General features: G+C 32.7%; 1 protein-coding gene and 1 long non-coding RNA gene across 6 annotated transcripts; both read right to left on the reverse strand.

Moving 5' to 3' along the window:
• Positions 1-6,647: 6,647 nt before the first annotated feature.
• On the reverse strand, positions 6,648-33,673 carry LOC143083097 (uncharacterized). 5 transcript variants are annotated; one of them, XM_076259315.1, is made up of 21 exons: positions 33,545-33,673; positions 30,683-30,903; positions 30,326-30,415; positions 29,423-29,723; positions 28,753-28,978; positions 27,904-27,997; positions 25,277-25,354; positions 24,429-24,577; positions 23,862-23,905; positions 22,415-22,520; positions 21,604-21,765; positions 20,150-20,294; positions 19,341-19,460; positions 17,924-17,975; positions 16,537-16,683; positions 15,910-16,035; positions 14,468-14,935; positions 14,000-14,116; positions 12,683-13,015; positions 10,050-10,100; positions 6,648-6,894 (listed from the first exon to the last, which is right to left on the reverse strand). In XM_076259315.1, exons 1-21 carry the CDS (start codon positions 33,618-33,620, stop codon positions 6,794-6,796), a joined length of 3,207 nt encoding a protein of 1,068 aa, XP_076115430.1. In that variant the 5' UTR covers positions 33,621-33,673; the 3' UTR covers positions 6,648-6,793. The 5 variants fall into 5 exon arrangements, with proteins under 5 accessions (XP_076115430.1, XP_076115429.1, XP_076115428.1 ...); XM_076259314.1 differs by having other exon boundaries at positions 10,044-10,100; XM_076259313.1 differs by having other exon boundaries at positions 12,635-13,015.
• A 32,723-nt stretch (positions 33,674-66,396) lies between these two features.
• On the reverse strand, positions 66,397-68,653 carry LOC143081718 (uncharacterized). Its single transcript, XR_012980050.1, has 2 exons — positions 68,306-68,653; positions 66,397-66,881 (listed from the first exon to the last, which is right to left on the reverse strand). It is a non-coding gene; the product is annotated as an uncharacterized LOC143081718 (long non-coding RNA).
• Positions 68,654-72,089: the final 3,436 nt, after the last annotated feature.

The raw sequence follows: 72,089 nt of genomic DNA on the forward strand, positions 1-72,089 counted from the left end.
ACCGCAGAGGTTGAACCCTGAACGGTTGGGACTAGTATGGACACAACATTCAAACTGGATACAGCTCCGAATTTGGATTGTGATTAAATAGTCACTATGCTGTTGAATGTTAATCCTTTGATATTTGAAGAAATTTTCTTTTTCATTTCTGAAATCTGAAATAAGAAAAATTGAATCCCACCATTTTTTTCACCTCCCCCTTTCCCTTATTCCAAAAATGATCTCAATTCAAATTTCTAATGGAGTTTTCAACAATAACTACTCATTTAAATGCATCATAAAATGTAAAATGTCATACAGTCATGACTTAAGTTGATTTGACTACTATTCTGGACAAAGAAAGATAACTCAAATGCAACATTTTATATTGGCAAATTTCCAATGAAGTTCATTAAAATAACGTTTTTGGCAAATTTACAATGGAATATATTAATAACAAAGTTTTTGGCAAATTTCCAATATACATAATTTAAGAGAAGTTTTGGTGAGCTTTTAAAATGAGTTTCAATTACCAACCTTACACTGCTTTTAAATTATGTTTTGTACTTAAGTGATTGTCCATTAACCTGGAAACCCTTTCCCCCCTTTTTTGCACCTTATTCCTGAACGGTTTGAACCATAACTCCAAAAGACAATTCTTACCATCCCTTTGTGGTATTCTAATATCCAAAATCTAAATACATGGTTAGATTATATCAAAAAACCCCAAGAATTCAATTTTTTATGAAATCAAATAAAGTTCAATTTTGGACCCTTTAGACCTCAAAATGGACCAATTTGATAACCGGTCCTAAATACTAAAAAATCTAAATATATGGTTAGATTCAGCATATTGAAGAACCCCATATATTGATTTTTTGTTGAAATCAAACAAAGTTTAATTTTGGACTCCGATTTAATTGGACGAACTTGAAAACGGGGCCCATAATAAAAAAACTAAGTACATGTTTAGATTTAGCATATCATAGAACCCCACGAATTCAATTTTTGTTAAAATCAAACTAAGTTTAATTTTGGACCCTTTGGACCTTAATGTAGACCAATTTCAAAATGGGACCAAAAATCAAGAATATAAATACACGGTTAGATTCGGTATATCAAAGAACCCCAATAGTTCAATTTTTGATGAAATCAAACAAAGTTTAATTTGGGACCCTTTTGGCCCCTAATTCATTGGGACCAAAACTCCCAAAATCAATCCAAACCTTGTGTTTAAATTTTATAGATTTCTATTAACTTATACTAAAGTTATTGTGCAAAAACCAAGAAAAATGCTTATTTTGGGACCTTTTTTTGGACCCTAATTTCGAAACTGTATGGACTTAAACTCCCAAAATCAATCCCAACCTTCCTTTTGTGGTCATATACCTTATATTAAAATTTCATAGATTTCTGTTTACTTATTCTAAAGTTATTGTGCGAAAACCAAGAAAAATACTTATTTGGGCCCTTTTTGGCCCCTAATTCCTAAACAGTTGTGACCAAAAACACCCAAAATCAATCCCAACCTTCCTTTTATGGTCATAAACCTTGTGTTTAAATTTCATAGATTTCTATTTACTTTTACTAAAGTTAGAGTGTGAAAACCAAATGTCTTCGGATGACGACGCCGCCGCCAACATGATACCAATATACGACCAAAAAATTTTCAATTTTTGCGGTCGTATAAAAATAATATTGCCAATTGTTGAATTTTAGATTAAAACTTTACAAAAAAAGCCTACGATAAAAATGCTTAGATATTTACATTTTGTATTTTCCTGAGGTTATAGGAATCGGGAACTTCACAAGTGGGTTTTCTTTTTCTGAGCTCTATTAGGTTTTCAATATGTTTCAGAGGACGGTTACACGATTTATTAAGTCAATTTCTGTCCAACGTGTACCTTGTGTTTCATAGACTAGTTGAAAGTTTTCAATACTCAGAGTTTCTATGTGATATTTCAGTGTAATAAATTTCACAAATTATGTTCGGAAATTGTTTTAAAAATGGACAGGCAACATTCATAATTCAGTATGTCTCTATCTGTTGAATACTTCAATGATAATTGTTGTAAAGCTGTCAAATAGGGAATAGTGATCCAGAAATAGTATAATCAAGTTGTCTCAATGTTATTGAACGAAGATTTTCAAAAAAGGGAAATAACTCATTTTTCGAAATTACATCCAGATTAGTTTGCGCATGAAATTTTTAATTGCTGGAACATGCAATATGAAAGGACTATTTTGTTATGAAAATATTCATATGAAATATCTATTTACAAATAGAACCTAAAAAAAGGGGGGATTTCAGGGTAAATTACAATGACTAATATTCCTCTATTGGCAACTTTCTGCAACATTTACCCAGAATATTTTGCAGCATTTTGTTGACAAAACATCCAAAATTTTATATTTTTTAGTCTTTTATGTGAGGATTTCTGCGTTTTCGGTAAAATCAGATGTAAAAAATGACAAAAATCGGCAAAAATCATGTTAAGTGGACCACCTTATGTACCAAAAAACAGGTTTTTTTTTCGAAAAATTTGGCGGTTAGCAGCTTAAATGATTATAATCTGCTCTTATACCCATGAAAATAACAAAAAACGATATGCTTTATCTCATTTTTACAATAAAATACAATGTTAGCCATTTCTCCTTGCTATACTAATATATACATATGAGGTCACGTGGTTTCCATGGCAACCAGACTATTCAGATTTTTTTTATTGATTTTTTTTTAATTTGACTGTTAATTTGGACCATGTCAGCTTAAAAAAAAGTAATCCAAAAACAAAGAATCCGGCCAAAATTTTTCATATTTGGTCTTTTATTACAGAGAATTGATGTTAATGTGTCTAATGAAACAGGAATATATAATGTTGTAATTTTAAAGATTGATTGCTGCAAGATTACATTTATCTCTATATTTCATTTTTTTTTCAAGAACTTTGTTTTTAAATTAGAGGTCAATTCTATACTAAATTTCATCAACAAAATATTAATAAACTCCTGGAATAAAAGTATTTCCCATGATATAAATACGTAACTGCACAGCGCTTTTAGTAATGTAGTATTTAACAATAACCTTCATGATTGCATAATTTATATTCACAATTGTTTAATTTCCACGCGTTTTATTAAGACATAAACAGGTTTTATCTATTTTAATAAACGCATCATAGATACAAGGATCAAAATTTCATAATTACGCCAGACGCGCGTTTCGTCTAAAAAAGACTCATCGGTGACGCTCGAATCAAAAAAAATGTTTAAAAGGCCAAATAGAGTACAAAGTTGAAGAGCATTGAGGACCAAATATTCCTAAAAGTTTTGCCAAATACAGCTAAGGTAATCTTTTCCTGAGGTAGAAAAGCCTTAGTTTTTCAAACATTCAAAGTTTTGTTAACAGATTATTTATAAGTATGAACATATCAATGATAATTCAAGTCAACGCAGAAGTGCTGACTAGTGCGCTGGTGATAGCCTCAGGGGAAAAAATCTCCACCAGCAGTGGCATCGACCCAATGGTTGTAAATAAACGCATCATCGATACCATATAAAAATTTTATACTTACGCTAGACGCGCGTTTCGTCTAAATAAAGACTCATCAGTTACGCTCGAATAAAAAAATGTTTAAAAGCCAAATAGAGTACAAAGATGAAGAGCATTGCGGACCAAATATTCCTACAAGTTTTGCCAAATACAGCTAAGGGAATCTATTCCTGAGGTAGAAAAGCCTTAGTTTTACAAACATTCAAAGTTTTGATAACATATAATTAATTATTATGAACATATCAATGATAACTCAAGTCAACACAGGAGTGCTGCCTACTGGGCTGGTGATACCCTCGGGGAAATAAATCTCCAGCAGCAGTGGCTTCGACCCAGAGGTTGTAAATAAACGCACCATAGATACAAGGATCAAAATTTTATATTTACGCCAGACGCGCGTTTCGTCTATAAACAGACTCATCAGTGACGCTCAAATAAAAAAATGTTTAAATGGCCAAATAGAGTACAAAGTTGAAGAGCATTGAGAACCAAATATTACTAATAGTTTTGACAAATACAGCTAAGGGAATCTATTCCTGAGGTAGAAAAGCCTTATTTTTCCAAACATTCAAAGTTTTGTTAACAGAAAATTTATAATTATGAACATATCAATGATAACTCAAACAGAAGTGCTGATTTCTGGGCTGGTGATAGCCTCGGGGAAATAAATCTCGTCCAGCAGTGGCGTCTATCCAGTGGCTGTAAATAAACGCATCATAGATACAAGGATCAAAATTTTATATTTACGCCAAACGCGCGTTTCGTCTAGAAAAGACTCATCAGTGACGCTCGAATCAAACATTTTTAAAAAGCCAAATAGAGTACAAAGTTGAAGAGCATTGAGGACCAAATATTCATAAAAGTTTTGCCAAATATAGCTAAGGTAATCTATTCCTGAGGTAGAAAAGCCTTGGTTTTTCAAAAATTCAAAGTTTTGTTAACAGATTACTTATGAGTGTAAACATATCAATGATAACTCAAGCTGTTTTCAAGTAAATATTTTATCATAAATTAAAGCTTGACAGATGAGGTCATTGACATGATAATTTGAAATTGTTCTGACCTCATTAACTTTTAGGACATTTATAACTTTCAAATGTATTTAAAAAAAGTCATGACAAATTACCACCGTATTATGATTTGTAGTGTTTTCAAATGTTCTTACAGAGACCCGACAGTAAAGTTTTGTTCTAATAAACTAATGCTTTGTCTAAGACGATGTATACCTATCTCAACTCGTTCGATGTTATCCATTCGTTTGATGTTTGGGCTTTTGATTTTCCCATTTGATTATGACTTTTTACCGGTGTTCAGTATTTTCGTAATTTTACTTTTCCCTGCTACGTCCGTGTGTTTAGTAATGGTTTAGATTTCATTGGATAATAATCTATGTGCTATTGATAAATGATGAAACCAAGGAATTTGGTACCAGACATTTCTTAACATCTTTTCTAAATTTTTCCATAGATACAAATATGTGGTTTGTAAGTTTGAATGCACTTTATTTCAAGTAGCACATCCAAAAGTTTACGGTGATGTTGTCAACTGAGCCCGGAAAATCAGAAAAGATCCGTGTAAATTTTCAATCCTTTGAAAATACTTATTTCAAAAGTATATGCATCCAGCATTGACATTTAAAAAATCTTTAAATTATTGATTTTATTGGTTTACTTAGACGTTACGCACGATATTGCGTCTCAAATGGTAACGTCAAATGTTTACGTTTTACGGCGATTAATGATTATATTTTAATAGGGATAAGTTTTTATTTTGTTTGCAATTTTCGTTTTGCACATCAATATGGATACTCTTTAATTGCATAATTTGCAATCGGTCAATGTCCGGGTGTTTTATTTAGACATAAAAGGATTTTTATTTATTTTAAATTCTTGAAAAGTGTCTTTTTACAAGTAAGTACAATATCATAAATTAAAGTTTGACGAATGATGTATTTCCAGAATATTTTGAAACTCTACGTGCTTTCTTATTTTTAACACATTTATGACTTTCAAATATACAACATGAATAAATGTCACCTTAATATTTTCGGATAGTGTCTTCGCATGTTCAGTGTAGAGGCAGATCTTCTGGAAACAGTTTGTACTTGATTCCTGAAATTCTTTTACAAATACTTTTATTTTTAATTAATTCAGCATAAAAATGTTTCATTTCAAAACTTTAGTTTTAGCTACATATTGAATTGCATAAAGAAGTTTGCAACCCCCTTATTAAGTTTACTATCGAATATTTAACTTTCTATGTGAGTCATTCGATATATATAGCAAAATGTTTGTGAAGGAATAACTAACGGTGGTCAAGCATTGCAATTGGATAGATTTAAAGTATTAATCGTTAAATAAAGGGGATCCAAAATAGTTTGGCCTCGAGCTTCACTGCAGAAACATTGATTTTCGAAATGCGTATCTGGTGCAGAACAATTGGTACCGTTTATATTGCTGACTGTACCTTTCGTCATGACGCATGCCAGTTTGATATGATATTAATATAACAAGAATCGTTAAATGTCGTGGGAATCAAGTTGTGAACTCCAATATACAAATGAGTCATACCACAGTCCTGTTATAAACTGCAGTGGAAATACCGAACTATATCGACGGTTTGGCGCCTTTAAACATGTTTAATCCAACCAAATTCTGCATGTGCCTGATCCAAGTCAGGAGCCTGTAGTTGGTTCATGTCTAACATAATTGCTTTTTGTAAATTATTTTTGGATAAATTAGGTCGCTAGTTTCTTAATTGTATTGTTTCGTATTGTTCCATGTCGGGGCATTTTATAGCCAACTAAACGTAATGGGATTTTCTCATTATTAAAGGCCTTACGGTTGCATATAATTTATTTTTTCCACTGTGTTTGAACTTTTAGAAGTTAGTTGTTTTATTGGCAATAATACAATATCTCCTTATTTTTAGAAAAGTGATGATTGTCAATGTGTAGAAAAATAACTTGTCGACTTAATTTCATAATGGGAAAATGTGAATTTATCGCCATAAAGACAGCAAACCAGCAATAGATGTTAAAAATCATAGGCAACACTCATGGTGCATCGAATTGACAAATCAACCTATCTTTCAAAAACATGAAAACACTGAAATGTTTAGGGCTGAAATCTATTCTGCAAATTTTAAAGGATATGATCGTCACGAAAAAGTCATTCATCATTATGTACAAACAAATGGATAATTCAAATCAAAAGAACGTTACATGCATAAAGTGAATATTTCACATCTAGTAGTGAAGTTTTAGATAAGTCTAAAAATAACAGGTCTGGGATTTAGATATATGCGTCGAACTCTGGGTCTTCTAAACACTTTTATATGCCACACAATTGACTTTTGAGTATCTGCAAAGAAATAAAAAAAAAATAAAGAATAAAATTTGGATCTGATTTTAATATGGACAAGCCATAAATTAAAAAGTTCATACAATTTGATAGTCAAAACACTAAGCAGAATTAAATTTTCAAAAAGAAATTGATAATATGATTCATATACTGTACGCTATGAACAAAACAAAACAAAATAATACAAGGATATAAAGCGAGTTTAAAATAAAATAAATGTTGGTATTTCCTCATACATAAAAACTTATAAACATGCCTTTTTTCACAAGAAGATATAAAGTCGTCTTCCATCATTTTTCTTAAAGTCATATAAAACGAGTGACTGGTGAAAAATAATATTTAAATAATTCTTGAACCAATGCATGTATATATCATCTCTCTGTCTGTTATGAAGTGCCTTATAGTAAACAATCAACAAAGAAGCATAGATATTGGGAAAGTGTGGAACATGTACAATTAGATTATAGTTTATTTCAGTGACAGATCCATGCGTATTGCGATCTCCGGATTTTTACGAGATAGGGTCACGCTAAGGTCACTTTGAAAACGGAAAACATGTCAGCAAATTGCTTCCTGGAAGCAAGCAATTATAAAAAAGTAAACTTCTTTTAAATGTGGGCAAATTAAAGAATTTTCTATTTACATAAGTTTAATAATGACAACTATCCATTTTGTTATAAAAACATATGCATATTCTTTTTTATTTGAGGTCCATATGACTTTAATGAATCAATTACTGTCCACACATACATCATCGTTGTAGGCGAAGAGAATAAACATATTTTTAGAGACTATTTTCACATCAGCTGCATCGAATCACCTACAAATATTGCCGCAAAGCTAAACGAACAACTAAAAAGTAAAATCACAAAAATACTGAACTCCGATGAACAGTCAAAACGGAAAGCCAATAATCAAATGGCAAAATCAAAAGCTCAAACACATCACACGTATGGATAGCAACTATCATATACTTGACTTGGAACAGGCATTTTCTAATGTAGAAAATGGTGGATTAAACCTGGTTTTATAGCTAGCTAAACCTCTCACTTTATGTTAGTCGCCTAAGATGCTATTATATAAACAACAATGTGTAAACTAAATATTGCTAAACGAACAGACATAAAAATGTAAAAAAAAGGGAAACAGCAGTCAACATTGTGTAATAATCTTTTAAATCACTATAAAAACACACAAAATGTAACAAGTAAACACAAAAAGGCATACACTCAAAATACTTAAGCAAAAAAAAAACTACAAATTTTCGTCTATATCATAATTACACAATGACGGGATGTATACATGTTAGAACGGAGCCTTGTCAAAGGAATATCACACAAAAATATACTTAACAGTAAAAGTAATAACCAAAAACACAGATAAAAGAATACTATTAACACTTAATTGAGATGATAAACAACGTCAGTACTAAGTACCTATAGTTCAGGTCAATTGTGTTTTATTTGTGAAGTTGATCAAGAATATTTACCAAGAAGGTCTAGGTATCTTCTGATGAACTTTTCTAGAAAAAGGACGAGGCGGTCATTGACATACCCCTGGCTCATCAACTTTCTGATCAGATATTGGTGACGTTTTGCAAAGTCTGAGTAGCAACTGCAAGCTCTTAAATACCAGTAAGTTGGAAAATGTATATCCCATATGCAGGTTAAGTTGGCATATTGTTACTTAGGTGGGTGAAATGATAATTTCAAAATTAATATCCTCTAGTTTGTCAAAGATTATGATACTGAGATGACGGTGTCTAAAAATGAGCGGAGAAAGCCGTGTCTGCTGATTCTTTAATTTCTAGATCTGGGGGATATGTTAATAAACCCAATTAGAAAAAGTTAGATTGTTCACGGAAAGAACATCATCAATATATCTGAAGGTGAAATTAAATGACGTGGCTTCTTTGATCTTCTTGTTTTCTACAAGTTTCTGAAGGAACTCCTATTCAAATGAAAATAAAAAGAAGTCGACAAGGAGAGGCGCACAGTTCATGATCATATCTGAGTAATTAGTTTTACAGTTGTGTATATCATAGACCAATTCAAATTATGCAATTTGATATGCATAATTGCATGGATAGAATTTTCGATTGTTTTGTATGTATGAAACATCATTCCAAAAGCACATGCGTGAAAAGTAACTATATGAAGCTGTTTTATCTGCTATTTTGATTATTTTACGCATGAGTATTTATCATAATATTTGTGTATATTATCAATCTTCTGTTTTTGTTTTAAAAGCAATGCAGTGTTTAATCAACACTATTGTTTGTTTATCAGCTTCATTTTGTTTTTGTTTTATCAGCACTTCTGTGTTTTAATAGTATTGCTATATGTTTTATCGCGTTATATCTGCGTTTCTGTGTTTTTTATTGCCATGTTTTTAGTGTTATAATTGCTATTTGTTTTGTTGGCACACTTGTGTGATTTTTTAATACCTCTGTGTGTTTTATCATTTTTTTTTATGTATTGTATAATCACTTCTGAGAGTTATATTAGCACTTTTATGAGTTTTATTTTCCCTTGGTTTTGGTGTACGTGTTACCTGGATTTGTCTCTCAATCGGTTTATGACATTTGAACACCGGTAAGCTACTGTTGCCTTTATCTATCAGTAGTTCGACCGGTTAGATTTTCCGAATAACTGGCTATCGATTATTTGATGTGATTTTGGTGAGGTTATGCATTTACACATGTAACTCAACAAGAACTGTCAAACAATGGTTTTCTTTTTGAAAAAAATTAGACTAATAACACACATGGTGCAGGTTTGACATAACCATTCTAGAGCACACGACAATTGTATTACAAAACAATAATTAAAATGTTAAATATTATATAGAGCAACTAAGGGAGAAAGACATTCACTGGGTCATATTGTAAATGAAAAAACTAAACAATTAATATTTTTTTATTTATGGCACACGTTTTAAGGATAATAAAATAATCTACATTAATAAACAACCACCAATCCCATGCAACACACAACTAAGAGTAGTAACTATCAAACGTTAAGATCTCTTTTCACACAACAATGACATGTTATTTTGTGATTGTCCACACTAAACACAAATGTAACATCAACCATGATAGTGCCTTCTCCATTTCCCGCCTTTTCTATGCCAATGTTTTCTATATCTACCTTTACCTTTTCCTTTTTTCTTATGATGCTTGTCTTTGAAATTGTCATTGTCTTTTTCTGTACAAAAAAATATTATTATAATAATAAATACTCTTTATGTTATGATAATAATGTAATTCATATTTATCATTTTCTTAGTAAATTTAGTAAAAAATATGTAAGATATATGTTTAATACAACCAATGGCTTTTCCAATATAATAAACCGTATCACTCTTCAACCAATATAATCCCTCCAGCAGAGCTCTTATGATTATATTTGCGCCGGTCAATTTTGACACTCATACTGTAGATTTGATTTATTTAAACTTAAATTGTAGTTTACTATCATTAATTTTATAGTTAACCGTTCATTATTTTGTAACTGCATTGTAAATGGATTTTCGTCACTTTAAAATTGCTAAGTGTTTCCGAATTGAGGTTACAATATAGTTGTTAATTCAATAAAGACTGTAATAGTTCTAACAAGAGGCATGTCAGAGCGACAGCAAACCGGATTTATTAATATTTGTCCGTGTCCTTGCATTTTTCAATATTCCAAGAACAATAACTGATGCACGGTTAAAGTGAAAATCACCAATATCAAACTTGATCCCCAGCAGAGCTCTTGATTATGTTTGCGCCGGTCAATTTTGATACTCATACTGTAGATTTGATATATTTAAACTTAAATTGTAGTTTACTATCATTAACTTTATAGTTAACCGTTCATTATTTTGTAACTGCATTGTAAATGGATTTTAGTCACTTTAAAATTGCTAAGTGTTTCCGAATTGAGGTTACAATATAGTTGTTAATTCAATAAAGACTGTAATAGTTCTAACAAGAGGCTGTCAGAGCGACAGCGCTAGCAAACCGGATTTATTAATATTTATCCGTGTCCTGGCATTTTTCAATATTACAAGAACAATAACTGATGCACGGTTAAAGTGAAAATCATCAATATCAAACTTGACCTCCATTTTGTTGTCAGTAACAACATATTAAATTTTTTAAAGCTTTGGTTGAACGGTTCATGAGTTACGTACATCCCCAAATCAATAACCGACATTTTTGTCACAAAAAAATCCTGTTAAAAAGGCAGGTATTTAAAATTAATTCATCGACATCTAGCTTTGAGGTCATAAAACTTTTGAGTACGATATTTATACGAAGATTTAGGAATCAAACAATGAAAACACTGGATTTGTTCTTTCGAGCATAGATTTTGTTTTCTGAGTACTGATTAAAGTTTTATGAGCGAAAGCCCTGATCTTGACAATAAGAATGGACGCAAATTGCAACAACATAATTCAATTTGTAATGTGCATGTTAAATCATTTGATTATAGTGTCTATATCATTTGTCTTTTGTGGAGGATTTCTTTTTTGCAGGAAATTTCAAGAAAAACTCGACCACCTTTTTGAAACGAAATTATAAAGACCAAAACAAAAGTCAATATAAATTTCTCCTAAACAGTTATACAACATTGCAGGTTGTTCATTTAAGGAAAATTCGATGAAGTCACGTTCAAGGACAAGAGAACTGTGTACGTCAATTGGAGCATATCCACGATCGTCATTTGTAAAACAAATATTCAGTAATGATGAACGATATCGTTATTGCGTCTGTTCGACTACATCCTTTTGAACCCTTGGTTTAAGTGCTTCCTTTTAAGCGAGAACCCTCACTTAAGTAATTTAAGATAGTTAATACAAGCTCGATCGTGAATATTGTATCAACTCGGAGTTATATGAACCATATGTAGGCGCTGCTAGAATCCCGCTACAGTTAAATAAAGGCAACAATAGTATACCGCTGTTCGAAATTCATAAATCGATAGAGAAAAAAAAAGTCCGGGTTACATACTAAAACGTATCAAATATAAGAGAACTACGACACAACAGAATACAACATTAAAATGTAACACACACAGCAACGAACCTTAATATGCCAATGGCCATTTTCCTGACTTGGTACAGGGCATTTTAAGAAAAAAAATGGTGGGTTTGTGGCATGCCAACCCACCGCTTTAATGGCAATTTTAATTATAACATTAAAATGACAACATTACATGACAGGTCTACAATACAAATAAATGGGAGTTAAGATTGACAGGATTTTTCTTAAAAAGGCAGGCGTGAAGTAGGCTCAGTATTTTTCACTCCATCCAAGTATCTATATATGATTTTGGTCAACAGGCAAACTAATACATATAACATATTTATATCCATATAGCCGAAAAAACTGCAAATAATATTGTTTAAATATTTTGAAACCATATTGGCTGTAGTAGAGACTTCTATAGAGTGTGCTCTCACTTGATATTTTCTGATAATATGCAAAGCAGCAATGCATTTAAAGGAATGGAACATGTACTAATGGATGCATGATAAGCGACACAACTACATCATGGTACAAAATGTAAAAAAAGGCTCCAATGAACAAAACTAGCATGAAAAGCATAATGATTTTATTTTATATAAAACATAAAAAAGACTATAAAAATACAAATGAAATGCGTGTATTGCTTGCATGATAAGCGGTCAAGGTGAAATGCTAATGAATCAGCAAAAAGACGAACTTTTGCATCTTTTCACACCTTGTTTTTACCTTTCTTATCTTTTCTTTTCTTATGCTTTTTCTCGTGTTTCTTTTTACCTTTCTTTTGCTTTTTTCCTTTGTCTTTCTTCTTTTTTTCCTTTTTGATAGGTATTTGATCTCCTCTTGTAGGTTGGTCTATTGAAGCTACTGAAGTATCAATGTTATTATTAATGTCAACTGATGTAACAAATGGAGTTTTAGTTGGAGGAGTTTCCAAGACGTTTGCAATGTTGTTTTCCATTCTCCTGGACAGTATAGTCAATGTTGCCCTACGTTGCGATCTATTTTTACACGAACTACAACACTTATCTGGATGTCTAGAACATATATAATCTGGCCATAAAAACACATATCTGGTACAGCTACTGGATTTATCTCCGTACATACAGCCTGTAAATAGAATATAGAATAGTTATCAAAGGTACTAGGCTAGGAAATTATCAAACGAAAAAAAACCTTTAATCTTAAAATATGGAGTATGGGGGTGTAAATATTGAACAAATGTTTGGTTTAGTGTTTTACAAGGAGAGAGGCGAAGAGTTACAAAGAGACATTCAAATGCATAAGTTGAAAATAAAACTGACAACGGCATGGTAAGAAAAGAAAAAGACAAACAGACTAAAACAGTTGACAAAACCACATAAAAACAGATCTGGCAATACGAACCCCATCAAACATGAACACTCGGAGTGATCTTAGGTGCACTAAGGAACAATACTGTGACTTACTATAAACACGAGCTTACAGACACATACACGAATTTTATTTTAAGTGTTTCAAGTATATACTTCGAATGCTCTTATAATGAACGTTAATCACAGGTAATTGTCTCTGAAAAACCGAGATATAAAAAACCGAGATATATAAAGAGAGTGGGAAAATACTTTTTACTGCGAGACGTTTATTTCCAATTTTGCGTCGATAAATGAAGTAATTACGATTGACATACTTGGGTAGGAATGCTTCGGGTGATTCCGACAACAAAAGTAGGGATGTTATACACCATTGTGAAGATAAATCAATTTAGGTTTACGACATAACACGTGTTAGTAGGGTTGACAACTGAGAAATCGGCATACAACGGAATTTCGCCACCGACTGACATTTTTCTAAAATGCGAGTTAAGTACCTTGTGTTATATTAAGATACATATCTTTTTTCCTGAGATAAGTGTCTGCGACGTTAATCGAGGAAACTGCGTTAAACGTTTGATATTGATAAGTAACTAGTGAAGGCGTTTTCTTATTAACTAATGTATTGTCAAATTAATTACTTCGTCAATTACTGTGTTAGAGTTTATCAAATATTGTACAACCATAATTGCAATAATAAATTTCGTTTTCTTCCTGTCATATATTTAAAAAAAATATTTACCTTGATCTCCAGTTTCAAATGATTTACAAGTGGCACAACATTTGTCCCTAACAAAATTATCATAGCAGTTTATAGGTTTCACATTAGAACATGTGTCAGTGTCCTGGCAATCATTAGCTGAAATATAGAAGAAAGATTACCATTTATCCATGTTGTCATTGCCTTCAATTACTCATAAAAAATAGAAAAACAGTTTGCCGTCTATATTCAGAAATCTGCATTATCAATTGTATGCAAAGCAAAGAAAAGTATAAGGGGAATGAAAGCAATACCGACAATACTATTTACTAAGGAGGCAATACATGTAATGCATTTGAACTTTGGTAGATAGTTATCTCATTGGCACTCATACCATGTACTTTCATTTTCAATATGGTTTGAAATGTTAATTTGAGATGTAACGATCACATCACCGTTTGAATCGGACAAGATGTTAAAAATATAAAACATAAAAATATCTAAACTTACCTATAGTTCTAGTTGCACATGGTTCGCAACACGCATCTTGTAATACAGAAACCTGACATATATCGGAAATCCACTTAGCCACCACACTACATGTCATAGATCTAAATACGCCATCAGCTCTTACACACAACTCTCCGGATGGCGTAGGAATACGTGAAGGTGGAGGTGGAGGTTTAGTCTTTATTGGAGGTCTGGTCTGTACAGGAGGCGGTGGAGGATCGGTCCGTACAGGTGGCGGTGGTGGTCTGGTCTGTACGGGCGGTGGTGGAGGTCGAGTAGGTTGTATAGTCTGTTTTGTTGTTGCTGGGACAATTTTTGGTTTCTGTGTCGTTCTTGGAACTATTGGAGTGTCGGGGATAATACCACATGTTTTACAACAGCTCTTCTGGTAATCTGGATTTCCTGAACATCTCCATTTGTAACATGTACCTCCAACTACCTCATGAACTTTATCTCCATATTCACATCCTGATAAAAATAGTATTTTAGATTACTAAATGACTTCTATTTTCCCTCTGCCAAAGGGGATGGAGATGTACACAAGTAAATGAGATGAAAGAACATGCAGTTATGTGCATTGTGATATTTTATTTTAGCAGTTACAACCCATTATTACTAAACAAACTGTTACCAAAGCTTACCCTTGATGCTACTCTTTTTTTGCTTTCCAACAACTCGGAAATCGATTTATTTTGTTCCTATCATATTAATTAGTTTAATCTCACATCCGATCGTTGAAAGGTAAGTTCAATTGGGTTTAACATGATGATAAATGTTAGATTATTTTACAAATTGTGTAAGAGGAATAATACAAAGTTGTTCACAAGTCACATTATTAGTTAACATATATTTTATCAGCTATTGTAGTTGCATGATAAAATAATTTCAGTAAAGTTTTGGCGCAGAACAAAATAAAATTGTGTCCATAGTACACGGATGATCACCATGCCCCACTCGCACTATCGTTTTCTATGTTTATTGGACTGTGAAATAGGGATAAAAAACACTAATTTGGCATTTAAATTAAAAAAATCATATCGTAGGAAACATGTATACTAAGTTTCAAGCTGATTGGACTTCAACTTCATCAAAAACTAACTTGACCAAAAACTTTAACCTGAAGCGGGACAGAAAGACGACCGGACAAACGGACCCACAGACCAGAAAACATAATGCCCCTCTACTATTGTAGGTGGGATATAAAATTGCTGCAAGACTATGGCCGAGGTGACCATTATGGTGGCATTAAAGTTCTAAATAACGTTCTCTCTGCACAAGTTCCTTATCATTCCTTCTTGCAATGAGACAAAATGATACACTTAATGATCATGCTTTTTCCAGACTGATAATAAACACGCGGTAGATTCACTTATGTCCATTGAAACAATGCTGATGTTTCCGAATTTCCGGTTTACCTTTTTTTTAGTAAATATATAGATTACCTTGGTAACCCGTGTTTAACGCCTGGCAGCTATCACAGCAAATCTCGGAATTCCTTTGACTGTAGCATAAATGTGGCCGCTTAGATGTAGTCGAACAAAAGCTGTTCTTATCTCCAAACTCACAACCTAAAACCAACAAATACTATTATCAATGATATGAATATCATGTTGTGAATCCATGTAGCATGTGTAGTGCACTCAACTCATTCTATGTACAATTTTTTCGCATTTTAACCAGTCACAAAAAGTTAAAGGTAGTGTTTTTATCATTTACAGTAATTGATTTCGATTAAAACACAATGTTGACTGCTATAATCCTATTTGTGTCATTTTACCTATAATATTATGTTTGTTTTGTTCACACATTGTTGTCAATGTAAATGAATTTGATGCGACATTCATACAAGTGAGGGGTTTAGCTAGCTATACAACCAGATTTAATCCATCATTTTCTACACAAGGAAATGTCTGTACCAAGTTGGGAATATGACAGTTGTTATTCATTTGTTTGATATATTTGAACTTTTGATTTTGCCATTTGATTAGGGACTTTCCGTTTTTACTTTTCCTCAGAATGTTTGTGATTTTACTATTTGCTACGAATACTTTAACATACTACATACAAACCTGGTGTCGGCTTAGCAATATTTTTACAGGTCTGACAACAGAATTCTCTGTAATATTTCTCGTAACATTTACTGGGATCATCACTTATCAGCTGTGGACATGTTTGTCCATCAAATAACTTTTGTGAGTCTCCGTGAACACACTTTTCTAGAAATGATAAAAAATATTTATATTATTATATCAATTTTTATAAATTCATGAAAAATAAATTATCTAATTACACACACACACAAACATTATTTTTTTTTAAATATTCATGTTTTATTTTTGTTACTCGTAACACCAAATCCAGTATTTTGATTGGTTGAGATCTTAATCTCAGTACGATATTCGCAAACTTCAATATTTCGAAACAGCTAGTATTCGTGAACATGAAAGTTCAGAAGCCTCATTTCCTTTATGACGTAATTAATGTCAAGTTTAATTACAAAATAGGATAAAAAAAAAATCACGGAACTAATTGTAAACCGCGAAAATACATAAACAGTACTTATTTGTACTAGATAATTATAATTTCAATTTTTATACATTTTAACATTGGAAATATAATGTAGACTTTATCTGTACATGCATTCTTGGTTGAAAATGACGCAAAGCAACAAAATGATTCACACATAAAAAAAAGAATTTTAATTCGTTTTGGGAAATTAAATTCTCAAGGGGAAATTACCTGCGTGTGTACACATTTGTATTAATAAAGATCCGGGCTAATATGCATTAAACTACTAAAGTTAAGATGTGTTCCGAAAGATGGATTTTTCCATAACTCCTGCGATAAATTAGAAAACGATTGGATATCTAACTTACGTGGTTTTATACATACAAGCCCTGTTTTGTTTTAACTTGCAATGGCTTATATATCTTTGTTGCTTCTCAAATAAACATAATCTATGTTATTTTTGCACTCAATAAAGATACAAACATTATGTTATTTCAATTGTGTTTCACTGATTGTTTTTATGTTGATGTTTGTGTTTTCTCTTTTTGTTTTAAATCTTACACTAACACACTTTATTCTTTTAAATACCCAATGTACAAGACCCTATAAAGCAGTCCATCAATGCAAACTTAGGGGCCCCTCATAGTACACCAATTCCAATTTTCCAGGGTAAATAAAAAGGGCAGCATATTTCATATTTTGTAATTTTGATACACTTGATTTACAATAGTTTATAATAATTTTCTAAACGTCTGCTATCTCACCAAGCCAAAGTATATTTGCGTTCTTTCTCAGCGTTTTTGTTTTAAAGTTATTTGTGGTTTTAAGCATAATATTGCATAAATAAACGTTGACACTTATTTCTATGTTTTTTTTTACATAAAGATTGAAATATATTGATGAGTTTTGTAATTGCTAAATATATATAATTGTTGAGAAAATTATTACCATCCTTTTCGGGAGCATCCCGGTCACTTGAACACAAACCATTTAAACACCACTGTAATCACAAAATAATAATAATTGGATAAGTTTAACTTTAACAATGTCTATAATGTTAATATTCTATATAAACATCGGACATTTGTAAAAAATGAAAACAACCCGTTATAAATTCCATGCGTCGGAAGCAAGATACTCGTAGATTGTATACTAGCATTAACGGTAGTAGTGTGGAGATGAGCTGCAATTGTAGGTTTGGCCTTTTGCCCAATTCAAGTCAATCTATTTTGAAACAAGAATGTGTCCAAAGTACACGGATGCCCCACTCGCACTATCCTTTTCCATGTTCCATGGACCGTGAAATTGGGTAATAATCTAATTTGGCATTAAAATAAAAAAGATTATACTATAGGGAACATATGTACTAAGTTTCAAGTTGATTCGACTTCAATTTTATCAAAAACTACCTTGACCAAAAACTTTAACCTGAAATTCCCACTTTCATTTTCTATGTTCAGTGGACCGTGAAATTGGGATCAAAAGTCTAATTTGGCTTTAAAATTATAAAGATCATATCATAAGTAACAAGTGTATTAAGTTTCAAGTTGATTGGACTTCAGCTTCATCAAAAACTACCTTGACCAAAATCTTTAACCTGAAACTCCAACTTTCATTTTCTATGTTCAGTGGACCGTGAAATTGGGGTCAAAAGTCTAATTTGGCTTTAAAATTAGAAAGATCATATCATAAGCAACAAGTGTACTAAGTTTCAAGTTGATTGGACTTCAGCTTCATCAAAAACTACCTTGACCAAAAACTTTAACCTGAACGGACGGACGCACAGACGGACGGACGAACGAACGAAGGGAGCCACAGACCAGAAAACATAATGCCCCTCTACTATCGTAGGTGGGGCATAAAAATATCTTTAAAGTAAACAAACATTAACCTGTCAATTTTAATACATGTGCATTTTTTACAATTAACATCTATTAAATGATGTTCTAGGTAAAAAATGTCGAAAATCGTATAAAACTTTGAATAGCTAAAACCCCCAAAAGGACCAAAAGAAGGTTAGTATGTAAATAGTGGGAAAATACATAATGAACAATTAAACATCATAGTCAATGAAGACAAACAGAAAAAAAATGACATGGAAAAGTCACAAAACACTATATAGGAAAGGTAGAGTGGTCTATGCGCATCCAACCAAAACGTGCAAGTATGCTCTTGTGTGTACTCCAAAAAGGCGAATAGTTCTTACTTCACATTTCTTATAACAAGCCTTATGCAATGTATATTTGCGTTCTTTGTCAGCGCTTTTGTAGTACTTTGTACAAATGTATAATATACTATTTTATTACATTATTGTATATGCAATGATTAAATTATATAGTTTCTGCAATTCCGAAAACAAACATACTTTCTGATTCCCACAAGACGTTCCTCTAGCTGCTGTATATATAAGATAACTATTCTTTGATGTTTCACTTTTACATGCCATTGATGTACAAATATCTGTGAACTCTCCAAGACCACCACCCTAAAATGTAGTTTATCATGTATAAAGAATAGCTAGCATCCTGGTTTCTAAATGCACACTAGATATATGAAGTAATGAATTTTTATGCATAGTGAGATGACATATTATGGTAATATATAGTATTTAGACTTTGATATTTCTTGATGGCCAACCTTTCAATATTGTGTTATCATTGTCGTTTGCGATCCGTTCAAACCCTTGCTTTGATCAAGTATGTATACAAGTATTTCAAGGAAATTGATTTAAATGTATCATCTAAAACTACTGTGTTACAAGTCGAAATGATCTTAAAATTCAAATTTAAAGCGAAACTTTTATGTGCATCTTGATATGGATTATGGATTATGGTTTTTCTATGCCACTTTGTTTTTTTTCTTGACTTATTCTCTCGAAACCTTAAGTAGCTTTAATTCAAAATTGTGAGGAATTAATTATTAAAAATCTGGTCATAAGTATTCTTAATTGAATTCTTTCATTTTATTCATGTCGGGATATTTTATAGCCGGCTATACAGTATGGGGTTTTCTCATTTTTAAGGACGTACAGTTGCCTATATTAGCTTACATCCACTTCATTTGCACTTTGATAGAAAGTTGTCTCATTGGAGATCTAACCATATCTCTTTATTCTTATAACACAAAAGTAGTAGTTGATTTTGCATATAAGAATGCACATACAAAATAACTTACCCAACCATAAAAAGAGTTTTTGCCAGCACGTTGTCTACATTGTTCGTTTGCATCATAAATCTGTCCGATTTCATTACGAGTCACTTCATTAAATTCGTCCATATCATAAATCAGTGCTTCATCGGATAAACAACTACCTGGTCCGCTAAAATGAAATATTCATTCAATAATCTGATATATTCAAATGTATAACATCAAAGAATAACAGGAGATGTAGCATGATTTATATTTAGAAAGAGGGATAACCGCTTAAAGACAAAAAGAATGCAACCAACTACATGTCATCGTATTGAATATTCAACAATTTTTTTTTATATAAATATGGATTATTTTACATTGTCTTATCAGGACCTTTTATAGCTGACTATGCGGTATGGGCTTTACTCATTGTTGAAGGCCGTACGGTGACCTATAGTTGTTAATGTCTGTGTCATTTTGGTCACTTATTGACAGTTATCTCATTGGCAATCATACCACATCTTCTTTTTTATAAAGTTCATACCGCTAAGCTAAGCTTTGATAGTCCGCAAATTACAAAGAATGAAGTTACAATACAACTAGAATAATTCACGTTCTTATTTTATCTTTTTAGCGTTAGGTGTTAGGGGAACCAATTTAACAATTTGAACAGAGAACAAGCAATGGACTACATGTTCATGTTTGAGAAAATTAAGAGCACACCTCAAGAAATCTTAAAAAGAAATATCATAAAATTTGCAAAATTAGAAGCAGACTCATCGTACCCATCTTCGCTAGCCAAGGGTTACGATCCACCAGAGAACGGGAGTGGATCGTAATCCTTAGCTAGCGAAGATGCATCGTACCATAAGAGCGAAAAAAAATAAAACACCGGTTTTCTGAGAATATTTTGAAATGTAATTTCTAAAAAAAGCTGTATACTACAGAACTAATGCTTTGGTATTTGCTAATTCAATCGGTAAGATAAAATGAGCTTCAACAATCGGAAAAAGGTTGATACACGAAAAACAGACGTGGAGATACACCAAATATTAATTTGTTTTTTTTAATCAATTATTGTCTACTTCAATCTCTGTTTTTAAACTTGTGACATATTTATTAGTATTTTTTAACTGACATAAGCCATATGTTCACGTTGAAAGACGTTTGATTTAGGATATTACGACATTTATGTAATTCTTACGTAACACAAATTATACAGAAATATGTAATTAGTTGATAAAAAAATGAACAATATTCTTCACCATAACGCAGACAAGTTATCTTAATTTACAAATGGGAATTTAAAATTGTATAAAATTGAAGATAAAACCCATAGATATTTGCTCCTAAATGTATTGATAAACGTTTAGAAAAACGATTGAACGGCAGACTAAGCAGTGTATGTAGCATCATTAATATAATATGCTATGAAAATTAAAAAAAACAAACCAACCTCATAGTTTGTTTTCCTTATTAAAGCAGTATTTACTTACAGACCAGAGAGAAACGAGTAAAGTTCGTCAATTGAACAAGGAGAAAACTTCCATGGATTCAGTTCATTCCCGTTCCCTGTAACTCCTCCTGTGCCGGCCATGATGTATTGGGAACTAGATGAACAGATATTTGTTCCACTTCCGTCGTGTCTGGCTCCGAGACTGTAAATAGATAGTTTAGTTGATTGATTGATTATTTTGCTAAACACCCAGTGGCAAATATTTCATGCATGTTCAAAAAACAAATGAACAATACATAGGATTTAGGTCGAGAAAATTTGGACTGCCACAGGAAAACTAGGGTATATTGTATAGTGACAGAAGTTTGCCTTGCAACAGGCCACCAAGGACTCCTCAAACATTTGTTGCAAGGATTCTCAGTTTGCAGAGAATGTGACACTTTCTCTACACGAGCAATCGAATTTAAAGTCTCTATTGTGACCGAATGTTGCTGCGTACTAAAATATCCCGCATAACCAAACGTACTTCCAACAATGACAATCGTTTTACTGCCGGTCGGAAGTAGCCCAAAGTGATAATATTTCAATCCCAGTCACCTTAGGGGTGATAGTAAAATGTAATGAGTATTTACAGTATCAGTTTCTATTTAAAAAAGTAATTGCATAAGAATACCTGCTTTGCTTTAAATCTGTAATTCTGAGGTCTCGTTAAAAAGCAAAATTTCGTTGTTTGAAACATGCGTTTAATTATAAAATTTACTTTGATGACATGGGTGTACATCGAACATTAACGGTATCAATATTGTATATTGCATGACAGTACATTATATTAAATAAACTAGTTTCCGTACCTGTGTGCTAACTCGTGGGTACCAGTACTTATGCTGCCATGGACACCATTATCCTCCACTATAGAGACACTACTCGCGGAACACATAGCTTTAAATGATGCAAGGCCTGAAAAATAAATGCTTTATCATTGAGAATGCACGACCATAACAAAGAAATGAAAACAGAATAATTATTCAATATTCGAAAAAAAGCAAAATGTATCGTTTTTTCTGCAATTAACCCGATCCACTTTTCGGGATTAACAATATTTCGGGATGACAATCACTAGGAGTGTTTAGAAGCGAGAGTTGGAACAAGGAAGGATGTATGAATACATCTGGGTGTATGTGACAGAACTTTTATAATTCTAGTTATCATCAAGCTTCACAGCTAATTCGGTCTTTAGTTGTTTTTGTTGTGTTTTGAAGACTGTAGCTCGTATTTTTTCCCATAGCGTTGCTAGTTTGTTTCCGTCTAATGAGTGAGAATATCCCTTTACTGTCTTCTGTCTCTCTTGTACAGCTAAAACTAAAAAATGTTTCCATGCATCGACAACTGCAAAATGTGGAAACTTGGGAAAATTTATTATGCTTAGTATCATTAGCATGATAAATACAATACATGTATATATCGAATTTAATTAAAACAAATACCTTACCAAATCTGATAATATTATACATGTTATATTAAAAAATGTTTCTTGTGACTGACAATAAATTTTCCTTTTCACCCTTTATTAAAGGATACTTTACTATTAAAACAAAAATACTTTGCCAATAATTACTTTGAACAAAGACACAAACATGAAAATCACAAAACTTCTCGCAATTTGTGTCCCAAGAAGTACAACTTCTGATCTATCAAAACTGGTGCATTAATTAAAGGATTATTTTTTTTACTGCATGCTCAAATTATTTTCTCTTCGGGATGTGTTGTTTTACTGACCACTGTGTATCATCAGTACAACGGATATAGGTACTAACCAAGCGGGCATGATCGATTTTGACCTTACACAGTAACGAAAATCTTTGTTTTGCTTTATCAATATTAAATGTACATTTCTAAACATTCGAAATTCCTGCTCCCAAGGAATTTTCGCATCGATTTTTTTCCCATTTATAAAACAACTTTGATATTCTAATCAGAGCAATTAACATGTGCATGCGCAAATAGTTGTGAATGTCAACACCAACTTTCAACTTCGATACAGTTGTTGAGACATTTACATGTTTTATCTGAAAGAAACCTAATACAGGGCAAACGTAATAGTTACAAATCATAAATCACCTGTGATTACTCATTCCTTGAAACTTTTTGGGTAATAAACGAGTATGCAAATAAAGTTTTTGTGTACAGCAACTTAACTATGCACCGTACAGAAGGATTTATGTGGTCAGCTAAACACCTGCTGACATGACCCACTGTATCGTTCATTGGGGAAAAAAATAAGATATTAAAACTACATACCTGTAACTTTATTGTCAGTGGTTCTGTAACGGTACAGATCATGCCTAAAATGGAATATGGAAAATCATTCATGAATAGAAAAGACAAATTAGTAAACGAAGATTAAACAAGAGGAGATGTAAGCCAAACTTACAAAATGATAATCCACCTATTGCAATGCCATGATATGGTAAAAACTCAAATAGTAATTGGGATCAAAAGCAAACCAAGACGTGAACTTTTGCATTATATGACCGAATTTTCTGAGAAAAGTACATATTATTCTGATAAGGGGTTTAGGACCAAAAAGGGAATTTAAATTTATGTGTTCTGTTGTGTGCAAATAATTTTCTGAAGGAAACATGATCTTAAAAAATCAGGAGGTACGCATTAGAATAACTTGGATAACATTGTGAGAAATTTTCCAAAGATTGTAAATGTATAGAAGAAGTTGCAGATACAAAATGGTGTCCCCAAAATAAGGAAATAGTACAGTCCACTCTTTGTAATAGAAAAATCTTTAAAAACAGAAATGAAGACCCCAGCTAGACTCTCATGTTATAATGGTAAAAAAATAACAAAACATACGCAGTGAACAACATCAGATGGTCATGCTCTGGTAGCTGTGACACCTCCATTCTCCAAGAACGTAACAGATCGAGCGCGTCGTCCGAGTCGACCAAATCTCTGGGATTACCGGCTGTTCGTTTAGCTGTCCATACAGCAATGTCTGGTTTCTATGAAGGGAACAAACAATAGTGCTATGATAAACTTATTACGCTTAAGATCATTTTTTGATTGCACAATTGAGGTTGAAATGTTTTTCTAAGTTATGTTCATTGAATAACTTTTTTTGAAAAATTCGCATTGATGACATGTATTTTCCTTTTTATATTTCTCACCAAAATAAAGCGAAACTAATGTAAATAGACATTTATTTAATTAGGCGCGATACACCAGTACAGTAAAGTCATTGTATTATTTTGTTCAAATAATCACCTATACACATTCTGTCTTCATATATTGTTTCTCGTATGTAAAGGGAGATTGAGGTATCGACGATAAGACACAATCTCAATATAACACAGGGCATGGTCTATTTTAACCTTAGTATAGAAAGTCCCTGCACAGGGGTACCAAAATAGACATAGATATTATAATTTGACCTTCAAAATGTAATATCTTAGTAGCCTTCGAGTTTTAATTCGTAAATTATCGTATCAAAGGACACAGTTATCAACACCAAATGATGTACAATAGAGAAAAAAAATATAAAGTAACGAAAACGGCTGTAAATCATCAAGACAAAGGTGTGTGAAGAGGTATTTGATAAAAATAACTATTTATTTTAATTACAAGAAGTACTTTGTGTGCAAGTGAAAATTTTCTTTTAAAATAACACCCCCGTATACACCACCACTTTTAATTATTCTTACATCAGCAATGATATATCCGGACACAGCCACATTGATGTGAAACTTGTTTGTTTCTATGTTGTCATATCGTAAATTCATCTAAAATGAAAATTAATGTCATTAACAGGTAATTTATATACTTCATTGATGTATTCGTTACACTATGTACATTACATACAAATGAACCTAATGACATTATGTTTGTAGTAAAATGTATGTTTGAAATGTTTAAAATGTATGAAACGAAAAAAAAAGGTTTTCCTATGTATTTCGAAAAAAATAATAAATGCGTCAGAACTCAAGAGTATCGTCAGTTTCACATTGAAACTAAGTAAAAGCTAATAATAGATACCGGTATATATGTAAGAAGATATGTGTTTATATAAATAGGAAAACGGGATTATAGGATTGGCGTACTTAATTGTAATAACACCTCAAGTGTTATTATTAAATATAACTAGAGGCTCTAAAGAGCCTGTGTCGCTCACCTTGGTCTATGTGAATATTAAACAAAGGAAGCAGCTGGCTTCATGACAAAATTGTGTTTTGGTGATGGTGATGTGTACGTCTTACTTTACTGAACATTCTTGCTGCTTACAGTTATCTCTATCTATAATGAACTTGGCCCAGTAGTTTCAGTGGAAAATGTTCGTAAAAATTTACAAATTTTATAAAAATTGTTAAAAATTGACTATAAAGGACAATAACTCCTTAGGGTGTCAATTGACCATTTCAGTCATGTTGACTTGTTTGTAAATCTTACTTTGCTGTACATTATTGCTGCTTAAAGTTTATCTTTATCTATAATAATATTCAAGATTATAACCCAAAACAGTAAAATTTCCTGAAAATTACCAATTTAGGGGCAGCAACCCAACAACAGGTTGTCCGATTCATCTGAAAATTTCAGGGCAGATAGATTTTGACCTGATAAACAATTTTACTCACGTCAGATTTGCTCTAAATGCTTTGGTTTTTGAGTTATAAGCCAAAAACTGCATTTTACCCCTATGTTCTATTTTTAGCCATGGCGGCCATCTTGGTTGGATGGCCGGGTCACGCCACACATTTTTTAAACTAGATACCCCAAAGATGATTGTGGCCAAGTTTGGATTAATTTGGCCCAGTAGTTTCAGAGGAGAAGATTTTTGTAAAAGATTACTAAGATTTACGAAAAATGGTTAAAAATTGACTATAAAGGGCAATAACTCCTAAAGGGGTCAACTGACCATTTTGGTCATGTTGACTTATTTGTAGATCTAACTTTGCTGCACATTATTACTGTAAACAGTTTATCTCTATCTATAATAATATTCAAGATAATAACCAAAAACAGCAAAATTTCCTTAAAATTACCAATTCAGGGGCAGCAACCCAACAACCAGTTGTCTGATTCATCTGAAAATTTCAGGGCAGATACATCTTGACCTGATAAACACTTTCACTTCGTCAGATTTGCTCTAAATGCTTTGATTTTTGAGTTATAAGCCAAAAACTGCATTTTAACCCTATGTTCTATTTTTAGCCATGGCGGCCATCTTGGTTGGTTGGCCAGGTCACGCCACACATTTTTTTAAACTAGATACCCCAAAGATGATTGTGGCTAAGTTTGGATTAATTTGGCCCAGTAGTTTCAGAGGAGATTTTTATAAAAGATTACTAATCTTTACGAAAAATGGTTAAAAATTGACTATAAAGGTAAATAACTCCTAAAGGGGTCAACTGACCATTTTGGTCATGTTGACTTATTTGTAAATCTTACTTTGCTGAACATTATTGCTGTTTACAGTTTATCTCTATCTATAATAATATTCAAGATAATAACCAAAAACAGCAAAAATTCCCTAAAATTACCAATTCAGGGGCAGCAACCCAACAACGGGTTGTCGGATTCATCTGAAAATTTGAGGGCAGATAGATCTTGACCTGATAAACAATTTTACCCCCATGTCAGATTTGCTCTAAATGCTTTGGTTTCAGAGTTATAAGCCAAAATCTTCATTTAACCCCTATGTTCTATTTTTAGCCATAGCGGCCATCTTGGTTGGTTGGATGGGTCACCGAACACATTTTTTAAACTAGATACTCCAATGATGATTGTGGTCAAGTTTGGTTAAATTTGGCCCAGTAGTTTCAGAGGAGAAGATTTTTGTAAAAGTTAACGACGCAGGACGACGACGGACGCCGGCTGCCAAGTGATGAGAAAAGCTCACTTGGCCCTTCGGGCCAGGTGAGCTAAAAAAAGCAAATGATTCGTATAAAGTTTGCAGCAACTATAAAATCTTGTAATGCTCACATGTGGTGTATGATTTTTTAACCATTCCAGAGCATATGCGATCACCAAACGTTTTGGAGATCGTGAAGCTCAGTTTTCAGTTTTGTTTGTTGTGAATTTTTGAATACTTTTGTTTGTATCTTCGTCGTTTTTCGTTTTTTTTAATGGTGTTGTCAGTTTGTCTTTGATTTATCAGTTTGAATATCTCTTAGGTGTTATTCAAATCTATTGTGTTTTGTAGACTGTTGTTTGTCTTTTGCCGGTATTTATTCTCGATTTTTTGCCATGACATTAATGTCAGTTTGTTGTCGACGTAGCAATATCACTTTGATATATTCTTATAACAGTATCATAACATAGATAAGTTACTCACTCCATTTACAGTGTGGCCAAAATATTGTCGAATTCTCGATTTTGCTTCCATATCTTTATTAAAAACAGTAGGGTCGTTGATTGCATTATATTCTCTGAAATTATAATATGAACATAATTCTATGCCAACGTAAAACATAAAATCAACAGAGACGAAACAGAACTAATGAAAGTAATTGTACAACATTTACAAGACCTTTAAACGATTTACCCCTTACGATCATGTTGCATATAATTTGCTAAAACCAAATAAAGGATTCAAACCCACGCGACATCAAAAGAAGTTAAATTTATGCTGCTGAAATATGAGGAGATAAAATAGTAGACATCGAGTCCAATGTTGTGCAATTTCCTTTAAGTATTAATTGTTTTGCCTTCGACCTTCTTATGCAGTTATGGGTGTAATTTGTGCTTCAAAAAGTTTAAAGGAACGTTGCATACTGAACCCAATTGCATAATAAATTACATTAAACAGATGGTAAGTGTAATATCATTTGCGAATATTTCAAAAGATGTTATAAATGAACGTGCATAAAAACAAACAAGAAAGGTGAAGCCATCATCAGTTTTCTCGCGATACAATGGGGGATAATATAAAGTGAAAGGATTTTTTACGAAAACATTTTACTTGACAAATCCGAAAATAACTACAAATTTTAACATATCAAATTTCATATCCATGGCTTTCAAAGATTTCGGTTTAGGCGTTACTAATGGAGGCAAATCCTGAAAAGTACTTTTCGGACTCACGAAAAATAGAAAGTGCTGTCGTTATCATATATCAGCTTGTATTTTCAGAAAGTAACTTTAAAATACTGGTCCCAAAATTTTAGTTCTATATCAATTTTACCTCATATAAATGGAATGATCAATCACTAAAAGAAGTTCAACATTGTAAGTGTCGTCTGCTGCAACATTTACACGTGATCGACTTGAAGATACAACTGTACGTCCCAGTACCGGAAGTTTCTCTTTCGAAATATCAACAATGTTTTCAGTCATCCTTAACGGCATAGCTCTACCAAGTGGTCTACTGGTCTCCTTTTTGATAATGTTGTTATTGCTTACAGGGTTGTCTGTGAAAAAAAAAAAATCTCACTTGCACATCATTTGTTTAAAAAAAAACAACAAATCAACATCATACCAAAAAAGTTTTTGGAAATGAGTAACTGTGTGTCTGCTATTTGATCGGGTTGTTGTCTCTTTGACACATTCCCCTTTTTCATCATAATTTTATGCATCCTTTTAATTCCTTCTCATGTGTATAAAAGAGAATTTGATGGTAAATCAAATTGCAGTGTCTATGCATCTTTAAAGTTTAGAGATAGTCTTTTCCCTATAACATGTAAGGATAAATCAGTCAAATTCTGAAAGACTAAGGAGTACGTACGGTGTACTTACTGTTTTGATAAAAATTCGTCGATATATAGGTAAGCACAATATTACTTACAAAGTAATAAGTGATGAAAAAGTAAATAAGGAACTTTAAATAAATGTATGTATGAGATAAAAAGTCATACCAAATATTTTTAAATCGTCATCAAACCATTTGTTATTTCTCCGTTTTGTCAGTTTGTATACTCTTCTTTTCATTTTGTGTTGCTTTTTTGCTTCTTTTTTCTCTTGCTTTTCGAGCCGTTTCTGTTCTTTTCTCTCTTTCTTGGCTTGTTTCTTTTCTTTTTTCTCTTTATGTTTGTCCTCTTTTTTATTGGCACGCCTCTTTCGTCTCGCTACTGAACTGGTAGTTGTAGTGGGTGACATATCAGCTGTCGATATTTCCGATAAATCGTACTCAACATTGTCAATATGTATACTGCCAAACTATAAATGAGGAAATATAACAATATAGAAAAGAATTAAACAACCAAAACAAAACAAAACAAAACAAAAAACAAACAAAAAAAAAAAAAAAAAAAAAACAACAAAAAAAAGTAAAAACTAAAAGAACAAAAAAACAAGTAGAACAAAATGAACAAAAAGAACAAAAAACAAGTAGAACAAAATGAACAAAAAGAACAAAACAAAACAATGAATTGTGATTTTGAATATACTAGTAAAACAACGTAATAGTGGATTGTGAAATTTATTTCGAACGAATCGACGCAACTAATTGAGCACAAAATGTCAACTGCTTATCACGATAACAGAATTCCTTGCCTCGGCTTTAAACTATTCATTACTCTCATTTTGCGGGATAAAAAACCTCTCAATCACTTTAAGAATGTCCATGCTCTTTTTGAACTCTTTGCACAAAATGTTATTGAAAAGTACCCAAAATCGCCACGATGGATAAAAATAATCATATTTTTCTTTTTGAAATAAACCACGGCGTTTCTTTTAATGTATAACTATTTGAAAGCAGGATAAACCTTAATTAATACAAATATATTTTTTTCGTTAAAGATCTCTTTTTATCTACTTACCAATACTGGATTACAACGTCCATGTTCTAAGCCTTCACATTGGACTGTAAAAGCTGCACCAGTTTTCTTATCTTGATAAAGTCCAACATTCTGTTACAAAATAATCATTCAAGTAGAGTTTATTATTCAAAATTTGGAATGAAGCATGATAAATAAATTTTACTGTGCTTCAATATGGAAATTTAAACCCAAAATTCTTATACTAGTAAGTGATTTATTTTTTTCATGATTGTCATGAGCACGTTTTAGCTTCTTCTCATTTATGTATATTTTAAAGAATTTTGAGTTGTCATTTGAATAACTAAAAGATAGATTCTCTAAAAAAAAATCAAGAGTACCGAGTTTAAGCAAACTTACTCGTTTGACTGGAATATTTTCCTTCACTAGTACCATTTTCCCGTTCTTATCCCGACGTACAACGAACACAAAACTGTTTTCTTTTACCGATTTCTTACGTTTCAAATTCAGAACAATGGGTGTTCTATTGGTCATAGTATTTAGCGTAAAACGTAACGTTTCAGGCATTCCTTTGATAAGTTCCGTATTATTGGTGTCCATTGCAGCAATATCTACCATTTCTACAAATGTTAAAACAGACATAATTTTAGTGAACTTTTTTACACAATTATATATAAAAATTTAATATAAATAAAACAGACAAACTTAGAAATCACACAAAAAAAAAAAACTATATAGAAGAACTATACTGTTTTCCATTTCGTACTTTATTTGACCTTTCTAACATTTTTTTATTCGAGCGTCACTGATGAGTCTTTTGTTGACGAAACGCACGTCTGTCAATTTTTTTTCTGGCATCTTTACGACTTTATTGTTATATTTATTGTATTCCAATAATTCATAAAAAAACGTTGAATATAAAAGGTCATGTGAATGCCAAATCACACAAAAAAGTAATAGTTTGAGATGTTTTATCTCTTTCGTTAATGTTACTGTATGTTTCGTTACAAAAACAAAAAATGTTTTTGTATTGTTGCTTATAATTTGTTCGTTTCTTTGTTACAAACAGAAGACATGCAAAAGATGCCAAAGGGACATTTAAACTCGTCAGATGAAAATAAACTGAGAAGACCATGGTCATAAAGACCAAGAGATAAACAAACGTATACAAAACACAATATCAAAAAAATCAATAAATGTCCCATTGCATTTGGCAAAACTTTTAGGAATTTTTGGACCTCAATGCTCTTCAACTTTGTACTTTGTTTGGCCTTTCTAACTTTTTTTTCGAGCGTCACTGATGAGTCTTTATAGACAAAACGCACGTCTGGCACATATACATAATTTCAATCATGGTATCTATGATGATATTATATTGAACGTACGTGATGGACTTTTCAGTGATTTACACCTATTTAAACACTGTTGATAAACATTGTGATACGAACTTTTCCTTATTATTATTATTTTGTCTAGATTAAGGTATGTATGACATTTATAAAGCGTTGTTTTCAGTTTTTATTAAAACCAAAAAATTCGGGTTAAAACTGGCTATCGAAAATACAGGTGAACGGATAAATCATGCGGTAAAATGGGCTATAATGTGTGCACTACAATATTCCCTATTAGTCATATATTTGGCTAAAATGTCCTGAGTCCGTATATACACCTTAAAAGAGGGACCCATTCTATATCTATAATTGTTGATTATTTTGATATACACTATCATTTATTTGACATACAAGTATTACACAGCAATTAAAAGTCTTATTCAAGGTGCTATTATCATCTATCATTGATGACGTTTATAATGACTTAATGTGACAATGTTTAACCAAAAAAACACTTTATTGACATATGTACATATGAAGAATTAATACTGATTAGTCTCCTAAGATACTGTATAATGGCTCAAAAAATACTTTATTTTTGTCATATGTTTTTCTAGAAATATTTGGAAAAAATATAATATTTCTCCCCCCCCCTTTTTCACCGAAAAAAAACCCCTCCAACATAGAATACAACTTCCGTTGACTTATCAAAAGTAATAAATAAACTAAGGTTCCTACTTCCTCGGACAAACATGACGTAAATACAGTTTTGCTATTTTTAGGTCCCTTCTGGTCATAATATATATAGCTCGTCACATGTTTTGGTCTTATACAATCTTGGCTTTCAAATGTTTTGATTTGAGCGTTTATGATGAAGATAAATAGCGCTTTGGACGAACAGAATTATAGAATTGTTTTTTCATTAGATATGCTTATACTATTCTGGAATAACCTTCACCGGGCACTTTCGAGACATAACATTTTATTTTGATATGAGCGTCACTGATGAGTCTTATGTAGACGAAACGCGCGTCAGGCGTACTAAATTATAATGTACTGTTCCTTTGATAACTATTTATGATCAGAATCCTAATAAATTAAACTTTTTGAGCATTGGAACAAAAAGGACCATGACAGTGTAACCAAACAATCTAAACTTTGGTTTATGGCACCAATACTTTAATTTCATAACAGTTATAAGTTTGAAAATTGAAATTGTTGAAACAAATGTATATATAATTCAGATCATTTAAATAAAGGTAAACACCAATCGATCTCCTCAGTTACATATGTTTTCGTTGAAGCGAAAAATAATAATTTAATAACATTAATTCTTTGAAACTGCATGTGAAAGAAGGATATGTATGGCTCAATCAAATAAACAGAGGAGACAAAGACAAACAGAAACTACGGTTCCAACATTTCTTATCAGATATGAGGTTATAGTTTGTTCTGATGTTGTACTTTTATAACACTGACCGTTAGTTTTCTTGTTTGAATTGTTTTACATTGTAATTTCTGGGCCTTTTATAGCTGACTATGCGGTGTGGGTTTTGCTCATTGTTGAAGGCCGTACTGTGACCTATAGCTGTTAATTTCTGTGTCATTGTGTTCTCTTGTGGAGATTTGTCTCTTTGGCAATCATACCACATCTTCTTTTTTATATTAATTTAAAAGATGAATCGGTTCTAATACCTTGCTTGAACTACTGCGACAAATAACACAAAATGACATATACAAAAACTTAATATTAAGTCAAATTAAACGAAAAAGACTTAAATCAAAAGATAAACCAAAACGTAAATATAGAAACAAAAATATATCAGAAAATGAATTATAACTACACGATTAAGCTTATTGACCTCAAAACCACATGACAAAAAAAAATAAGACTTGAAAAAAGGTTAATGAAATTGAAGTTTGATTTTACCTTCGTTGTTTGTCCCCTGAGCAAGAGAGTAAAAAATACATATTGCAGATAGAATAAAGTAATCCCAAATCACCATTGTATAGTTAAAACAAAAGATAAAGATGTTTTATTGTATATTATTTATATACACTTCAATCATTGTCATGATTCAGAATGACGATGTTCCTACGCCACGCCCACCTACAACTTTCGCGTCACAAAAAACACCGAATGTCCCACTACTACAAATGACTGTATTTGTAGGTTTTTTTTCTAGGTCTAAAAACATTAAAATATATCCTGATTATTAATTCAATTTTAAAGTACAATTGTACTAAAGAATACATCAATCGACCCATTGTTCGGTCGTTAAGGTTTGTCTGTTTTTTTCCAATGTCATAGTATATGAAGGACAAGTCCGGAAGACAATATTGGGGGAAGTTTGGTGCTGTAAAATCCTGATGCGTTCAAAAGTCCTTTTTTAACGTCAGATATCATATATAATATAAGTCATGGTAGTTCATTACATGCTATACTGGTTCCCGATATAGAAAGACCTTGAGTTTACAATGCTAATAATTTGTTTATCATAAAAAAGTATATGCTCCATATCCGCAGTGAGTTAAAACGAAGATCAGAATGGCAATAAATGTTGATATTAGTACATTCCAGTATAATATAGTATATATCCCATTAATTTAACTGCACAGGGGTATAAAACGCTGACCGAGAATTTAAACCCCTATCCCCTGTGATACAGCATACAATTTAAAAAAAAAAAAAAACCCACCAATATCAGTAGCAGCAAAAAGAGCAATTTCCCATGTTTAGATTATGCTTCATACTCAAGCAGCAGCAACAACGCAACCGCAATAACAACACAAAAAAAAAAAAAAAAAAAAGAACCACACATGTCAATGATTAAACGGGATACCGATAAGTTATGTCCTTTACATATATTTTAATGTTCAAATGAGAGAAACTTATACTGAATTTTCACATTTTCATACAATTGAACAGGTTTTGAATGGCTATTTGTACTTTTAAAATGATACACTTGTCCCACCAAACAACGGTATATTGCTACGTCTTCCCAATGCTTCACAAAACATCTTTCTAAACTATAAACATCTAATTGATCAGCAATCAAAGTCACGTTCCAGAGCAATTGTGAAAAATCCTACTCTGTAAATCAGATTTGAAAACTTTAACAACATCAAAGATCCTTTAGAGAACATACAATCTAAGTATCTTAAAATTCGTCTTGCAACAGTATTGACACATTTGACTTTCAACCCTTGACAAGTATTCCCTATTCCAGACTAAAAGATTACTTGAATGGTTTGGTCCTACTTCTTAAAAAAGAATGGTCAACGTAGATACTAATATCTTACTATAGGGAGAGACAAATCAAATGTTGTAAAACCCTAATGATTCAAACATCAAGTTCTACGAAACTGACATTATCAAGATGCTTTTTGCCTTGAATGACAACACATTTGATACGTTTAAATGACATGTTTTCAACAAACAATTAAAATTTCCATGTAAATTAACTGTGCTTTTTTTCTTGTTGACTTTTCTATTCATTTAGAGGATGCATACTAAATCTTCATACAGGAGCGTCTTATGCAAAATGATAGGAAACTAGCATTATCTTTTAACCCAACGTTCCACTATAAAGATGATGCCCTCTAATTCAATAATCTTGAACACATACAACCAATCGATTTCTTAATAAGGAATACAACAGCTACCTATAAATCTACCTCATTTCTAGACTAACATCCAGATATTTCGAGTTGGTTGAGATTTAAAGTTTACGATAAATGAGATACTGCCGGATAGTGAACTTCCAATTGGTATGTAGGAATATTTCAGTTGCGCCTGCACATGGAGTATACGTATCCCAGTGGATACGATATTGCAAAGCTTGCATTTCATAGCAAAGTTTTCTTTACATAGAGTTATTGTTTACAGAGAAGTTATCAAATTAAGTGGTTAAGGTACAATCATCCCTTCGAAAAATTTACGAACGCCTTAACAGCAATGTCCTTTCAGCTGAAATGTTTTCAAATCCAAAACCTTACACAACCGTTGAAGAGCTAAAAAGTCTCTAAAGTATAACAAAATTTTGACAAGTTATAAGAACTTCACACAAGGGAGACAAATCCCAAAATTTCACAGTTTGCATTTCCTATCAGTATTTCTTTGATGGAGGGTCGCAGCTTTTCATGATTAAGACAAGAGGTTTAGTGATGAAGTTGGAGTCATCCCTTCGACAATTCAACGGACGCCTCCACGAGTCGGTTTTTTTTGGAATATCTGCTTAACAAGTGAATATATTCCAATTGTGGAAATCACTATCACGTCATCATCACTAATTTAGATTCATTATCAAATTTGTACGTAAATGAAGACAATGGGTGCCATATATGGGGCAAAGTCAATAGTGTTTTTATGATGTATTTTGTAGCCTATTTTTATCTTCTGGACTTTTTTGCCGTAGAGATGTCAGTCTGTATTCGACTTGGGAACCCTGTGGTATATTCTGCCTGACTATCACTTTTATGTTTGAAGTGTTATCTGAATGTTCAACCATAATCGACTCAACCCATTTCGAATATCTATTTCATCTGTTTGAAAATAACATCAAGCAATTTTTAAAATGAAGTATCTACGACGGGAAATATTTACAGTACGTTGATATTACTGATTTGATACAGTATGTTAATGATATCTGCATCATGATACAACTCAAATTCAAGACCAGGCATATCCTCACCATTTCTACTTCCTATGATTTCTAAAATTTCAACTATTTGGAAACTGAAATGTATAGTTAATGTCTGCTACACTCGAAAGGAGTAGGTCCGGTGAGGGCCGATTTTTGCCTCAAATTTCAGATTCATCTAACGAAATATTTTGGACGCTTTTTAAACACTTAAATGTCTATTTCAATTGATTTGATTAGTTTTTGTGAACGATTTTAACTGATTTTGTCATTAAAAACGCTCCGTTTCAAGCTTAAAAATGAAAAATCTATGAAATATGCCAAAAACATCAGTTTTCAGATGGTTTTTGTCAAAAATGAAAGTGGCCGCATCCGTGTTCATCCCCAATCTTTATATATGTTATGTATTATCATCAAATACAACTTACATTTAAATATCATGAATGAACACGAATGCGGCCACTTTCATTTAAGTCGGAAACTGTCTCAAATTTAACTAAAATGCTAAAATTGTGAAGATTTCAGTAATTTACCATGGCTTAATGATGCTAGTACCCGATATATGTACATTGTATTGTCAAAAACAGCCTATATTTATGTAGCAGAAGCATTCTACTTTCCAATAAATAGTTGAAAGATTACAGTTTCACAATTTTGTAAAACTGCTATATTTTGGGGCCTAAAAGGGGTCTTATTGAACCTCTCCTTTTATATTTTGCAGTACTATAACTTCACACAGACTCATAATCGCGGATGCTAACAAAAAATGATTATGTAAAAAAAATGTCAACCTCTTGAAATATTAGAGAGATGAATTTATGGGTTCTTTAAATAGACGGAAAGTCATGCAATTTTGATATGAATGTTTCTCGTTTTATGAAATCCAAATAAATGTTGACGCGACAGAGAATTTGACTTTTGTTTTTGAAAAGCTCTAAGCTCTCTCCTTGTAAAATAAGGTAAGTTAAAAATAGAGTACCTACAATGAAACCATCCTGCAAGTGGGTAATAATCTGAAAGATAAGAAGACAATCAATTATATGTCTTTTCGTTGGGGTTTTCTCTAGGTTGAGGAATTTATGAATTCATAACTGGTTAATTAAAATTCTGTAAATCCACATACAAATTAAAAAAAAAACATGTCTTTTTTAAATCGAATATGCTACGGTTCATTAAAAAGTAAAATCACAAAAGTACTGAACTCCGAGGAAAATTCAAAACGGAAAGTCTCTAATCAAATGGCAAAATCAAATGATAAAACACATCAAACGAATGGACAACAACTGTCATATTCCTGACTTGGTTCAGACATTTTCAAATGTAGAAAAAGGTGGATTTAACCTGGCTTTTTAGCGCTAAACCTCTCACTTTCTCACTTGTATGAAAGACGGACCAAAGATACCAGAAGGACAGTCAAACTCATAAATCGATAATAAACTGACAACGCCATGGATAAAAATGAAAAAGACAAACAGACAAACAATAGTACACATGACACAACATAGAAAACTAAAGAATAAGCAACACGAACACCACCAAAAACTAGGGGTGATCTCAGGTGCTCCGGAAGGGTAAGCAGATCCTGCTCTACATGAGACATTCGCATGATAAATTCCATTATATCTACAACGATGCTTGAATAAAACAGACATAATAGATAAACTAGTCGAAATATAGTCAAAATATGGGTTCAGCAGTCATCATAGTGTCACAGTCTGAAAACAAACAAATATTCAACAAAAAAAGCACTATAAGCATCTATAAAATTTAAAAACCACATACACTAACGTATAACCTTTGACAAACAATTTGTTCTTACTAAACAGAAGGATTGACATGGCATTTAATTAATCAAAAAGAATAATCAGTATCAATATATTTATTCCTTTGGCGGGTCTTTTGTTTTTCGTCGACAAACGTAAATGGTCAATAACACTTAGTTTGGCCAAATCAAGAAAGAGTATAAAGTCTTTGAAAATTGTTTAATAATATTCTGCAAAACCTCAGCTTGATGTACATACAATAAAAAATACACCGCTTAATTTGCTCTAATATCAAATTTTGGATTACTCTTATCCAACAACAATGTGAAATATATATAATTTTATCATCGGTATAAAGACATCATTCGTAAATATAGCTCAACATGCAGACTTCTAATACGTTCAGGTATTTCACATCCAATTTTTTATGGTAATATTCTTTATAAAGCACAAAGGTGTCAGTATTCACCTCAGAAACTTACAAAACCTTTGAATAGACTTATTAAGAAGGGATATAATTACGATACTGTTGTTAAGTCATTAAAGATTGCATATTTTGGCGTTAATATTGAGTCACTGATAAGGTCTTTGCATCGGAACTAAACACATTATTTTTTAAAAACAGTTGTTGGCATGACACGGGTTATGTTCTTCTCATATATGTTATGATGGTATGATACTAAACCCCTAACGGGAAGGATTGTGCCTGATGTTCATATGATGAAATCATAATCTTTCAGTCAGTTTAATTGAAGTCTGGAGCTGGCATGTCAGTTAACTGCTAGTAGTCTGTTGTTATTTATGTATTATTGTCATTTTGTTTATTTTCTTTGGTTACATCTTCTGACATCAGACTCGGATTTCTCTTGAACTGAATTTTAATGTGCGTATTGTTATGCGTTTACTTTACTACATTGGTTAGAGGTATAGGGGGAGGGTTGAGATCTCACAAACATGTTTAACCCCGCCTCATTTTTGCCCCTGTCCCAAGTCAGGAGCCTCTTGCCTTTGTTAGTCTTGTATTATTTTAATTTTAGTTTCTTGTGTACAATTTGGAAATTAGTATGGCGTTCATTATCACTGGACTAGTATATATTTGTTTAGGGGCCAGCTGAAGGACGCCTCCGGGTGCGGGAATTTCTCGCTACATTGAAGACCTGTTGGTGACCCTCTGCTGTTGTTTTTTATTTGGTCGGGTTGTTGTCTCTTTGACACATTCCCAATTTCCATTCTCAATTTTACATTTATTTAAAAACCAGTTATTGGCATGACACGGGTTATGTTCTTCTCATATATGTTATGATGGTATGATACTAAACCCCTAACGGGCGGGATTGTGCCTGATATTCATATGATGAAGACATAATCTTTCAATTAGTTTAATTGAAGTCTGGAACTGGCATGTCAGTTAACTGCTGGTAGTCTGTTGCTATTTATGTATTATTGTCATTTTGTTTATTTTCTTTTCTTACATCTTCTGACATCAGACTCGGACTTCTCTTGAACTGAATTTTAATGTGCGTATTGTTATGCGTTTACTTTTCTACATTGGCTAGAGGTATAGGGAGGGTTGAGGTCTCATAAACATGTTTAACCCCGACGGATTTTTGCGCCTGTCCCTAGTCAGGAGCCTCTGGCCTTTGTTAGTCTTGTATTGTTTTTAATTGTAGTTTCTTGTGTATAATTTGGAGTTTAGTATGGCATTCATTATCAATGAACTAGTATATATATTTGTTTAGGGGCCAGCTGAAGGACGCCTCCGGGTGCAGGAATTTCTCGCTGCATTGAAGACCTATTGGTGATCTTCTGCTGTTGTTTGTTCTATGGTCGGGTTGTTGTCTCTTTGACACATTCCCCATTTCCATTCTCAATTTATGTCAATAATATAGTGTTATTAACTGGCTGATTCTGTATTGGCACTGGTATAGATTCAAGGTTTGCTGTATTAGCCTCGAGACCCGTAGGGTCGAGGGCCAATACATCTGACCGATAATCTATACAGTGCCAATACAGAAACAGCCAGTGCATTACACTTTTATAAAATAATCCAACTTTTTCAATACAGACTTGTTCTGAATGCTGTATTACATACATCAAATGTGCATATAGGGCCAATATTTCGAATACAGACTGGCAATGATGTGAATATTGGGCCAATGCTTCCAATACGGACTGGCAATGATGTGAATATAGAGCCAATGATTCCAATACGATACGGAGAGGCAATGAATCCTGAATTACATGCACAATATATGTTTACATGTAATTCAGGATCATTGTCAGTCTGTATTGGAAATATTGTACCGTGCCAAAAAGCAATATAGATCACGTGCTTTATGTGACCAGGACGACGTCACCAGTATGACACATGCCGTTTGGTAGTATTAGGGCTGTTTTAATCGTTTTATTTAATAAGGGTAACTATTGACTGTATATCTGAGTGCATATAAATCAAGCCAAATATATGTGGTCAATCTTTCATATCATAGAATAAACTTAGTTTTGATTTTGTTGCTTAAAGTATAAGCATATCGCATCAGTAAAACAACACCAATGCTAAACAATTGACTTCGCACCGGATTTAGCTTAACCACTAATGTTGATGAATTTTCTCTTTTTATTTCAGGTCAAATTTTTCCAAAAGAGTCCATAGTAATTGTCAATTAGAAAAATACTGACAATTAGTTCAGAAGGTGTAACTTTTATTTTCCATCTACAATAATGCTTCCATGACCTCATTAACAATGGTTACATACTGCCCATCACAATGTATTGATAAATGAAGAATTCAATATTCAAGAACTATATGTTTACTTAAAAAATGGTGGTGAAGTATTTGCTTATATTGTGTATATCAGTTTTTTACACTTCAAATTACTTCTCATTATGAACTGATCGATTGTTTACATGTCACTCGTCATAGGTGAATTTTTCATGCATTAAATATAAACAACCAAATGCAATGAGGAGCAAGTGCGGAGAACTAAGTTAGATAAGATTTTATAACGAGTTAAAATGCATGATGGACTACTACGTGCTTACACTATATCGAGAACACCTGTTTTCACTTACGCAAATCATTTTATTCACAGATTATCGGAACAATAACAGACCAGGATATAAAGTATCAATTATATGCTCAGATTAAGGAATTAATGTTTCTGTTCTGATTAAATAGTGTTTGATATACTCAAAATAGCTAGAAAATTAGATTTTTACTCGGGTCAAGCACCTTTCTTAATCTAAATTCATTGATAAACTCTCAAAATTTAATAGCCAAGAATAAGTATGTCTCGTTTTTTCCAATTCACAGAACATTATATTATCAGATGAAAAATTTAAAAAGCTTAAATCAAAAAGCATGAACAATGTTCGCAATAAACCTTTTAAAATTCCATCAAAACAAAGCAGTCATTATATGGTAGCGAGTCCTTTTTTAATACTTAATCAAACAAATCTTACATTGAAAAAATGAACAAAAACAATGAATGACATCTGAATTGCATATCATACATTTTCACAAGCCAACCGTCATGGAACGACATTTAATTATATATTGCTCAGTTTAATAATACTTGTACCTTTTTTTTATTCTAATAATCATTTTTTTGTCAATTATTAAGCAGGTTATAAACATGTTTGAAAAGATTTTTGATTGCCTAAAAGATATTAATATTAACTAACTCGAACCACAGTTTTTAGTTTTTCAAAAACAATTTTGAATTCAATATGACCATATTTACCGTTGTATACCACTATATTTAGAATGTTTTTTTCTTTCAAATAATTGTTTATTGATGATGCTACAAATGTTTGTTCATTTTAAAATAGGAAGGTATATCTTTGGAGAAACAAGAACGAGTACCTTTAAGCAAATTTTCGTTTTAATATGTTACAGTTAACTAGTCTTAAATTTTTTATGTTTTGTATACACGTTTGTTTTGTCCTGCTCAAATAAAGATATGTTATTACGTAATGGCACTTCCCTCCTTCCGTGGTCGTACGTGATTTATTCATTCTTCCGGAAAAATGCATGTGTAGCATTATTTTGACATTTCTCATCCATTAGAATGTTAAAAAGACATTAAACGTATATTTGCTCGTACTGTACCAAAAGGTATCTTTGTACTATTTATACATGTTAGTTATAAAATAATATCCTTAATAAATATGGACAACAGTAGTATACCGCTGTTCTAAAAAAAATATTCTTTTTAAAATGACACATTTGTCTGAAGGGTCCTCATTATTCTATTTTATCGTTAAAATTAACATATTATGTAATTATACTCTTATTCAAATTGAAAATATTCATATCAAAATATGAAGTCTTGCATTGTACATTTGTATAAATACTTGATAAATGTAGCGAGTCATTTATATTATTGTCAATTATGAACTTTGGATGACGTCAATACGTTAGATATGGACCTGTTCAGATTTTATTGACAGAGGAAGCAGTCCGAGTGTCGATATAATTAAACAGGTCCATATGTAACATATTGACTGATTGAAAAGTCATTAATACAGATCTGACATACATGCATATAAGTAGTGTGTTATGGAAATGAACACCAATGTTCGTTCTGTTGTTTATCACTGTATCTAGCACGATTTTTGAAATATTGAACATAATATTTGAATAACACATATCCAATAGCAATCATTTTGACAAGCCACTGGTAAATGATCGACAACTTCAATTTGATATTGAAGTTTAAATGCACATATTACCTTCAAACACTGGACACTTTAAATTTGCAAAACACTCATTTGCAAATCCGCCGCCGCCTCAAATTATAGCTACAGTGTCGTGTATATAACAAAAATATGCGGAATTACATGGGATTCAATAATTTCATTGGTTTTCTGGTGTTGCTAATATATTTTTTTTTGCAATTTGATGGGATTTTTCAATATCCCATGGAACAGGGCAAGATCTCATGGGATTGACCATCATCCCATGAGATTGTTTTTGATCCCATGGGATAATTGTAGTCCCATTGGACAAAAAAAAAATCCAATTGGACTATAATTATCCCATGGGATTTTTAATTACCAATCTTAATGATAGTTCACTTTAATGAGGAACACAAGACTCCGGGTTGCAGTAGGTCTAAAGAACATAAAAAATGGCTGCCATTACCATGGAAACGGAACAAACGTGAAAAAACCCACTTTTGGATTTTGGTAAATTAATTGGAGATGTTCAACTTAGAATCATTATATTTTAATACCATGTAGGAGCCAACTATATACTGGTGTTTTTTGTTTGTTTTGGCAATCATTGGAATTACTATGTTGCCATGAAAACTACACCAAAAATTTAAAAAATATCAAAATGGTCCAAATTTTTTGAGCCTTCATAGTAACGATGAACAACGTTGGTAGATGTGCAAATTGGCGTTGAAATTTCTAAAACGGCTGCCGTTGCCATGGAAACGGCAAAAATGTGAAAGAAAATAAAATGCTCTAAATGTACTGAAAAATTACAGAAAGATGTATAGCCATGCATATATGTGCATTCACTGTTAATTTTCTCATACTAGCCTTTGATATTGGGCTGATTTAAGTATGATCTCCGCCATTTTGGATTTTACTGGAAGTGGGACATTTTTTTTCAAAATCCTTCCTATCTTAAATAAAAGAGTAGTAGTCGAGGAAGGTCTATGCCAAATTTCATGCTTGTAGCAGGATGTGCACCATTTTTTCACAAAGCCGCCGTACTAATAGTACGTTGATGCGTTTACATATGTAAAACATGTGGTGTTTACAAAGCTTAATAAAGACGTCATATAATTATTATATTAAAGAAATAACTGTGTCATGCCATGTTCTATGCCCATTTTAACATGTATAGAATTATGTATGTTAATATCAATATACCGAGCGATACGGTGCGTTTATCAAAATGATGCAATTTAAAAAAAATCTATCTATGAAACCTCTATATACCTTGAAAGATGTTATTTTTCAATTGATGACGAATAAAGTAATTTTGAATTCGAACAAAAACAGAACCGTAAAACGTTAATAGAATGACTCCACAGTAGAGTGGTTATAACCCACAAATACTCCCAAACGACAATTAAATATCGGAGTTAGTTGAAGGTACTATCTGACAATTTTGCACATCCTCGCTATGGCTTCAAAAAGCACAGTGACCCATATATTTTATTATGCACTAAAGAAAGTCATATAATAAACTATATTTTGGCAAATTATAACAAACTTCTATGGAGTTTAATCTAAACCCGACATCTGCTTTAACGGCGTTTTCTACCAATTACGTTATACCTCCATGCCATAAGCTTGGAAATGTCATGGTGGGTCACACATTGCAATTGGCAGTAGCAACGACACCCGTGTCCTTTTTTGTTAATTCACTACACCACACCCTAGTGAATTCTTAGTGTTTGATTGGGTTCGTATTTCGCAATATTGAGTTACCTTTGTAGTGTGTTTTATTTACTGAGAAAGCCGTTGAATTTGTCCGTGATTTTTCAAAACTGTGGCTATTGATTGTTACTGTAATGTTTATTGGTTGTTAAGGTAACAAATAAGAAGAATCTTGTTGTATATATGCATATTTCATGTAGAAGGAAGCGTTGGATCCAAGTATTTACTGGAACGTTCGTTTAAGATATAAACGCCTGGTTACACGTTACATATTTGGTGGCTAGCGGTTGGGATTCAAGTTGTCTATATACTATTTAATTTATTGATTGATTGTCATTTAATTTATTGTCAGTTAACATTAGTGTTTACGTGAAAGATTAAAATGTGAGGCATAGTTGTTAGTCACGGCTGAGTTGTAACACGAGTGTATTATTTAATAAAAATTGTTTCATTTTGATAACACTGTATTGCAATAAATATGTCAAATATTGACGATCAGATTGCTGAAATAAGTAGACACATACAGTCCCTTAGCGAAAGCACAATACAACATGGACAAGGTTTTACATCTTCTACACCTAGATGTAAGGGTGTACGTCCAAAAGTTGTTGAAAACAAAGAACATGATTCAGGCGTAGTGACGACAGGGCCGTTTTTATTAACACCTGTAGGATTAGCCGTGGGTGATGCACTACCTTTGTCAGATAGGGATATCATAACAAATCCTCAGGTAAATAACAGAAAATCCATAGGGCAAGACAAAATTTAAAATATTAGTCCTAAGCAGGAATCAACAAAAAATCAAAGCACTGCTCATACTGTAATTATGAATTAGCAGACACGCTTGCCAAGGAACAATTTTTGGACGCATTAGTAGACTCTGAAATGAGACTTAGAATTAAACAGTTTCGTCTCGTCCTAAATGTCTCAATGATACTATACGGTTGGCAGTTGCGCTTGAAGCTTACAACAAAGCTGAGAGTAGAACAATGAAAAACAGGGGACACTTACGACAGACTACGAGTGACGAACGGACAGAAGCATCTAATAGTCCGGATACCGTTGTATCAATGGAGAATATGGCGACATGGATGCAGACAATTGAGAATAATTTACAATCTTTAACGAAAGACATGATGACGCTTAAGGATTTAAATTCTCAAAAGAAGTTCCAACCACGTGGGGAGACAAATTATACTCAATGCAACAGAAAAAGGAATGGCCCTTGTTTTAGTTGTGGTGAAATAGGCCACATTGCAAGAAATTGTCCCAATAATGTTAAGAAACAAAATACTCGAGGAGGATATACGAAAGGACCTGATACGGACGGATTGGTCAGGACACTGAAGTCTGGAGAAAAGGCGGGAAATAAAGATAAAGGCGCTGTCATTTCAGCATCAGAGGATGCAGGAATGTATGTCGAGTTACTTATTCATGATATACTTGTCACGTTTGTAGTAGATACTTGAGCTACATTAACTCTTGTTTCTACCAAAGTGTACGATCTTATTCCTGACTTGTATAGGCCACATCTGAGTGCTACTAAGTCACAAATTAAGTCCGCCTGTGGAAACTATTTGAACCTTAGAGGTAAAGGCAATTTTAAACTAGATTTTGGTACAAAAAGGTTTACTTCAGAGGCCGTAGTAACTGAGCTACAAGTAGATGGCATTCTGGGTTTAGACTTCATGAAGAAAAACAAGTGTCTGGTTGATGTGTTTAAAAACATATTTCACATCGATAACTTTAGTGTTCCCTTAATTTTTCAAGGTACATTAGGATGTTTCAGGGTGGTTTCTACAGAATCTTTTACGATACCAGCTCCATTAGAGATAGTAGTTTCTGGGAAAGTTTGCTTGTCAGAAGGTCAGACATTGCCAACAAATGATGTTTTAGTAGAAGCTAGTGAAAATAAAGGGAAAGATTACATTTTGACGGCACATTCCTTGGTCAAATTAAATGACAGTATATCAGTCAGACTCATGAACGTAGAGAACGAGACTAAGACTATATTTCCGGGCACAACTATTGCACAGATGTTTGAAATCAGCTACGTAGCAAAATCTTTGCCCTCTCAGAATGACGGACAAAATAAAAAGGGGTTGAGGTCAGATTTGCATGATCCTTTGAACAGAACATCTGACAAATTATCAAGGTCAGAAAAAACAGAGGGTCAAAAGTTTAGTGAGAGAATATGAAAGTCTGTTTGCTGAAATAGATTCAGACCTAGGTAAGACTACTTTAGTCAAACATGAAATAGAAACTGGTAATGCTAGGCCTTTCAAAGAACCTCCTCGCCGCACACCTTTTCATTTATCAAAGGTTGTTAATGACAATATAGATAAAATGTTAGAAAATAGGGTTATAGAGCCTTCACACAGCCCATGGGCTGCAGGGATAGTTTTGGTTAAGAAAAAGGATGACATGTACCGTTTTTGTGTGGATTACAAGAAACTGAATAGCGTGACTATCAATAAAGACGCATATCCACTGCCTAGAATACTAGTAGATGAATCACTTGACCATCTTGCAGGCAACATCTGGATGCGACTGTCGTACAAGTGAGAGGTTTAGCGCTACAGCACCAGGTTCAATCAACCATTTTCTTCCTTCAGGAATATGACAAGTCTTGTCCATTCGTTTTTGATGCGTTTTGTTATTTGATTTTGCCATGTGATTATGAACTTTCCGAATTGATTTTCCTCTAAGTTCAGTATTTTTGTGATTTTACTTTTTAGTACTCTTGTCTGTTGTTCTAGATATTGGCAAGTTGAACTGGCTGAGAAAGATAAACATAAGACGACATTTGCGTCTGGGAAAGGGTTGTTTTAGTTCAAGGTAATGCCGTTTGGGTTTTGCTGTGCTGCACAAACGTTTGAGCGTTTAATGGAAACTGTTCTAGGGCTCAAATGGGAGGTATGTCTAGGATATCTAGATGACATAAGTTTTTGGCAAGACATTAGACGATATGTTGGTTAATTTAAGGACAGTTTTTGACAGATTAAAATCAGCAGGCTTAAAGCTAAAGGCTAAAAAGTGTAACTTGTGTGTTACCATGGTACGCTATTTAGGGCATATAATTTCAGAAGATGGGATAGCCACTGATCTTGAGAAAATAAAAGTTGTACAATATTGGCCTGTTCCAACAAACCCTACTGAAGTTCGTTCATTTTTAGATCTGTGCAGCTATTACAGAAAGTTCATCAAAAACTTTGCCTCAATTGCTAAATGTCTGCATGTTTTGACTGAAAAAGGCAAAAGGTTTGAATGGATATCTGATTGTCAGCATGCATTTGATCTACTTAAAATAAAGTTGACAAACGCCCCAATATTAACACATCTCAATTTTAACAAAGAGTTCATCTTAGATACAGATGCTAGTAATGTCGTATTAGGGGGTGTCTTATCACAACGTCATGAAGACGGTAAGGAAAAGGTTATAGCATATGCCAGTCGCTCAATGTCTAAATCCGAGCGTAGATATTGCGTGACTCGCAAAGAGTTGCTAGCTGTGATATACTTTGTGAAGTATTTTAAACCATATTTATATGGGAGAAAATTTACGATCAGAACGGATCATAGCTCACTTCGGTGGTTGTTGAATTTCAAAAACCCAGAAGGCCAAGTGGCTAGATGGATTGAGACACTGAGTGTTTATGATATGCACATTCAACACCGACCAGGTACCCAACACAGGAATGCTGACGCACTAAGTCGTATTCCCTGTAAACAATGTTGGTATACGTTAGACTGGCAGTAAAAAACGAGCATTTATTGTCACAAGACTGAAGAAAGTCAGGTTAAAATAGTAACTAATCAGATGCCTGACCATGATACAGATTGACAGATAAACAATCAAACGACCCAAACCTTAAAAAAGTAAAGCAGTGGCTGACAGATGGTCAAAGGCCACTATACAATGAGGTATCCGGTAAAGGTTTCTGTATAAGGCCATTATGGAGTCAGATTAATAGTTTAGAACTTCAAGATGATTTGGTATTCAGACATTTTTATAACAAAGAACGGAAAGTTGTGAAAGTGCAAGCTGTAATTCCATTGTCTGAACGAAAACAAGTTTTACACTTCTGTCATGATGCAAAGTATGCAGGTCACTTAGGTGTGCGTAAGACTTTAGAGAAAATACGCCAGTCTTACTATTGGCCAGGTTTGCAAGCTGACGTTAGAGCATGTGTCGCTGATTGCGATAAGTGTGCTATTAGGAAACCCCAACGAAAAAGAAACGTGCTCCAATGGCCATAGTAGAAACAAGTAGTCCTATGGAAAGGTTAGCTACTGATATTTTTGGGGATCTTCCGGAAACTGAAAATGGCAATCGGTATATCTTAGTTGTTTCAGAATACTATACTAAATGGACAGAATCATTCCCTATGCCCAATATGGAAGCAAGTACTGTTGTCAAAATAATTGTAGAGGAGTTAATAGCTCGATTTGGTGTCCCGTCTTGGATTCACTCTGACTAGGGACGACAATATGAAAGTAGGTTGTTTCAAGAGGTCTGTAAAGTACTTGATATCAAGAAAACCGGGATACGTATATCCCCTTTGTTATGATGGCGTATAGAGCTTCCGAACATGACACAACTGGACAGACTCCAAACCGTCTTATGTTTGGTAGGAAAAGTACAACCTCGTTAGATATCTTGTAAGAAATGCCGCCATCTGTTAAAGGTATACCACAACATAAATGGGCTTGGGAACTAAAAGAAAGGTTAGAGGATGCACATTCTTTTGTTAGGCAAAGAATGCCAGGTGAAATGAGGAGACAAAAGAGGTATCATGATCTCAAATTATCATATGAAAGTTTTAGATCTGGAGATCAAGCATATGTCTACTTCCCTGTAAGGAAAACGGGAAAATCCCCAAAACTGACTTTTGGAGAGGGCCTTTCACAATTTTAGAGAAAAGTGATGACCTTACGTATAAGGTTGACTGTGGTATCCGAGGGACCCCACAGATCATTCATTTGGATATGTTAAAACTCAAGCACAAGCAGGTGTTGAGAGGGGAAATGTATGAAAACATTGATAATCCCCAAGTAACAGAACCATGTAAAACTGATATATTTAATAGCGTCATAGATCAGGATGACAGAATAGGTAGAGAAGAAGAAAGTGATCGCCGTGAAAGGAAAAGTCAAGTCTACATGGCTGATTATATATTTGATTAAGTTTTAGATTATTGTTGTATATAGATTTGATATTTGTTGTTTGATATTTGCAGAATCAAGATGGCAAAAACAAAAAATTACAATCAGAAGAAAAGTACACTGCAAATGTGGATTTTTTCCAACTTCATTTGAATGTGAAGACGAAAGGGATAAACATCTGACTTCCTGTGCAAATGAAAGATTGTTTTGTATTGAAGGTGGCTGTTTTAATCATACAGACAAGTCGAAGAACTTGCTGAGACACATGAAATCCAAACATCAGAAAGACGATGATAGCGAAAATGATAAAGAAGAAAGTACTAGCAAGAGTAAAGACCTGCTGAGTGATTCATCAGAGTCCGAGTTTGAGGATGATTGGAAAAGTCTGTATCCAGGAGACATACTTGGACAAGACAGTGATGAAAGTGAACGCAGTGAACAAGAAGAAAAGAATGATACAGGATTAAAAGAGTCTGAAAATAAGAAAGATGACGACATGGTGACAAGTAAACTAGTTGAACTTACTGTTGTTTGTAACAAATAATTAGGACGGATAATAAGACAAAAGACTACGCCCCGACTTCCAGGGGTGAGAAATACTTTTGCTGAAAGGTGGGACCAGAAATTATTGCAGTTGGCAGTAAGAATACCGAAGCAAAAGGATTTCCAGTTGACAGCCTAGGAAAACAAACTGACAAACGGGGAAGTAAAGTTAATGACGTTAATGATAAATAAAGTATTGCCCTCTGTGCAACATGTAATAAAACGAAAGCGAGTTTAGTTTCATGTGGGGTTCAAACAGACTCGATGTTGTATACAAAAACTGTAACAACTGAAACAACTTATCGGGATGGTCCAAAGATGATCTGTATAGTGAAAGTTAAAGAAGCCTACTAAAACTTTTCAGACATTGAGTGGACATCCATTTCAAACTAAAGATATTGGTTAAATAAAGTATTATTTGTTATTTTAGTCTGATTTAATCATGCGGGACGCATGTAGATTGAGGCGTGGGTTATGTAATGTTTATTGGTTAAGGTAACAATCTTGTTGCTCTTTAAATATTTTTTATTGTTAAATGACACATTTGCACATGTTTTCTTACATTTATAATGCTGCGTTTGTTAACATGTTTTCACTTTTGATTTTCTTATTTCTTGTGTGCTCTATATGACAGTTCTTTTGTCCTGATTTTTGAAAAAAATAAAGTTTTCCCGTGTATAATATCAATTATGTGTATAATTATACTATAAAAATCCTTCATACTACTTAAGGAATTTTAGTATGCTTCAACTGCCACGGTGATCATATCTTTTCTTCAAACCATCTGCTCCTAATTATAAAGATTTTGTGTCTTTGTCCTAAGTTGCCAATTGTGTAGAATGACAACAATAACCTTGTAAAATGCTAGTTAGAATACAAGTCCCCGAAGGTATTACTATCCCAGTAGCTAATATTTCGTTACTTGCATGACAATACACATATTGTTCCCTCTAAATTTCTTGCAATGCATTCACAATAATCTATGTATCTCCATGTTGCATAATTATGATTCCTTGACCGTGTTTGATATTAATGTAAGTCTTTTGTAGTTGTATCTGCTCTTCAACGAATGCATACTGTCAAATATGTTGGCCTCGAGCATCACTGAAGAGAAACTAGTTATCGAAATGTGCATTTGCTGTAATGAAATAAGTACCGTTAATGCAACTATTTTTTATGATGTAAATGACACAAATGTCTATGTTTACTTAAAAAGGGTTTAAATCTAGTGCAAACCGTTTGAAGACCTAAACATTTTCAATATTTATCGTATAAACATCTTAATATACACATCCATGAATTTCAATTATTCAGAGATCAAATTCTATTTTTTGCAGGGTCATCACACGTATATAGTTTTTCTAAGAACTCTAATTTTAGCGTATGATTACATTCGAAGAATTGAGTGTCATTTGGAATTGTTAAAACTCAAATAAGAAAAAAAAAACCACTATAAGGACTCAATATTTCACGGTTTAAATATTCATAAAAAAGAAGAAATCAGACAGAATTAAAAGTGCTCAATAATACAGTTGTAATAGGGGAGACGGATTGATAATTTGGTTTTCCAAAATTATTTCTGGTTCTCATATGGGAATTTCATGGAGCATTGTTCTACTTTATTAGTGTATTTTTTCATTTATAAAAACTGTTTAAACCAAAGAATAATTCCACCTACTTAAACCTAGATCAAATAGTTATCAAACTGTTGATGTAGAATTCATGCTATCTTACACACAAATATGAACGAATATAATTCGTTTAAACTGAATAATCCTCAACTATTATTTTGTTATTGACAACACTTTTTTTATTTTATTAAGAAAAAGATATTTGTAATCAAAATAAATATACTGCGTTTTAATTAAAGACAAAAATACTCTATTTATATTTGGTTTTGGTTTGTTATATACCTTCAGTTGTATTATGGGTGAGTGTTAAGAATCTATACTAATATATCTTAAGATACATTGTGCTCATGAATAAGGAAAAAGGTAATAAGGGAATTGCATTAACACTAATCGAACAGAGATATGTGAGCTGATTTTTTTTTAAAATACGAATATATTTATCATTTCTGACAGACATTGCATTAGCTGACGATATAAGAACGACAACTTTACCTGGTTAACGAGCACTTATCAGTCAATGAAGGTTTGATGTTTTACTTCCAAGTAAAAAGTATATTTCTTGGTTTAATAACACTTATACCAAAGCGTTATATTACCTTTTGATTTTGGACATTGCGTCATTTAAAATAATTCCACTGAATGTATACTTTTACGAGAGGAGTTAACATGTCGTATGCACATTTTTGCTATGTAAAAAGACATAACTCACTATCTATTGTTACTAGTTTATGTCTTTTTCTTACAAAAATCTTTGAAGAATTTAAACGTTAAATAACGCAGCATCACAGAACAACCGACGAATATCCGTTGAATTTATTTTGTACTGTTGTGATTAATAGGATGAATACATTTGAAATGAATGTTTGTTTGCTTGTGTATGTCAATAAAGACGTTCATTTATCGTTTTCCATGACATACTTCATGTTTAAACTGATGTCCGTCAAGACTTGGACATTGACGAAAATACCATTTTGATTGTTTCAATATTTGGCAATTAGCCTAATGTACTGGTCAGTGATTTTTAGTTAGCTGAACAAGCCTAGAAAAATGTAAACAACAGAATGATGAAAAATATGTTTTGCTTTGTAATGACATTACATCAACTGCTTGATACAGGGATAGGGATTTGACAGTTTGCTTAGAAAGTCACCATAAACTCCTTTTACGCCTACCAAAGAAAAAAAGAAACCATAAATATTCATATGCTTTCTTTATATTCCGCAGGTATTTTAACTGAACCTTGCCTTAATTGTACCGGATATCAGAATTATATGATTGTCCGTTCCACCAATGCTTTATTGCAAGGTATGACAAACATTTCACTTCCGAACTTCAAAACTAGTGTAAAAGAAGGGAACAGTAGTATACCGCTGTGCAAAGCTCTTAAATCGAATGAGAGAAAACAAATCCGGGTTACAAACTAAAACCTAGGGAAACACATTACCTTTAAGAGGAAAACAACGGAAGAACAAGGACACTGTAACTGTAAAATGTCTGCTTTAAGGTGTAAAAAAACTCATTGTGGATACTGAGAATTTCCAAAGATCAATTGAAATAAATACAATCAAAGCCTTTCCGTCTTGCACAAATTTATTATTATTTGACCATTTTGTAACACATTAGATCACCCCTAGTTTTGGTTGGGTTCATGTTACTCAGTATTTAGTTTTCTTTTTAGGCTTTTGTTCACTAATTTGTGTCTTTAACTAATGGGTTTTGAATGTTTCTTCTGCCTATAGAAATTCAATCATAGCAATCATGAATCATGGCTAAACAATAGTGCTCTTCACTGACATACCATAGAGGAAGACACGTTCACGAAAGGGGTAATCTAAGTGATAGCTTTTGCTATTAAAAAGGTTACTTGACAAACTACAAGTCTAGTAGATTTTATTTGCCATGCGGATTTCAGTAGCGAAAAAAAAAACCAGTTTCACTTCCAATGATAATACATGTTTGACTGTCCAGTATACCATCATTTAAACAAACACAATACTAATTCTTTAAGATAAAATTAAAAGAATACAAAATAAGAAGGACAGATAAAACGTCATTTAAAAAGTAGAGAAATTATGTTTTGATTCGATGGTCACTGATGTGTCTTATTAATATAATGTAGACACACGCATCTCTACATACCAAATTTTAATCATAGAAAGAGTTATTATGTTAATTTTGAATGATTTAAATTCTACAAATCATTTCGTCTCGGTATGAATGGTTACATAATGGGTCTCAAAGGAACATCGTAAACCTCACCATATGATTGTATGGGTCATGGTTTTCAAAAGAAATCTTAATCAAACATAATAGCAGGAGACATCGGCAATCTTCGGTTAGTCCTATAGATTCTTTTAAATGACTTAAAAATAACAACGAAATTCTATTCATTTGGCGGAGATCTAGGTGTAATACCACCATTGATTTTCCCCTATTAGTCTTTGTTACATTTGCACTTTTCAAAAAAATGTGCAGAATTTATCTTTGTTTCAAATAAAGAAATACTTGACATGAGTAAAGTTTTATCCTGTCCAGTACTATAGAAAAAAATTCACACAACATTTCATTGCATATAAGAAAATAACCATCATTGGAAGTAAACCAATCAAATGTCTCCCCTTATTTTATCTGTATACAAGGTTTAGTCACCATGTAAACTCAAGATTACAAAATTTTCTATAGAAATCCCAAATAAAAATAATGGTGTTTTGAAATACCCAAGACATATGTTTATGACACAGAAATGTTTTTACTGCAATAAAATGTAGGATTAATTACCTACAACTGTCAAATTCAAGGGAATATTTTTTTAGACCTACTTTCGTATACAACCGGATGTGACGTACCATGATTTGGTGGTATTACACCTAGAGCCAATACAATAGTATATTTTATGATATATCCTTTTGTCAGGCCCCTTCACGTTGGAACTCCAATTATCCCGATTTCTGTTCCGTAATCTTTTCGATCACAACGACAGATAATAATTATTGCTTATGTTTATAAAAGACTTAACTTTTATCAGTTTATCAAGTGTATTGCATGATTGTATTGTTAAAATACGTTTTATGTACCCGTTAATATTTCTGAAATACCTTTAATATCGAACTAATTATTAGCTTGGTTTCTCTGCATAAACCTGAGTCATTGAGTGTAGTAATTAAAACAACGAATATAAGTCCCCATCGTCACACGAATTTAGCTAAGTTAATAATGACAGTACAACAGATGACACATACATAGACAAAATAGGAAATACAAATATAATATCGAATAACATTTACCGCAGTTTTAGAAAACAAACTTAAATTAATTAACCTGCTAATATAGTATAGTTTCATCCAACATTCCAATATCGGCGTTGATACTTTAAAGAATAGTTATACACCAACATTATAACTACAAATACACGCATTACACGAAAGTAGTTTTTGTGTAGACACTAACTTTTATGAATATATTATGTACTGTATGAAGATGTAAACGAGCGTAATATATTTTTCTTTTATGAAGTAACATACAAGTATACCTTTTAATTTGATTCATAGGGAAAACTATAGGGAGCATTAGTTTTTTTTTTTAATTTGGTTTGAAATATCCTTTCTTTGATATAATGTGTTAATGTTAACAATTTGAAAGAATCTATTCACTTTGTTGTTTCTTCCATAATCTTGTTCATATAATGAGAACATAATATTTTAATTTAATTAAATTGAGGTCTAGAACTGGCATGTCATTAAGTGCTAGTAGTCCTTTGTTTATCTATGTAGTATGTAACTTTTTCTTTATCCTATATAGGCTAGAGGAATATGTGGGCTGTGATCTCACAAATCATGTTTAACCCCGCCGCATTTTTGTTCCAATCCCAAGTCAAGAGCCTCTGCTCTTTGCTAGTCTTGTATGTTTTTTTTTTTAAATTTAGTTCATTTATATGTTTTGAGGACTTGTGATACGTCTATTTTCACTGAACTAGAACATATCTTTTAGGGGCCAGCTGAGACACAACTCAGGGTGCAGGATTTTCTCTGTGTGTTAAAACCGATTAGTTGGCTTGGACTCTTTTCTGCACTTTAGTCGGGTTGCTGTTACGTTGACACATTCTCCATATCCATTTTCAATGTTATTCCTCATACATGTTTCCCTACTAAAAGAATGTTTGTATTATAGAGAAGAAAACTGACAACGTTTGTCATGGATCCTATTTTAAAGTCCAAGTCAATTCGGAGATTTATAAATGAGGCGAGGCTCTTGTTTAAATTTTATAATTAACAAGTGTCCAGTTCAGTTGGATAAAAGAGATGCACTCGTTCAAATGTCGGTTATAAAGTGAAGGACATAATTAATATATTTGAGTGTGACATTGAAAAAATACGCAAAGGTTTTTTTGACTGTACAAAGGTTTTGTATGAATTCTGTTTACCATAGATACAGAAACAAGTAAGGAAGTAGGGATGCATACGTAGAACCTTTTGGAATACTGGCTGCTTTTCTGAAATCTGAATCCACCACATTCACCATCGTTTTTAGTTTGTTTGTTTGTGTGCTTTCCAAATCAGTGATGTTCGAAATACAAACTACTAAAGAATATGATTCACAGGAATAGACAACCTTAGCTGTATTTGGCAATACTTCTCGTGTCCTCAATGCTCTTCAAGTGTGTACTTTATTAAAAGTTATCAAAGGTACCTGGATTATAAGACTTTTCAGTGATGCTCAGATCAAAATAGCTATAAAGTCAAACAAGTACAAAGCTGAAGAGCATCGAGGAACCAAAATTTCAAAATGTGGTGCCATATACGGCTAAGGTAATCTATGCCTGAAGAGTGTTTTGTAGACGAAACACACTTTGTATCTATGACGAGTTTAAATGCACAAGCAAGATGTTTCTTTATTAAAATTAGTTTCATTGATGTTCCATGAGCATGAGGAATTAACCGTAGAGGAAAAAAAATCAATTTGATATATGGATGTAAATATTTTTAGATTTTAATGTTAGAGTTGAGTTTTTTTTAAGAATAGTTATGAATCTGATCGACACAGCTGTTTCATTGACAACACTTGTTTTCAAAGGACGTCTTGTACCGTACAAAGCATGAAAATGAGAAACCTATAAGCGATGCAAAGAGGGATCCAAAAAAAAAGAGGAGAGATTTTTCGCCATCTATTCAAAAGTTAACACGAAAGAAAAGAAAATACAGCTTTGTGAAATCTCCACTTCATGAATGTTGAGGTTGTATAAGTGGGTATAAACTGAACATTCTTGCTACTTACAATTGTCTCTATCTATAATGACTTTGGACCAGTAGTTTCAGAGGAAAAGATTTAAAAAAATTTACAAAAATTTATGAAAAATTGTGACAAATTTTCTTTAAAGGGCAATAAGTCTTTATGGGGTCAATTGACAATTTCGGTCATGCTGACTTATTTATAGATCTTACTTTGCTGAACGATTTTGCTGTTTACAGGTTATCTCTACCTATTATAATATTCAACATAATAACCAAAAACTAAATAATTTCCTTAAAATTGCCAATTCATAGGCAGCAACCCATCAACGGGATGTCTGAAAATTTCATGACAGATAGATCGATCTACACCTGAGGCATATTTTAATACCATATCGAATTTGCTCTAAAGGCTTTAGTTATAGAGATAGAAGCCAAAAACTGCATTTTACCCCCATGTTCTATTTTAGCCATGGCGATCATCTAGGTTGATGGGCACGGTCATCGGATACATTTTTTAAACTAGATATCATAAGGATGATTTAGACCAAAAGATTACAAAAAAATACAAAAAATTGTGAATATTTCCTTTAAAGGGCAATAACTCCTTATGAGGTCAATTGACCATTTTGGTCATGTTGACTTATTTGTAGCTCTTACCTTGGTGAACAAATTTGCTGTTTACAGTTTTTCTTTATCTATAAACTCATCATAGATACCAGGACTAAATTTTGTATATACGCCAGACGCGCGTTTCGTCTACAAAAGACTCATCAGTGACGCTCGAATCCAAAAAAGTTAAAAAGGCCTATTTTAATGTCCAAGATAATAACCAAAATTTCCTTAAAATTACCAATTCAGGGGCAGCAACCCAACAACGGATTGTCTGATGCGTCTGCAAATTTTAGCGAAGACAGATCTTTACCTGATAAACACTTTTACCCTCATGTCTGATTTGCTCTAAATGCTCTAGTTTCGGAGATATAAGCCAACAGCTGCAATTTATCCCCATGTTAAATTTTTAGCCATGGCGGCCATCTTGGTTGATGGGCGGGGTCATCGGATACATTTTTAAAAAAAATAGATACCCTAAGAATAATTTAGGCAAAGTTTAGTTTTACTTGGCACAGTAGTTTCAGAGAAGAATAATTTTGTAAAAGTTAACGGGCGACGACGACGGACGACGGACGCCAAGTGATGAGAAAAGCTCTCTTGGTCCTAATTTTTTAAAATAATGTTTGAGAAAATGGTTCATGAAATGTTTCACTTATTACGTAATATGTGAAAATTACTTATTTTCGAAGAATAAAATTCCATAAACGAAATTGTGAAAATCGTCATAAGGTATATATACTGACCATACAAAGCAATAATTTTGAATAACATATTAACGTTAAAAATAAATCGACGGTTTCGGTTTGACTTTGCGTCGGATATTGGACACTAAATATCCAGTTTAATTTGATTGTCACGCCCTCCGTATATTACAGAACCGATGCAGCACCTCTCTCAGGGGTCAGTAGGATTGTTATGTCAAACTTTCTTACCATATCGAATATACCATTGTTTTGCAGAGAAGTTAAACTTTTTCGCTGTTCATCAAGGTCGACCTACCTATTGTGCTAACTAATAATGTGTTCCTATGCTGATTATGCATGAACTTATTGTAACTGGACGCTAGGCAAACTTCAATCCGATTTGGTTTGACCGACACCGAACTAAAGGAGTGACCGTGGCGGTGACATCGTGACAACGTCGGTCGTTGATATTAGTATTTTAAAGGGGTGATATTCAATTATAAACTAAAGTAGACATCAGCATAAACATGATAAACAAAACAAAAAAAGGTAAATACAAATAAATCCACAAAATAGTACACAAGAAACTAAACTCGCGTAAATTATACAATAATGCTATTAAATATTTCTGTTTATCGTACCAACTATGTACATTTTAGATTCATCGTTTTGTATAGAACAAAGTACTCTATGAAGGCAGAGCCTCCAAAGTTTTAATTTATCTGAAAATAATTGTAAGTTTGTTTCATTATATAAAGTAAGTACTGAGAAATCAAATCTACACATTTTTATCTTTTTAAAACTGTTTCATAAATGAGTTGAAATGATTGAAAATGATTTTAAAATTTGAAGAAAATTATACTTGGAACACAACATTAAGATCTGACATATAATATTTCTGGTAATATGTTGCACAATACCTTCTGCTATTCTATGATTATTATGTGTATTTTGTGTTGCATACCGATGTGTGCAATAATTTTGGCAAATAAAGATTTTTTACTATAATGTTATATATATATTTGGATATTTTTAGAAAATGTATTCGGTTAGTCAACATGTGATAAGGAATCCTTCAAATACAGAATGAGGTACAAGAGTTGCTCTATTCCCATAGATAACGAAAGGATAATTGTTATCCAGCACTTCTAACCACACATCGTCTCCTGCATTCAGATGGTTAATATTCGTGAACGAACCCGTTATGTAGTGAGTTTCATACGCACTCATGACATAAGAAACTAACTCCCCATTTATCTTCATGACAAGCCGAATGAATGAACCAATATTACCTGGAGAAATTCCAAATCGGTAACTTAGGTAATATATGCCTGAAACAGGTGCCACAAAGGCGCCATGGTGGTTATTGTAGCCATTGCCAATGTTAAGTTTAACATCTTCAAATACAAAATGGAATCCAGTAGATGGATTGTGTACGTCATTGGTTAGTTGGGTTCGAAATGCAACAGTCGGACAGTACGTATCTGAAAAACAAACACATCTTTTATTGCTTAATGGTAGATTGATAATGCACATTTATCCATATAATGTAGACCTTCACTGTGCATTGTAGGTACGTTTGTCTTGATATCCAGTATGTTGACCAATGATATTCGAGAGCGCATGTTTGACAGTTTTACATCTTCATTTTATATCTACAAGATGTATTATCCATCCACTGAATATCTGTTCATGCATAGTGCATTTAGTATGAATGGGCGATGCTGAAATGGCAGTATCAGATCAATTTGTCATTATCAGTTAGATTAGCCTTCTTTTTTAATAGGCAGTACAATTTACAAACTGCAAGCCACTGTATGTCTATTCTACGAAAATGAACGCCCATCAATAGTTTCTACATTAGGAGATATCGCTTTAAATATCCCATGTAGGTTGTCTAGACTTGCTACAAGCCTTTTCAAATACAATTGTAATTTGATGCGGTTTCACATGTCCCCAAAAGAGAGGGGTTTAGTAAATGCATTTATACATCAGAAACAACAAACTGTATGCTCGTCACAAAATATAACAATTTCGATGGCATAAGTCAAGAGAGCCGGACATTTTCGCAGACATGTATAAACTTAAAAGATTCAAATCAACCCTCAAATGATTGTAACGATTCGCTACATATGATGTAATTACGTAAAATGCAACATAGTAATGGTCGGCATTCTGTATTTAAATAATCCACTTCGCTTACTGGTGTTAACTTTCAACAAAAATAAATAGAAAAACTGTACATTGAAAATTTCAAAAATTGAATGTATCGGAATAAACAAATACACAAAAATATAGAAACAGTGATAGAAAAAACAAAACTACCAATAAATCTATATAAAAATATCAATTATATAGACCATTCTCATATTTTGAAATAATGAAATAAATGAAATTAAATGTTTTACCTTGTGCTTGAAGAATCCCAACTGTCTTCTTCAGGGTCTAAACTTCTGATTGTGATGTCTTTAGTTCTTGTTCTAAAGTTTTCAATTTCTGCAAAAGGCATACATTGCTTGATGGATCTTCGTCGCATGATCGTGTGATATTCGATGCAAAAACATCCACAATAAAAAAGAAGAAAAGAGAAAATACTAACATCATAATAATTAATAGGTATCTATGCGTCTTTCAAGTTTTATAGAATATGAATCTTGCCAGTGCAATCAATAAACCTCGATAAAAAGTCTTGTAATCTGTAGACCTGGGGCCAATTTGTCGAAGTGGACTTTAAACAAGAGCATGTCCTAAAAACATATCAGCAAATATCTTTGTCCTAAAAATTGTCCTACGTTAAGCACACAGACTTATATGTCTGACGATGATAAGATGGTGGTCGTAATTTTACGGTATACTTTACGGTTAATTTGCACAAATATGCATGGCCGCCACATAATATATTTATTTAAGGAGAAGTTCGAATAAGTTGTGTCGCAATTGGCTGCTTACGGATTATTATAAACCATTTAAATAGTATAGATCATATTAACCTCCGTAATTAATGTATTAAACACTTACGATGCCGATTAGGGTATCCTAGCTATAAATTATCCTGATGCATTAATCACTTATATCTCAGGACAGAGCATAAGACATCTTCTTTAAACAGGTCCCATACTTTGTGTAAATTAAGTGAATCACCTATAACACATATTTGACATTTATTTTATGTAGAAACCCATCAAAGATGTATCGACTAGGTAATCGGGTACTATTTTGCAAGATGAAAAAGAAATCCACTTGCTTAAAGAAAACAGAACATAACAATGCAGAAAACGGTCTGTGGTCAAATAAAAAAAGCTGAAAGTGCGATATCCTCACCGTTTCGTAAAAAAACTGTATATTTCAATACAATATTCGTTTAACCCTTTTAGGTTTTATTTATTCATCATCATTTTTTTTCACTTTTCACGTAACCCCCCCCCCCCTTTCTGTTCATGGTCATATGCATGGTAAGGTCAAGGTTACATGCAGGAGTTACTTATAAGGTATTGGCGATAAATCGAACAACTTCAAACGAGACAGATAAGTGGAAATAAGTATAGATAGACTACGAAAGAAACCAATGATCATCTGTTGCACAGCCAATTCTAAATATTGACAGTAGAATCAATAACATTATTCTTTTATTGAGCAATTGTCAGTTGCATCTATCGAATTGATTATTACCTTTTGAAAGCCCAAATAACCAAAAAAAAAAAAAAAAAGAAGGATGTGGAAACTATTCTGGACATCCTTGTAAAAATGATTTTATTTCAATGACGTCTTTTAAATTCAATTTATGAGAAATTATAACTTCATTAGTTCTTAAAACCCAACATTAATCCTCACCCTCCATAAACGCCATGTGTTTAAGCTGACAAATCCGTAAATAGTAGTTATTTTACATTTCCTGTATTAGAATTAATTTTCTTCCAAACTTTCTAACAAAAATTAAAACATCATACGTCGTAGATCCTAATTTAAATTCGCCAGTTCTTGTCACAATAAAGCGTGGTATCGTGCACAAGAAAAGGTTTCTTTAATAAAAATTATAATGTAGTTTTATGGATATTCCATGAGCATGGGCGATGGTACTGTAGGGGAAAAAGAGCTTGATACTGTTGCAAATATTTAAAAAAAAAAATTGATATTGGATTTGAAGTTTTTTAAAACTAGTTTTGAATCCATACCTGATTGACACCGCTGTTTCAATAGAAAAAAAGGGTTTTTTTTTGTACTGAATACTGAATGACAAAAAAACACCTAAAAGTAGTGGAAACATGTATCCAATAGGGAGAAGAGAGACTTTCGTCGCCTATTATTCTGTCTTAACGTATCACAAAAGAAAAAAGTAAAATCACAAAAATACTGAACTCAGAGGAAAATCAATTCGGAAAGTCCATAATCACATGGCAAAATCAAATAACAAAACGCATCAGAAACGAATGGACAAGAACTGTCATATTCCTGACTTGGTACAGGCATTTTCAAATGTAGAAAATGGTGGATTGAACCTGGTTTTATAGCTAGCTAAACCTCTCACTTGTATGACAGTCGTATCACATTCCATTATATTGTCACCGATGCTTGAACAAAACAAACAGACACAATAGTTAAAAATGTCAAAAATAGGGGTACAGCAGTCAACATTGTGTTATCATATTAATCACTATAAAACAACAAATGTAACGAAGAAGCACACATCAAATTAACATCCTCATTTTGATTATATTATACGATTTTATTTGTCTATGTAAAATGCACCCATCAAGGAAGGAGGGTTTTGAGTACTAGTGTAAAATTGCGCGTTTGAAAAGAAAATTCATATTTGTGAAATCTCCCCTTCATGAATGATGTAGGTGTAGAAGCGGGATTCCGGGATTTGTTATCAGGTCATAGTTCAACTTTGCCCAAAGGAGAAATTTTATTCCTTTTACTATCCATCCTTTTTGAGAATTTTACTTATTAGAAGACTGATGCTGATTGTATTTATTTACTTGATAATAAAAAAAAATGTATGAAAAGATCTTACTTGTTTTATTTTAACGAAAGAAACCTATGTTTGACTGAAAAATTATTACACCAGGGTTTTTGATATCACAAACTAAACAAAACACAAGTCTCTAAATTTTATCATCAGTACAAAGACATTATCCGTAGATATAGATCAACATGCAGACGACATCTTCTACGTTCAGATATTTCATATTCAACCTTTTTAAAAAGGTAAATATAGGCAACAGAAATATACTGCTGCTCGAAAGTCATAAATCGATTGAGAGGAAACAAATCCGGGTTACTAACTAAAACTGAGGTAAACACGTGAACTATAAGAGGAAAACAACGAAATTACAGAAACACTGAAGTACAACAAAAAACAAAACAAAAAAACTAACGCAACAATGCAACACACACAGAAACAAACTACACGATAAGAAGATTTTATTTAGAGTAATATTTTTCTAAAGCACAAAAAATGGCGGAAGGAACCTCAAAAACTAACCAAACCTTTATACAGACGTATTAACAAGAGATATAGGTACTCTACTGTTGTCAGGTAAATCAAAATGACATATTTTGTATTAATATTGATTCACTATTCGAGCGTCACTGATGAGTCTTTTGTAGACGAATCGCGCGTCTGTCGTATATACAAAATTTAATACTTGTATCTATGATGAGTTTATTCACTCGTAAGGTCTTTGCATCAGAAATGAACGCATTTATTCTAAAACCAGTTGTTGGAATTATACGGGTTAGGTTCTTATCATATTTTAAATAAAAAACAAAAACAAAAGGAGGAAAATACAAATTGGTACAAAAATAATTAACAAGAAACGTCCACAAAATACTTCGTGTTTCAAATGTACAAAGAGACAAAGGGGTCGAATATCACAGGATTGTTTTTGGCATGTCCTTGTGTGCAATGAGGAAATGACTCAATGACAACCATTGAAGAAAAACATGAATAACCTATACCTAGGTCAAATGTGAAAATATAAATGTCAAAGCAGGGCCTGTTACTATGTCGCATATCAATATCAAATATCCGACAACGAATAATTACGTCCAATAAAGAACTGCTACTTTTCCGTTTTTCAAACATTCAATGAAAAAATTATGTCAACAATGATCTCATATATATATTTCTCTGAAATGACTTATTATAAAGATTATCATCCAATCTACAAAACTATCATTAACTTACATGTATTTCAATAGAAGAAAAAGGTAAACAATTAAAGTAAAACAAATAATCTATTGATTTTCATTATAAAAAAATATCCAATGAATGCATACGTTAAAGTCAAAGAGGGACCTAAAGTCTTTTTGAAATTTCACACTTTTAAGTTTAGAATGCCACAAAAAAGAAAATATAAGAACATTCAATATCTGTAAAAGAGGGACGAAAGATACCAAAGGGACAGTCAAACTCATAAATCGATAATAAACTGACAACGCCTGGCTGAAAATGAAAGAAGACAAACAGACAAACAATAGAACAAAGACAAAACATAGAAAACTAAAGAATAAGCAACACGAACCCCACCAAAAACTAGGGGTGATCCGAGGTGCTCCGGAAGGGTAAGCAGATCCTGCTCCAAATGAGACACCCGTCGTGTTGCTTATGTTATAACAAATCCGGTAAATAGTCTAATTCGGTAGTCACATTCATGAAAGGGAAGGGGATTGTAGTTACGACGTAAGGAACATATTCGATATCATTTGTGAAACGGTTATTCCATAACGGTCAACCAACTTGTGATGGCGTCCGTAAAATTTACGAAAGGATGATTTCAACTGCACCATTTGAAACTCATGGTTTAATAGCTTCCTTGTGAGCAGCAACCCTCTATCAAGACAATCATGATAGGAAATGCAAACACGGGAATATCGTATCAATTTGGTGTAAACGTCAATTAACTCATTAAAGATCCCAGATTTAAACATTTGTTCACCTGACTCGGGTTTCGTCCACACAGTGACGCTCGAATAAAAGAAGTTTACAAGGCAAACAAAAGTACGAAGCTGAGGAGTAAAAATAACGGATCATGCAAAGAATTTGTTAAAACAGTAACAACAATGTAGGTCAAGCTAATTAAAGAACAAACTGGACGACCTTCAAAATGAGAACAAATGTACTCGAGCTTTAAAAGGACCGACATCAAATAATGAAATATTTCAAACGATAAAACAAACGGTCGTATTATTGACAACGCAATATACGAAAAATAATACTTTTAACTAACATTAACTTAAACAAAATAAAATAAAACACATACAAAGCACCGATACGAGTATATGCAGTTCCTTGGAAAAGGGCGAAAAATACCATTAGGAGCATTGAAACTCATAGATCGAAAATAAACTGTCAATGTCATGGCTAAAAAGAAAAACACAAACAGATAAATAATTGTACACAAGACACAACATAGAAAACTAAAGACTAAGCAACATGAATCCCACAACAAATGGGAATGATCTCAGGTGCTCCAGCAGGGTAAGCAGATCCTGCTTCACATGTGGCATCCGTCGTGTTGTTCATGTCATTACAAACCAAGTAAATAGTCTATCTCAGTAGGTCACATTCTTGAAAAGGGAACGGGATTGTAGCTAGTTCAAAGCCGTCCAACTGCAACTAAGAAATGAATTGCACGTCTGTTTTTGTGTATTTGTAGGATGAGTCGGATTTTGATGTGATCTGTTACACTGTCTAGCATGTTGATTACTGTTATCTTTTGATATATTATTTTTAGTGTTGTAAATGATTAACCGATAAACCGTTGGGAGTATCGACTATCGAATACTAAAAATGTTAACCGGTTTATCGGATCAACTATGTATCATTGGGATTATCGTTTTGTAAAGAACAAAGTATCTTATGAAGGCACAGCCTTCAAATTTTGTCTCATTACATATAATACCAGTCCTGAGAAATCAAATCTATATATAAATTTTTGATCTTTTTAAAACTGTTTCATAAATGAGTTGAAATGGTTTATTTGAATGAATTTATATTTCGACCACAACATGCAGTTCTGACATACAAGCTATTCAGCTATTGTATGTATATTATGTGTATTTTGTGTTTTATCCCGATGGTTAAATAATTTTGATAAATATAAAGAATATTACTATTATGTTATTTTTATTTGGATATTTTTTTAGGAAAGACATTCGGAGTGTCAACATGTAATAAGAAATCCTTCGAATACAGAATGTGGTCCAAGAGTTGCTCTATCTCCAACGATCACGAAAGGATAATTATTTTGCAGCACTTCTAACCATACGTCATCTCCGGCGTTTAGATGATTGATATTGGTGTACGAATCCGTGATGTAGTGATTTTCGTTCACACTCATGGCATGAGAAACTATCTCCCCATTTATTTTCATGACAAGCCGAATTAATGAACTGCTAGCACCTGGAGAAATAGTAAATCGATAACTTAGGAAATATATGCCTGAAACAGGTGCCACAAACGCGCCGTGGTGGGTATTGTATCCATTGCCAATATTTAGTTTAACATCGTCAAAGACGAAATGGAAACCAGCAGAAGGATTATTTACATCCTTGGTAAGCTGAGTTCTAAACGCAACAGTCGGACAGTTAGTATCTGAAAATAGAGATAATTTCTTTATTTTATCGTAGCATGCAAATACATATGGTATCAATATCATTCTATTTTCTGCGTGCACTGTATGTAAGTTTACCTTAATATAAAGTATGTTGACACGATTTTAGAAAGTGCATGTGTGACAGTTTTGATCTTCAATTTATATCTTTATCGTGTATCGAACACTGACTACCGTATTTGATTATAAATAGTGCATTTTGTATGAATGAATGATGCTGAAATAGCAGGTATATACTTGATGTATCAATAATATGTTCACGCTTTGTAATGGTTGTATCATTTATGATAGCCTTTTCAATATAGCTTCTGCTTGAACAGAAAAAAAAACAATTTACAAACTGCACTTGAAGCAAATGTATATATATGTTACGAGTATAGTATCTAATTTAGGAGATATCGTTTCAAAATATCCCATTTGGATCAAACTGCGACTGATTGACATACAGGTAGTCCGTACTTGCTACAAGCCTTTGCAAATACAATAGTTAGTTGACCCGGTCCCCTAAAGAGCATGGTTGTGTAAGTGCATTTATGCATCGAAAAAAGCAAAACGAACGCTTCTTACAAAATATAACTATTTAGATATTATATAGCAAGAGAGCCGGAGATTTTGGCACACGTGCATCAACTTTAAACTGATTCAATTGATATCAATCCTAAAATGATTGCAACATTGGATACGCCTGGTGTAAGGGTATACTACATAAGTACGTAAACTATGCATCTTATTACTCGTTGGCATTCTGTTTTTATTCGATAACTGGTGTTAAATTTCAACAAAAATATTTAAAAAATGTACATTGAAAACTTTTATGAATTGAATCTTTATCATGATCTTTTAAATAGAATGAAATTCAAAACAGTGTGGCTGTGGCCATTGATTGACACATTAAATTCATCCATTAACTGGGACAATTTAGGTGAACGTTTGTATGTAACGACCACTGCTCACTATGTACTTTTTAAAGACACTTAAACTATGGGGTCACAAAAGGTTCTCAACACCTTAATAAAGTAATTCGAAAAATTAATCAGAAATAACACGATGTTTTGATTTATATCAATTATATAAATCAAAACATAAAGGTTATTCCTGATTAATTTTTCGAATTATTTTATAATTAAAGGCGTTAAGAAACCTTTGGTGACCCCACAGTTTAAATGTCTATCGTAGGTACGTCGTGAACAGTGGTCGTTACAGACAAACGTTCACGTAAATTGTCCCAGTCAATGGATGAATTTAATGTGTCAATCAATGGCCACAGCCACACTGTTTTGAATTTCATTCTATGATTCATTCTATCATTCTGGCGATGATGAATTGTTGTCTTTTTTTAAAAATATCAATGGTTGACCATTCTAATATTTTAAAATAATGAAATAATTGAAATGTAATGTTATACCTTGTGCTTGGAGGGTCTCAACTGTCTTTTCCAGGACCAGAACTTTCGACTGTGATGTCTTTAGTTCTTGTTTTAAAGTTTTCAATTCTTGCAAAAGACATACGTTGCTTGATGGATCTTCGTCGCAAGATCGTGTGATATTCAATGCAAAAACATCCACATTCAAAAGGAAGAAAAGACAAAATAGTATCATCATAATAATGGCGTATGTATGAGTCTTTCAAGTTTGATTATTTGATTTGTATAGATAAGAATCTTGTTCTAGTGCAATCAGTTTATCTCGATACAAATTATTGTAAACTATGACATTGTTCTAGTTATCATAGCGGTCTAAAGACAAGGACATGACCTATTAAAAAGCATCTCAGTACATATCTTTGTATGAAGAATTTCCTACGATGTACATGGTCAGACCGGAAGTCAGTCGTAACATTATAATAACAGTATCCTGATTTGTGTATATTTCAAGTCTCAAGACGGAGCGTAGGACATCTTCTCTCTAAACAGGTCCTAATTGTTGTATTATTAAGTGAATCACCTACATGTATTACACACATTTGAATTTTTATAAAAACTTGTGAAGACTATAATTTCGGGAAGAAAGATGAAAATAAAGTCGAAATATTTTCCCTCGCTTTAAATAAAATTGAAAAAACCATTAAAGTTATAAAAACCCTCCACCAGTACCGTTTTGTATCCACATTGTACATTTCATTTGTTGATCTCTTTTATGTTATATTGATTCATCAACGTTTCACGTAAAACACCCTTTCCTTCTGTTCATGCTCATACGCAAAGGAAAGTCAAGGTTAAATGTAGGAATAACTATTAAGGTTATTGGGGATACTTCGAAATTCTTAAAACAAGACATGAAAGAGGAAAGAGGTACATATATAAACGACGAACAAAAAATATCTGTAGTCATATGTTGCACAGCCAATTCTGAAAAGAATCAATTACAAAATCGTTATCGATCAAATGTCAACTAAAGTTTTTTCTATCAAATTAATTATTACCAATTGAAGGACCAAATAATAAAAAAAAAAACAGTCACAACAAGGATGAGGAAGCTATTCCGGACATCCTTATGAATAAAATAATAAATTCAATGACGTCATTTAAATTTAATTTATGAGAAATTGTAACTTCCTTAGTTCTGAAAAATCATAATCTCCACTTCCGTAAACGCCATGTATTTGAAATGACGAATCCTTTAGTAGTTGTTTTACATTTCCTGCTTTAGAATAAGATTTCTTCCAAAATACCTATACAAATAAATTTTGTACATCAGGTGGTTGATTAGTTAATGATTGCTTGCTTGACGCACTGTAACATAATTATTAGTCCGAAATTACTATGACGTCCAACAACTGTTATGCCAGACAACAGCCGTTGGACGTTAGAGTAATCTCGGACTAAATTATTCATGCATATTCAGGACGAGAAGAAATAACTATTTCATACAATATGCATCTGAGAATGAAAACATGGAACGTGTCAAAGAGATAACAACCCCACCAAAGAACAGAAAACAGACGAAGGCGACGGATGAGTCCTTAACACAGCGTAAAAATTCCGCAGGTTTTGCTATGTAGGTCTCTAACAGGATGAAGGTATACACTTTGGACTACTAGTGGAGGGTATGCTGTATAGCAATAAATTTTGTCCTGCTACAGACCATCTGCGACCCCCTAAAAGACAAGTTGCAAATGTTCTTATACGTATTGAGAGGGTGATACAAGCTACATGTATCCTTACAATAGACATATCTGAATATTTGTATGTGTGTTTTATGGCATGTTGTACTCAAGATAGTCCCTTTTATTTTCAGTGATCATTAATAGCATTGATAAGTGTACTCGTCTATTTCAAAACTTCCAGTGTATATTCAATCTTTGTCTTTTGTTCACAAAAGATGGGTTTATCTAGCTATAAAATCATTTTCTACAAAAGAAAATGCACAAACAAAGTCAGGAAGGTGACAGTTGTTAACCGTTCGTTCGTTAAGAATTTTCCTTGGAGTTTGGTATTTCTGTTATTTGCAGTTATATTCAGTTTTTGCATTATTGTGTGTAAATAGTAAAATCACAAAAAAACTGAACTCAGAGGAAAATCAATTCGGAAAGTCTATAATCACATGGCAAAATCAAATAAGAAAACGCATCAAAAACGAATGGACAAGAACTCTTATATTCTTGACTTGGTACAGGCATTTTCAAATGTAGAAAATGGTGGATTGAACCTGGTTTTATAGCTAGCTAAACCTCTCACTTGTATGACAGTCGCATCAAATTCCATTATATTGTCACCGATGCGTGAACAAAACAAACAGACACAATAGGTAAAAAGGTAAAAAAAAAAAAATTGGGGTACAGCCGTCAACATTGTGTTATCATCTAAATCACTTTAAAAACAATAACGAAGAAGCACATCAAATTTAACATCCTCATTTTTTGTTTATATTATACGATTTAATTTATCTATGTAAAATGCACCCATAAAGGATGGAGGGTTTTAAGTACTGGTGTCAAATTGCGCGTTTGAAATTCGCACAGGTAGACATGAAATAATTTTTTCGTTCAAAGTATGACGGGATACATAAATACAGTCACATAAAATATATATAACAAAAACAGACTTAACAGTAAAAGAAATAATAATAAATAAAATAATAGTGTGGTTCAAAGTATGATGAGATACATAAGTACAGAGTCACGTCAAATGTGTATCACAGAAAACAGACATAGCAGTAAAAGTAATATTAATAAATAAAATAATTTTGACATTCAAAGTATGACAAGATACATAGATACAGAGTCACATCATAAAATAATTTTGTCGTTCAAAGTATGATGGGATACATAAGCACAGAGTTACGTCAAAAGGATATAACAAAAAACAGACTTAACAGTAAAAGTAATATTAATAAAGACAAATAAAAGAATAGAACAAGGACAAATGAAAGAACTATAAATCACGTAGTTAAGATGATAAACAACATCAGTACGCAGAATCTATACATCAAGACCATCGTCTATTATTTGTCACGAAGTTGATACAGAATATTTATAAACAAGGTCTTGGTACCTTCCGATGAACTTTTTTAGAAAAAGGACGAGACGTTCTTTGACACACCCCTGGTTCATCAACTTTCTACTCAGACACTGATGACGTTTTACAAAGTCTGAGTAGGAGCTGCAAGCTCTTGAATATCGAATAAGTTATGAAATGTATATCCTATATGCAGGTGAAGTTGGTATATTGCTACTAAGGTGGGGGAAATTTATAATTTCAGTGTAAAACTGACTGTTTCTGTAGTGGCCCTAAAACTCGAAGAATCGAGCATTTCTGTTTATATAAATAACAGTGTATGTAATTGAGTGCATGTGCACATAATAAGGGGCTGATCCAGAAAATTGAAAGGGGTTGTAATTCCTGAAATCGTACGAGAGATCAAGCGTCAGCCGTGCAGAACAAGGCAAAATGATTTGGACGATTTTATGTTAAAAAGCATAGAAATCGTGAGAAATAGGTAATCTTCAATAAAGATTTTGGTGACCAAAGGTGGTACTACCCCTGCACGTCCTATCCTGGATCCACCACTGATAATGGTAAGTTAAAGTTAACAAATATACTTGTGTTATCTTGATTGGTGAAACATTAGGTCAATATTACCTTTGAAAGAGAGATAGTTTTGTATAATCGTAGTGTAGTAAAAATATAGCTAAAAAAAACTGTTTTATCACTTTTATTTTTGTAATAACAATAAAATATGCATGCGTAC

The sequence above is a fragment of the Mytilus galloprovincialis genome, chromosome 7 (genome assembly GCF_965363235.1).
Source record: "Mytilus galloprovincialis chromosome 7, xbMytGall1.hap1.1, whole genome shotgun sequence".
Classification (NCBI taxonomy): domain Eukaryota; kingdom Metazoa; phylum Mollusca; class Bivalvia; order Mytilida; family Mytilidae; genus Mytilus; species Mytilus galloprovincialis.

What these genes read in the sequence shown, in the direction of transcription:
- LOC143083097 (XM_076259312.1), bottom strand. Translation starts at nt 33,620, where the DNA reads ATGGTGATTTGGGATTACTTTATTCTATCTGCAATATGTATTTTTTAC. An exon ending in CACTGACAATAAAGTTACAG is followed by an intron (nt 22,521 to 23,861) that starts GTATGTAGTTTT and finishes TTTATTTTTCAG; the next exon opens with GCCTTGCATCATTTAAAGCT. An exon ending in TATTGCTAAGCCGACACCAG is followed by an intron (nt 16,036 to 16,536) that starts GTTTGTATGTAG and finishes TGTTGGTTTTAG; the next exon opens with GTTGTGAGTTTGGAGATAAG.